This window comes from Apium graveolens, chromosome 10, assembly GCF_009905375.1.
Source record: "Apium graveolens cultivar Ventura chromosome 10, ASM990537v1, whole genome shotgun sequence".
In the NCBI taxonomy this organism is placed as follows: Eukaryota; Viridiplantae; Streptophyta; class Magnoliopsida; order Apiales; family Apiaceae; genus Apium; species Apium graveolens.
In genome coordinates, this window is record NC_133656.1 from 58,714,634 (window position 1) to 58,786,722 (window position 72,089).

Here is a 72,089-nt window from a genome sequence, read left to right on the forward strand (position 1 = left end):
CTTTAGATTCGTTGATCTCTTCAAGATTCACATCACCAACATGTGACATATATCATCTAATACTTTTAAATTCACGGAGATTGTAATCTTCAAATCAAAACCTTTCAATCTCATCAAGATCTTCAGAGATGATCCTCTTGTCATTACTTCTCGTATTGATCAGATCACTCACATGCAATCAATTATGACTTGCATATCATATGTAAATAACACATGCACACTTGTCAATTCTCTGATTTTGAATCAGTTTGACATCTCATATTGACATTTTCGCATTTATGAAATAACTTCACCAGTTATTACTCAAGGCTTCCACTTGTTATTAATGTTACCAGCTTTTAGCGTCCCAAAAAACATCAATTTCGGTTTGCATCATCATCTGTTTAAGCGTCCTTAAACTAGAAATCCTTATTCACATAGCAACCAACTTTGAGCGTCCTCAAAATGGCAACCATGTCATTTATTTGAAGCCATTTCTTATCATAACAATACTAAATTTAACATGCCATTATTTTGTGTCTATGTTGTTTCACTCAACATGATCACCGAAAATACAGACTTTCTACTCTTACTTTATCTAGAGCAACCCTCAGGTTCACGTACATAGATATTTCTCCAAATATCTATTTAGAAAGACCGTCTCAATATTCATTGATGCACTTTAAATTTTACAATACAATAATTTTAGTATCATCTTAATGAACCTTATTCTCAAAACTCGAGAATATTTCATAAAGTATATAAGGTCATCACTTTTGACTGTAATATTTTATTATCAGTATGACCTTTTACTTCCTTCCGACCCAAATATATTTTCCTAGTTTAAAAATTCATTTGGGTCCTAATGCTTCTATCTCGTAAGAAGATCAATATATATTTTACATAAGATTCTGTCAAACAGAATCACTCTCTCTATTTCTTAACATCCTTTCCCTCACAAAGGACATAGAGAGAACATACACAATCCATTTTCTAATACACGTTCTAGAAAATCTTGATTTATTGACTTCTCAATAATAGTCAAAAAAATTCTTGATATATTCACTTATCAAGGAATTATACAAGAAACGCAATACCTCTATTAAACTTACAGGTTTACCTTCAAGTAAATTATCAAGACATTCGGGACTAGCAATTATCTAACTCTTTTGCTCACTACAGGTTCATCCTCACATTCATCCAATAACTCGTAAGTTCATTTAGATGACTTTTAATTACATATCTACTAGGAACTACTAACTTATCGCATAAACATTCCTAAACTTTGTAATAGTATTCTTACGAATCTCACAAATTAGATTCGTATATCGGATATTATTAGACTCAGTCATTGTCTATGTATCCATCCAAAATATCTCAATAGAGGTATTGGTATCAAGTTTCGAGATACCCCATATTTCAATTAATTTCAAGAATATTTCATTACATTCCACTATTCATAGAAAATACAATAGTTTTCTATTCTAGATACCCCCACAATTTTAATATTTCACAGAATGTCAGAAAACATTCCAAAACTAATAGGAAATCTAATTATTTCCTTTTATGGTATCTTGTTTAAGGAACGATTAGCCCTTCGTAGCTAATATCCTCAAATTCAGTGATAGTCCAAGCTGATCACAATGGTTTTGCATCTCCCTCAAAGCGTAACTCAAGCCTGCATCTACTCCATTTATTTAATGCGAGTAAGGTGCAACGACATCATGAATATTCACGTTGCAAACAGAATTCACTCGGTGATTATTCATCATTAAATTTATTCACTACCATCTTATTTATCTGTATTAAGTTAGTTTTACTCTTGAGCTTATAGAGCACACATCTCTCTATTAAGCTTTAATATTGACTCGATTACGATTACGAGTGACAAATATTTTACTATCAAACCAGAAAGTAAACACATATCGTGTCACTGCCTCTCATCTGAGCAGGTTTTACGTCATTCGTTAAAAACCTATAAGGTTTTAATATCATATTCAAAGAACTTTCCATAGTTCTTGTCATTAGAAATTCAATTGCCAAATTTCTCTAAAATTTTTACATGGTTCTCACGAACCTACAATTCTGGTTCACCTACTGGTACAATCAGAAGAGGCCCAAGGAAGAACATAAATTTTCAATAAACCCACATTCAGTGATCCTTGATCAACTGATGCATTAGGGTTAACAACTTTTCTGATTCTCTCAGAAGTTCAGCATAAATAGCTGATATCAATATTCGCCGTATTAAGTATCACATGGATCACTATAATAGGTTCGTGTGTCACTGCCGCAGCAGATTGACACTGCTTTAAGTATAAATTGAATTTTGCATAAATAGCATAAATTGACTTTTGCATAAATAGCATAAATTGACTTTTGCGTCTACTCACAAGAAAGTATGAATATCGAATAAACTGCTTTAAGATTGTTATTCAATCTTGTATGATATACACATTATTATATATATTGAATATATAACTAATTCAAAAGAACATTGTTAATTCTTAAGTCACATTAACATATCAGAATTAACAATTAAATTAGGAGAAGGGTTTGAGAAAATAAACAGAGATTGGATTTAATCTTGAGTCCAGAAACCTGTCTCCTTAAAATAGTTTCGCTTTGCACCATTCGTGTTTAGCGAACTACTTCCTGGGATAAAACGAGATACTAGTATAATCGATAAATCGAAAATACCCTCAGCGAACTTGAACTAAGCCCGAGAACTATCACCAGAATATTTGAAACATTAAAGACTGAGAAGACCAAGAATTAAAGAGGATCTTATTTTCTCAACTTAATAAAACTGGTGCCCTGAGACTCTATATATAAAGAGAGGTTTGAAAGGACTTGTCTTTCTTTTCGATGTGTTACATGGTATTTATAAGAAAAACCAAGAAATGGGTTTGTGCTACTCTCGATGTGGTATAAAACCCATTTTTCAAATTAAAAGGTTACAGTTTGGAACATCGGTTCTCATTCATCTTTTACTTATTTTGAGCGTGTAAATATGCGTTGAAATCCCCTCAAAGAGAATACGTTCCAATAAATACACACCGCTAACATATAAAATACTAAGTTTAAAATACTAAGTTTGTCTGACAGTTGTTCACTCGCTAAGAGCAAAAGGTTCCACCAATAACGATTTTAGGTGGTCCTTAGTCCAGTGCTGAGGAATGCCATGTCCATCTCCGTACTGATAAAAGGTTTGAGACGTTCGTGCTATATTTGGATTGGCGCTGACAAATGGTTCACTGAAAGGATAGCTTCCAACCAAATCTTTGTTCAGAATCTTCCATGTCTCGTACACTAAACTTTCGACATGCTTTCTAGAAACTTCTTCACTTGCACCAGTATCATTCATGTAACACTGGACTGCCTTAAGATTATCGCCTCGTGCCAACTCATGCTGTAATCATTGGGGCACATTTTATTACAATTAACCAGTTGTTGATTTTAAAAAGTAAGTCAATTAATATGATTCTGATGAAGTTATAGCTTGAATTACGTACTGATGATGTTCCCAGATCATTGGTAAGTCGAACAAGTATGGAGGGGCACCACATGATACTTGGAACCTTGTCTATGAAATCCAATGCCTCCACAGTTATCTTTTCTGTAGTAAGGAAGTAAGCACAAAATAACATAAGTAGACCCCCAATCGAAACTGAAGCATTTTCCATATATTCTTCCATAGTAGGCTTGTATCCCGAGTGATACCAGGTTGCCTCTCGAAGATAAGCTTTACACAGATTCGCCCACTGCAATAGTTGGTATGAGCAGAATATGTCACAGCAAGTCAGTTTAATAAATGAAGTTCGATCAAATATTTTGTGGTGAAATTAGCAAACGTAGAGTGAAAGTATTTTAGTGCTTGGAAGTAACACAAGACAGATCTCTTACTTGTTTACTTAAATAAGGTATGATGTTAAAATCTCGCTCTCTGATCGTCCAGTATCCGATTTCGTTCACAGTATTGAACAGAGCAAGAAAAACGGTCTTGATGTGCACCGGGAGTTTGTCAATCTCGGTAATATCCCATCTGAAATAAACAAGTGCCGTAAATTTTCCCATCTATATGAAGAGATTAGCGCTCTAGGAGTAATATTTCCTTATCTATAAAGACGAACCTGTCAACATAGTCGGTAAAGAGCTTCACTTCTTCCAATGAGCCATAAACATCATAGACGTCATCAATGGTTGTTATCAAGCAAATTATCTTGGTTCCCATGTCACGGAAAGCACTATATTCTGGCCCTGAGACAATCCCATTGGCCCAGAAATAATGTTCTACTAACCTGTCCCTTGCGAAGGGTATTTTGTCCAAACCAATGTCCACCCACCAACTGTTTTTTCATTAAGGAATACACGCATGGCATATCAGATCATGTACATACCTCAGACAGAACTTTTCATAGCATGAAATTTTAGTACCTTGCTAGTTTGCTGACTTCTTTTTGATGAACTGATTGGACGATGTTGTAGTCCAACTTAGCTAACTTAAGCAAACTAGGAACCATGTTTGGTTCTTGCTCATAAGTATCGATGTACCAGATAGCCTCCACCCTTGGTAATTTCCAGTGCAGAGGCATATCCAAGGCATGGTTCACTTTTCTCGCCATGTTGGGTGATGATTCCCCTTGCACCGAGTTCTTTAAATGTTCTTTAGAAAAGGCCTTGCCTTTGTCAATGATGTCTTCCCCCTGGAAACCAAAGTAAGAAGCTTCATACAAGCTGAGCAACCCCTTCACATCCTCACGTAGATTCGCCTTCAAATGACCTGTCTCATCTATAAACTTTTGGAACACATCTGTTGGACAACAATTAAATTTAAATAATCATGATGTTGAATGAATAGTCCAGTATTATGGAGATATGTACTTCAAAGTAAAGCATAACAAACCTTGTGAAACAGCAAATCCATGTTCCCGAAGAATTCTAAACCATAGAGCTGTGAAATGAAGGTCATCACCCAATAATGTTTCATCAGCACTATAAATCACATCAATTGCTTGCTTGATATCTTTCTGGAACTGATAATTTAACCCAAGCCTTTGAACAGAGTCGAGCAACTCAAGCTTTGCCAGAACATCAGTTTCTGCATGAATGAGGCGTTTAACATCATCCTTTAACTCATCCACCAGAGTTGTATATTTCTTTTCCTGCAAAAACAACACAACTTACATGCACAAAAATATACGGCATTTCATACTCACGTAAAACTACATACTGTCCAAATTAATTAATGTATAGTCCCAGCATTGATGAAGCCGATTGTTTAAAAATTATGTGTAGCTTAAATTAAAATTTTGTAGTAGTTAATTTTTAGTTAAGACGAGTAATTAGTACTATACATCATAATTACTGGAGAGTGACTTGACGATATTGTAGTCCCAGAAACTTGGTGGATAGTCAGCATTTCTTCGGGAAGCTGAACAGTCATCATGGTCCATTTTTGTGACCGGAATTGTTATGCACTGAACTGGTTTGCTAGCACAGACTTTAGAAGCAGTTCGTGATAACGGAAGTGGCATGCGAGGGGGAGGTGCAGTAACCAGGAATGCTGAAAACAGACCTTGCAGAGCCATTTTTTTTTTTTGGTTTGGTAATTGAAGTGATTGTTCTACCCAATTGCATTCACTATTTATAGATGCATGGTAACGAATTTCTAGAAGACAGTCAACAGATTAAATAAAAGACTTGGTCACAATTTGAAAATAAGGGCATACTTACCCTATTAATTAGCACGTAGTATTTCAATAGGAATTGAAAAAAAAATTAAAATAGGGAGATATTCAATTTAGATTTTAAAATTTTTATTCAATTTGGATTTTAAAAAATTTATTAATATCTGATGATATTCAAAAGTTCATGAATTTTTTTGTATTTTATTAACGGTGTTTCTAATGTGTGCACAAGGCCACACATTAGTCACTAACTCCAATAAAAATGGACTCTTTTTATTGATGAAATTGATGTGAAGGCAGGGGTAACCTTTATTATTCAACCACTAATAATAATAGCCCATTATATGGAAGTTAGTGATGAGTCATTGGGCACACCACAGAAAATCCATTTTATTAAATGATAGATTTTGATGGATTTGTTAGTATATTTTATGTTTTCATAATTTTTAGCAAAATTCAAGAGATTTTGATGGATTTTTTAAAATCAATACTCAAATAAGTAAGACTCTACTAGATTTATTCAACAACTTCGCCTTAATTTGTAAGCCAAATAAACCTAATTAATAAGACAAATATAATTGAACCAAATCATTGACCTTAAAAAAGGTTACACGGCTTATTGTTATTAAAAAAATGATAAAGATACTATTTTTCTATCTATGTGTACCTTACTATAATAAGTAGAATATGCTATAAATGTTGTTAACTTGGTTCAATCATATAGAAAATAATAACTGTTAGATCTTTACTGAATAAATTAGAACTGTTAGATTAAAGAATAATTCCTTTTATGCTATTTTACCAAAATTTAAGGTCTGAATCTTTCTAACAACAACATTAAAATATTATTTATTTAGACTATTATACCAAATACTAATAAGGATCGAATCCTCCTAACAACAATATTAAAAGTTAGAATATAAATTATTAGTAGTTTAAAAAAGATATGCAATTAACTAAATAGCTATAATTACTGGTAATATAAAACTCAAAATACTTTTAAAAAATAATAAATATTTTCATCTAGTTTTGGTGGTGGTTACACTAGACTTTTATTAAGCATATTCACTACTAAAAATAGTGCATATGATACCCAATGTTAAAAAAAAATTAAACTACTAATTAAATGATGTTGAACAAGAATTTTGACATCCGTATAGCTACCGTTGTTTATGTTCAAAGATTACTAACATTTCACATTAGTTTATGATATAAAACTGATGTCTTAACCTATTTTTCACATCAATTTGAAAAGAATCCCCATGTTGATTCCTACCTTAGACATTGTTATTTTCGTATTAATTTATATAAATGGTTATTTATAGCTTGTAAGTTGTAAGTTACATGTTTTAATGAATATATAATTGATAATGTACTCATATTCAATTAAAAATACTGTAATTTTATTTGAAATTTATGGCAAAAACATCATATATAATCTGTAAATCGTTGTGTGTCAATGCAATAAATATCGGCTAATAACCGATATTAAACGCTAATAACATTTAACATCACACGCGAAAATATCGGTTCAAATTTTTTTTAACATCGATTATAAACCGATGTCTCATGCAATATTTCTAATAATGTTACATTCCACTATTCTTTAAGTTAGAATTCTCTGACCATATAAAACAAAATACAAATATATACTATTTATACTATGTTATAATAAGCAAAATATGGTACAGTTATTGGTAGTTTGGTTTAATATTATAAAAAATAATAGTTGTTAGATATTTACCGAATAAATTAGAGCCGTTAAATCTATATTAAAGAATATTTGCTTTTATGCCATTTTTTCCCAAAATCTAAGGTTCAAAACTTTTCAACAACATTAAAAAAATTATTTATTTAGGTTATTCTACTAAGGATCGAATCCTCCTACAATAATATTAAAAATTAAACTTTACATTATTGGTAGTTTGAAAAAAGACATACAAATTTTGTCAAAAAAAAGACATACAAATATTAAATAATTATAATTATTATTGTTAATATAAACTCAATATATTCTCAAAGAAGTAATAAAGATTTACATCTAATTTTGACCGGTGACTAAGATGGACTTTTATCGGGTATATTACATTGCAATATTATCTCATCAATATAATAAATTTAGAATTATAGAAAATAAATTATAAACGACATTTTTTAAAGAAAAGGACTTGTTACGGCATTTTTACACTTCTTTGAAATAAATAAATAAAATAGATTAGATAGTTCCCTATTTGTTGATATAGGACAGGCTTTTAAAATTACGATATTTTACATTATTTACGACATTTTGATTTATTCAAAATCATCTTTTTCAAAATTAACATTTTACATGACATTAACAGGTCGTTTGGTTGAGAAAACGGTACGAGTTTGGAATAAGAAATCGGGTTAGGCCTGAGTCCTCGTATAATGTGTTTGGTTCGGTGTTGGAATGAAATCTGTTTGATTTAAATATTTTTTATTCAGTGACTGAATCAAACTTTTATATGTTGCATATGTCGAATTTAAGTTAGTTATACAACTTACAAACAAAAAAATTAAATATTAAGTGATTAAAAAATTAAAATTTTAAAATTTCAATGTTAATTTATAATTTTAAAACAAATAAAATAAAATATTACTAATTTGTATTAAATAAAAATAAGTACAACTTATTTAAGATTAAACAACATGATATTTAAAATATATGTTTTAAGATTATATTTAACTTTATAAATAAAAATAAAATAATAAAATTTAATTTAATACATTATACCTCTCTCTCAAACTCACCTCCCTACTAAAGTATCAAATCTGATTTCAAGGAATGGTTATCAGCGTTCAAAAATAATAAACCAAACATTAATTATGAGTTTGAAATGAACGAAATTCATAACTGATATCAGAATAGGCCGAACCAAACTACTCCTAAAATTTTGAAAAGATATTTGATTAAGAAGCTACCCCGTTAGAACTTATAAAAACGAAATCAGCCAATTGGGAAACGAGGATACCAATTTCTTACATGGCGTTCTAATTTCTTATAAGAACAAAAAGAACACGTTTTAAAGAGGACACTAAAAAAATGCATTGTTTACTTCTTCGTCTTTTCTTTTCTGACTTACTTTTTCTTTTTTTATTAATTAGTCATCTCTTGCTTTTTCCAATGATAACACCTAGTAATAGGAACCACACGTAGTTTTGTCGCAAATCCTTACTTGCATACTACCGAAGTTATAATTTTAAATTTGAATTATTTCTATCCCTCTCATTTCTTTATAATTTTTTTCACATGCTCGACACATATTTTAAAATAACTATAAAATATATCTTTGTAATTTATTTTTATTTTTTTTTATAAAAGTTTAAATATTATATTTTTATTTAGAAGAAAAAAAATTTTAAAAAAAAAATATTCAACTACATTTAATAAGAGCATTAAAGCGCATGTCAAGTCCCTGTCTCCCAATGTAAAGAATTGAGGGGACGGATGAAGTATCGTTCTATACTGTTATGTTAAATATAAAATAATAAAAGTTTGATCGATAAACAGTCTGTAATTATAATAATATTTAAAATAAAATATTATCATAAATAAATAAATATTTTCGATAGATTAATAACTTTGGTTAAGGGCGGCTTATTTCTACATTTTTTATGCTTTTTAATGTATTTGTTCTTTTTTCTATAACTTTTTGAAATTTTGTTTTGGGTTTTTGTTTAAAGTAATTGCATATCATAAATGATAAAAATGAGTTTTATTAATAAAACTACATCTTTATTTCTTGAGTTTACTAGGCAAATTACTTTTTTTTAAATATTTATATTTTGTACTTTGAACTCTGCACTTTCTGATGTATTAATTAATTGATGTAGGTATATTTTTTTATACTTTTTTGTTTATAAATTTGTTCTTTATATTTGTTTGTTCGTTTTCATAGTTTTTTTTTATATTTGTTTAGGATTTTTATATAAAATAATTACATGTTATAAATAATTAAAATGAGTTTAATTGAACAAACAACTCTTTTATTTCATGAGTTTATTATGCAAGCTTATTTTTTTTAAACGAATAAATAAGTTTTTTTATTGTACTTTGAACTTACCTGAGTGAGGCTGTTTTTAGTTGTGAAATGATGTTATGGTTTCAAAATGATATTTTTTATTTATGTTTTTAAATTATGTTGTTATATCCTACTTTTATTTATCTTTTAATTATTTCATTTAAAAAAAAAATATTATTATATTTTGTTGTACTTTGAACTTTTCTGATTTATTAATTAATTGATATAACTTTTTGGTACATTTTTTGTACATTTATTAGTTATATATTTGTTCTTTATATATGTTTGTTTGTTTCTATAATTTTTTTTTATATTTGTTTAGGGTTTCTTTTAAAATAATTATTAGAATGAGTTTTATTGAACAAACTAGATCATTATTTCATGAGTTTATTAAAAAACTACTTTATTTTAAAAAAAATATTGGGTTTTTGTTGTACTTTGAATTTGAGCGTGAGTGAGAATATTTTTTTTATATTTGTTTTGTAGTGTTTATGTTATGTTATAAACATGATACATTTTTCCGTTTTCGTGTTAATTTGATTATTTACATTTTAGTATTTTCTTTGGAATTTAAATTTGTTTATGTATTATATGTGTTTTGATATATTATGTTTTCAATTTTGTTATGGATTAAAAACTAGGTATATAATTGCTGTATTTATTACTAAGGAACGTGAGTTTCGAGACTCGATTTGACTGCTCTTGTGTTTCGTGACTCAATCTGCCTTAACAAGATGCCTACGTACCTTGCTGATTGCCAAGGATCACGTCAAAAAACGTTCTGATTTGTGGGATGAGGCCCTTTATATAGATGTTGGGAGTCCTTGAATTGGACTTGGTGTAGGAGACTTGGTAGTCAAGTCTCAGAATTAGAATGGACTTTAGAGTCCTAAGTGGTAGAAAATTGATTCCTTATCCTTCTAGGTCCCTTGGAGGCTAATCTACAAGGATTTATGTTCTTATTGGGACTCTCCTTAATAGCTGATTTTTGCCTTATTAATTAATTACGAAATTAACTAATATTCAGGGTTTTGGGCCTTCTTTATTCCATTAGGCCTGATCTGGTCCATCAGGCCTGATCAATGTGTTAACCTTTTTGGTCTGAATGTCATACATCTCTTTATTGGGCCTTGTAGCCCAAATCATATGTAATTAATGCAATATTTAATTACGTAATCAGGATTTATTTATTCCCTATCATTTGCCCCCAACTTTTGGGAAACCGTAAAAGATTTCGCAAAAGTTAAGTTCACTTATTCCCTTACAGGGTATCGTTTTGGTGTAAAGTGTGGAGCGACCTACGCATTTACAACGATTTTCCTCGTACACGGCTTCAGGGTCGTTTTAAAAACTTCCCTATTATTTTTTTTACCTTTTTCCCTCTTTTTAGGAATTTTCTGGTATTTTTTAGGAATCTTCTCTTAATTTCCGGGACTTTTTCTTAATTTCTGGAACTTTCTGAATTCTCTGCAATTTTTCAGAAAAGTTTTCCAGTTTTCAGCCCTTTTTCAACCAGGATTCTAGTCGAAAATTCGACCTGGATCCTAGTCGAATTTTGGGCCAGCTTTTTAATCCTGGTCGAAGAATTTCGACTAGGTTCCACGACCTGGGTTTCGACCAGGATCCTAGTCGAAACTTCGACCTGGATTTTGGTCGAAAATTCGGTTTTTGTTTGATTCATGTTCGTGATGTTTCGACTAGGAATCACGACCAGGGTTTCGACCTGGATCCTAGTCGAACCCATGACCTGGATCTTGGTCGAAGTTTTGGTCCCTTTTTGACTCATGTTCGTAATGTTTCGAATAGGAATCACGACCAGGGTTTCGACCTGGATCCTAGTCGAACCCACGACCTGGATCTTGGTCGAAGTTTTGATCCCATTTTGACTTCTGTTCGCAATGATTCGACTAGGAATCAAGACCAGGGTTTCGACCTGGATCCTAGATGAACACACGACCTGGATCTTGGTTGAAGTTTTTGTCCCTTTTTGAATCATGTTCGAAAGAATTCGAACTGGATCCACGACTTCAACTTCGACCTCCATCCTGGTCTTTTTAATGCGCATTTTTCGGGCGCCTGTTTGAAAAAATTCGAACAGGATTCACGACCTCAAATTCGACCTCAATCCTGATATATGGTCTTTATTGGGCTAATTTTTCCAAATCCTATTTGGACTTGGGCCTCGTTTGGGCCTTCACTTTTCCATATCCTTTTTGGATTTGGGCCTCGTTTCGGCCTTCACTTTTCCAAATCCTTTTTGGATTTGGGCCTTGTTTGGGCCTTCACTTTTCCAAATCCTTTTTGGATTTGGGCCTCGTTTGGGCCTTCATTTTTTCAAATCCTTTTTGGATTTGGGCCTCGTTTTGGGCCTTTCACTTCTCTAAGTCCTGTTTGGATTTGAGATGGGCCTTAAGATTTATTGAAGATACTCTAGAAGGTTCCAGAAGTTAATAACTCCAAAGATATTAATAATTCCAAAGATATTCTGGAACATTCCAGAATTTGGGCTTTTCCTTTGGGCCTTTAGCTTAATGGGCTTTTTTGCCCTTTCATTTTCCCTTTTTCGCCTATATAAAGGAGTGACTAGGGTCACTCATTTCTCACTTTCTCATTTCTGAATTTCTCTTTCTCTTTTCTTCTCTTAGATATCTCAGAGAAATTACTGTAGGTCGGAGTTTTTGAGCCCTAAAGCCTTCTTTTAGCAAGCCAGCTCCTTTTTACAACATTACTTCAGGTAAATACCTTTCCCTTTTCTTTTGCTCGTTTTTGCATAGTTTGTGTTTAAAATTGTCTTCTTTTATGCCCCTTTTTAGATGGCTGATAAGAAAATGACCCGTTTGGCCAAGATGAGCGTGACCAAAAAGTCTAATGAGTTCCCCATTCGGTCAAGGTACACTTCCTTGATTGACATGATCAACACTCGAGGGGATGAGTACCCGTCTGACGTGCATCTGGACGCGCATGATCACATCAGCATCTTCAGGGATGCAAGGGAATTGGATAAGTTGAAAACTTGTTTCAAAATAAAGGAACCCTTCAAGCTGGTTCTTGTGGGTCCGGCCGACAGGGCCTGTCAATGGAAGAAAGACGCTCTATGCGTCTACAGGGACACTCTAAGGGCAGGTATCAGACTCCCCTTTCATCCATTTATCCCTGTTTTGCTAGCTGATGTGGGCATCAGCCCTTGCCAACTCCCTCCAAACTCTTGGAGGTTGATTCTTTGCTACTTGTCGCAATACGCCAAACACAACGTCCTTACCTCGGTTGTTGTGTTCAGAAAGATCTTTCAGTTCAAGAACAGCCCCGACAAGAATTCGGGATGGGTTTCTTTGAACCAACGCCCCACTGTTCCCCACATAGTGAACGGGAAGTCCATCCTCGACAATAACTTGGGGTGGAAGAAGGATTTTCTGTACGTCCTTTGGGAGGGCGGCGATTGGGGCACCCTCTTTCGCTCGTCATTTGGGCAAGCTGTGGATGGGAGCCCGAATGACATAGTTTTATCTGAGGAGGAGACCAGGGCCTATAACCTCCTTACCCAGGTTAATGGGACATCCCACTCTTGGGATCTAATCAGGGAGATTGTTCTTCTAGAACGTGGGCTTTCTCCCGTTCCTAAAAAAGGTACGTTGTCTTCTTTTTTCCAGTTGCCTTTATTTTTTCTACTTTTTTACTTAACTATTTTCTCAATTCACTTTACCTATTCATTGCAGTTGCTGAGAAGATCGAAGAGGCTACCAAGCCTAAAGACCTGGAAACGACCAGGATGAAGAGAACCGGGAAGGTCTTCAAGGACCCGCGCCTTGGGGATCGCTTCCCATAGTTCCTTCTCCAGGCAAGGGAAGGAGACGAGGAGGGCCCCAGCCAACCCTTGCGTACAAAACAAAAAGCGGGGGCCTTCTTTCAGCCTGCCTGGGGGATTCGGGGGAAGGACTCGATCGTTGGGAATACGAAACTAGCCAAGGAGTGGTCGATTCAGTCTATCACCCCTGTAGACTATCATGACCTTGTCCTTCAACAGGACTTGGAAGCTAACGAGCTTTTCGGAGCTCAAGCCTTGGCGACGGTATGTATTTTTCTTTTGGTATCCATAGTTTTCTGTCGTAATTTTCTTTATTTCTTACTTTTCCTTTGTCTTTTGTAGGCGAACGTCCACTTTCAAGGGACAATTTACCAAGCCAAGGCTCAGAAAGTTGGTCTAGAGGACACAAACAAGAAGCTTGAGGAGGCTAACCAGCAGATAGAGGCACTTAAAGCCCAACTTGCCTCCTCAACTTTCGATCTCGAAATGGCCCGGGCTTAGATTGTTATTCTCAAGGCCCAGAAGGACAAGGCCTTTGACAGCTAGATGGATACTCAAGAATTCAAGGACTTAATGGTAGAGCATGATGCCCTCGTCCATCCAGTCAGTTATAAGGAAGGCTGGGATGCTGGTGTGGAGGCTATTCAGGACGAGTTTCCTGAGGTTCTTGAACAATCTTCCTTCCCTTTCCCTGTGCAAGTCCCAGCACTTGGAGGCATTGCAGATAAGCTCGTTGATCTTATTAAGGAGGGCACTTCAGCGTCCCCGATCAGAGCGTCATCAGGAAGCCAGGCTCAAGGCCAAAAAAGGAGGGAGCCCGAATCCAGCTCTAAAGAGGAGGAATCTTCTTCTGAGGAAGATGCCGAGCCCCTTATTAAGAAGGCAAGGGTGGAGGAGCCTCCGAAACCAGCGTCCCCTAAGGCATCTAAGCCATCTGAGGGTAATTCTGAGGAGACCTCGGCAGAGACTTCTGAAGAGACTTCCGAGGGGCCAACTCAGGAGACGTCCGAGGAGACTACAGATAACAGCTCTAAAGAATCCGAACCTTCTAAGGCCTAACTCTTTATGTACTTTTCTTTTCTTCAGACGTTTTTGAATTTGTGTAATTGACTTTGATTATTTTCAATTATATTATCCAAATATTATCGTAATTTTTCAGAGTTTTCAAACTCAAGTTTATAACTTGGTTTTATCCTTCACAATGTATTAATATAATAGGCTAGATCAAGATGAACACTTTTTATTATAACTTGGTATTCTTAATACCTTACATGAGGTGGGTTCAACCCTGATAAAATCTAAACATATCTTCTATTACATAAAAATCCTAAGCAAGCAAAGCTTCAAGGTGCTTTTAAACCTACTTGTCATTCTGACAAGTGAGAATCGTGCTTTAACTGTTTTACACATAGTAAACCTTCAGGTTTTGCGTATGCCAAGTTCTCGGGACTTCAAAACCATCCATAGTCTCAATCTTGTAGGTTCCTCTACCCTGAACACTTTTGACCTTGTATGGCCCTTCCCAATTCGGGGCAAGTTTCCCTTTCTTCCCTACACCAGAAGCTTCTACCTTCCTCAAGACTAAGTCACCTTGCTTAAAAAACCTTTCCTTAACCCTTAGGTTATAATAAAATGAAGCCTTTGTCTGATATTCCACTATCTTCGCATGTGCCTCATCTCGTACTTCGTCGATTAGATCTAGGGCTAACCTTTGCCCTTCCTCATTTTCTTCAGCATTGAAAGCTTGTATCCTGGGGGAGGAATGTGATATCTCTACAGGAATAACTGCTTCTGCCCCATATGCAAACATGAAGGGAGTTGCTTCAGTTGTGACTCTACAAGTAGTCCTATAGGCCCATAGTATTGGGAGTATTTCATCCACCCAGTTATTCCTCGACTTCTCGATCCTCTTCTTTAGTCCATCCAGGATTATTCGATTTGCCACTTCCGCTTGCCCATTGGCTTGCGGGTGAGCAACAGAGGTGAATCGTAGTTCAATTTCATTCTCCTCACAATACTTCTTGAATTCCTCATTGTTGAACTGTGTTCCTTTGTTAGTGACTAGGATGCGGGGAATTCCATACTGGCACATGATATTTTTTCATAGGAGTTGTGCAACCTGCTTAGTTATGATCTTGGCCAAAGGCTTGGCTTCAATCCACTTAGTAAAATAATCAATAGCTACAATCATGAACTTCCTCTGTGCCGTAGCCATGGGGAAAGGCCCAAGTATATCCATTCCCCACATAGCAAAGGGGATGGGTGAGTTGATGGAGGTCAGCATCTCGGGGGGTTGTCTAACGACAGGTGCATGCTTCTGACAATGGTCACACTTCTTCACATACTCTTTGGCATCAGCCATCATTTATGGCCAATAGAAGCCTAAATGGGTTATCTTATGAGCTAGTGCTCTGCCCCCAAGTGTTTCCCACAGATACCTTCACGCACTTCTTCAAGAGCCAAGCGTGCCTCATCGGGCCTGAGATATCTTAAGTAATGAACTACATAAGATTTTTTATATAAAATCCTATTTATTAAGGAGTATCTTAGTGCTCTAACAGCCAACTTCCGTGCTTCAGTAGCATCATTTGGAAACCAATCGGTTTGAATATGGGTCTTAATGGGATCTATCCATGACGTCCCCAGACCTATAGGAGCTACAAGCTTAACATCAATGCTCCGTGTCTTCAGAACGCGGAAGTATACACTTCCTGAACTTTCCTCTATCTCAGATGAAACAAATTTTGATAACGCATCTTCCTTAGCATTTTCCTCCCTTGGAATGTGCTCAACATGACATTCATCGAATTGGGTCATCTCAACCCTTACTAGGCGGACATACTTAGCCATCGTATCATCCCTTGCCTCAAACTCTCCCTTTACCTGGGATATGACCAGTTTTGAGTCTTCACAGACCTTTAAATTCTGGACTCTAAGTGTCCCTCCTAAGCCAAGGCCAGCTACCAGAGCTTCATATTCTGCCTCATTGTTTATGGTTGGGAAGTCTAACTTCATAGCATATTCAATCAAGAACCCATTAGAGCTTTATAAAACTAACCCTGCTCCACTTGAATTTGTTTTTGATGCTCCATCAAAATAGAGAACCCAATATTCCTTCTCCTTATCATCCTTTTCCTTGTCCCCCTTATCAACTTCCTTGTCTTGAGGTATGGTATCTTCCTGCCCCCTGACTTCTTGGTTGGGTATTTTATTTCCGTTCGTGGCTTATACTTGATATAGAATTCTCCCAGTTCTAGCGCCCATTTGATCAACCTTCCACTAGCCTTGGGACTATGAATGATATTTCTCAGGGGCTGATTTGTTAGCACCTCAATTTGATGAGCCTGAAAGTAAGGACGTAACTTTCTTGAAGCCATTACCAAAGATAAAGCAAACCTCTCAATAGTTGAATAATTCAACTCAGCTCCATGCAGAATTTTGCTGACATAGTATACGGGTTTCTGGATTTTCAGTTCCTCCTTAACCAATACAGCGCTCAAGGCATTCTATGAAATGGCCAAGTGCAAGTATAAAACTTCATTCAAAGCTGGCTTGGCCAACAACGGGGCCTGGGTCATATATTTCTTTAATTCCTCAAATGCCTTATGGCTTTCCTCACTCCATACAAAATTCTTCTTGAAGAATGACAAGCACTTATCTCAAGACTTGAAGATGAATCGTCCCAACGCAGCAATCCTTCCAGTGAGCTTCTGAACATCTTTGATAGTTTTTGGTGGCTCCATATCCAGGATTGCTTTTATTTTATCGGTATTGACCTTGATTCCTCTCTTGGAGACCATCAATCCCAAAAACTTTCCAGACCCTACTCCGAAAGCACACTTCGTAGGATTTAACATCATCTTGTGGTACCTCAGGACCTCGAAGGCTTCCCTCAAATGGGTTATATGATCTGTCTTTACTAGACTCTTGACTAACATGTCATCAATATAAACTTCCACGGTCTTGCCGATCCTTAAAAATTTTATTCACCAACCTTTGATAGGTGGCTCCTGCATTCTTGAGACCAAATGCCATAATAAGATAACAATAAACACCAAAGTCAGTGATGAATGATACCTTAGGGATGTCGTCCTTATGCATCTTGATCTAATTGTATCCACTAAATCCATCCATGAAGCTCGGCATCTCATGTCCAGCAGTGGCATCTATCAAAGTATTTATCCTTTGCAACGGGAAACAGTCCTTAGGGCATGCGTCATTCAGATCAGTGAAGTCCACACACATCCTCCATTTTCCATTTGCCTTCTTCACCATTACAGGGTTTGCTAACCATTCTGGAAATTGTATCTCCTCAATAAAACCAGCCTCTAATAGCTTCTCTACTTCCTGTTTTATAGCTTCTTGCCTCTCTGGGGTAAAGCTTCTTTTCCTTTGCTTCACTGTCTTCCGATTCGGATCCACATTCAGCTTGTGAGTAATCAGTTCCGGGTCTATGCCTGGCATATCAGCTGTTGACCATGCAAACACATCACTATTTTCTTGCAAAAAGTTCACCAACTTCCCTCTAAGGGGCTCCTCTAGTGTTGTTCCAACGAAACTTACTTTCTCAGGATCCTCGGGAGCTAAAGGAATCGAAACCAAGTCTTCTGCTGCCTTCCCTCTTTTCTCATCATTCTCTCGAATATCCAGATCTTCGATAGGTAGAACCTACTGAAAGGAATATGTCCTAAGTCCAATCATGTATTAGGATTTAGGAATAACTTTTATGTAATCTGTTTTGATTTCATTGATATTAATAAAGACTTGTTTTGTGTTTATTACAGGCTTTATCTATTTAAGTGTTTAAATAAGATATACCATAGTTTAGAGTAAAGCTTTTTATGGATTATGATGAGATCATAATAGTGAGACCTAAAAAGATGATAACTCTAAACTTAAATAGTTCCTGGTCATAGGATTACTAATTGGTAATTAATAATCCGCAAAGATCGGTACATACTATGCTTGCTTCATTATGAAGGATGTCTGTTCTCATAGACATTTGTGTGGTGACACTATAGCTAGTATGTAGGTGCTTATTATGGAATAAGTTCACTGAACATGACTCGCCCAGCTGAACAACTGATGGAGTTCACTCACGTGTCAGCAGTTGTTCGCTTAGTGATAGTTGTACAAGTATCCTTAGACTTGAGGTCATCATAGTCATCTTGTGTACACTGAACTATGCTTTGGTTTAGTTCTTAGTCTCCAGGGACAATTATTAGGGCTCTTCTGGGTATAGGAATTTGTACACGAAGATAGTGTATGATCAATAAAGGATCTACCCCTTCCAGTGAAGGAAGCGAATGTTCAAGGCTGATCCACTTATGCTAGTTCAGGAATCTCTGGCCAGAGTAAATAAAATTAGAAAGGAGTTTCTAATTTGCATAGAACTACGCATAGTAAATGGTAAGCAAGTGATTGAATTAGATAGGCTTGACACGAGATCCATGCCTTGTATTTGATCGGGACATTGTAGGGTAGAAGGAGTTTATTGTACGGTAACTATTCACTGACAGGTTCTTGGTATTCTAAGCAGTGAATTCATATTATCCGGATAGTCGCGATATGTTGAGAAGCATCACTCACGATGTAGAATAAATGTGATTAATTAATTAATCATATTTAATAAATTAGAGAATTTATATAAATAATGATAAAATAGTTTTATTATTATTTATTTCTACTACCGGCTTCATATTGAACCTACAGGGTCACACCATAAAAAGAGAATGATTTTATGGTGGAGAAATTAATTAATAATGGCTAATAATTATTTATTTGTGAAATAAATAATTAATTGGAAAATTTAATAATTGATTAAATAAGATTTAATTGATTATAAATTAATTAAGAAAAGTTCTTAATATTATTAATTAAGGATTTAATTTTTGGAAATTAAATCAAGAGAGAGAATTATTTCTAAAGTGTTTAGAAAAAGGATTAATGATTAAAAGGTGTTTTAATTATTAATGAGAATAATAAATGGGATAATAATAATAATATTTATGGGAAAATTTCAGCTGAAAATTTTGCCTATAAATACACTATTATAGACCCTATTTTATTCGAACCCCAAAAACCCAAAAGTTTTAGAAAACCAAATTCTCTCCACCTCCTCCTCCTCCTAAAAGTCATTTTCTTGGTGGATACCGGTGGAGTGCTTCACACTTGAGGAGCAACTGCTTAGGATCTCTGATCGTTGTCTCCGAATTAATTTTAAAAGGTTAGATTCGATCCCTCGAATTTTTATTCACGATTTATATGCTTTTATTTGGATTTTGTATGTGTAAAAGTGTTTTTCCACGCCCCGCTGCGTTTAAAAATCCAACAATGGTATCAGAGCATAGGTTTTATACATATAGATCTGTGGTAAAAATTTCAGAATTTTATGTGCTTGTATGAATTAATTATGATTTTTACAAGTTATATCATGGTTTAATTTTGTCTGATGAGAAATCGTTTCTCAGAATAATTTTGAGTGTTGATCTGGGTTCTACAAGTGTTGTAGATCGTCTGGGTATTTTTTCCATAATTTTAGGATGTATAGATTTTTTATTATGAATTTTTGAAGTTCTTAAATTTAAATTCGTAATTAATTAATCATATATATATATATATATGAATTGTATGTATATATATATTGCATCTGCAAATATTCTGCATCCCTGTTGTTTTCTGTATTTGCTGTTGCACGGATTTAAAAGAGAAGCACAGAGAAAAAGGTACAGGCGCACGGAATTCGAAGCAGACTGAAGGACCGCGCGACTAGCGCGCGCGCGTGGGGCACACGCGCTCGTGTGTCACGCGCGGCGCGTGTCAGCCACGCGCTGGTCAAAGGTCAGGCGGATGCTGACGTCATGCTGACATCATCAGATGACGTCATGCTGACGTCAGCACAGGGGTTCGGGCGCGTGGAGCGCGTGGGGCGCGTGGGGCGCGTAAAGCGCGTGGTTGATTGTCAGACACGCGCCTGACAGCGCGTGTGCGCGTGTCGGCGCGTGGGGAAGCTTGTTTCGGCGCGTGAGGGCGCGTGGAGGCTCAGAATTGGGTGATTTTGGTGCCGTTGGATTCGTCTTTTCGAGACGCTTCTAATGGTATATTATATGATATTTTATGAAATTGTTTCGAACTGTTTATAGCTAACAGAAGTGTTTTTTAAGCTGTTTTTAACTGTTTAAATTGCTTTTAAATACTTCATGTGATACATAGAGATGTTTAATGCTTAGACTAATGTGCTAGATGATGTAACATGCCTACCTTGATGTTTATTCATGTTGATATATGTGATATATGCTTAGTTTATCATGCGATGATAGATTTAGGTGAACTTAAATAAACATAAGGCGTTTGTTAGACAACCTAACATAGTGAAATTGTTTCATAACCTTAAGAATAATATTATGAATACAATCATGAGATTCTTGTGTTTGTGAAACACGTAATTGAATATGAATTTTCGATATGAGAGAAAGGATGATTCTGTCAACAACAGATTTCTATCTGTAAGAAAGGGTTATTAAGTGACGCCTCTTGACAATGCTCCACCCGATCTGGGAATCATCTGATTATTGATTATTGATTTGAAATATTTAATTTAAAAGGAAGAATCTCTTTATAATATGATTATGATTGTAACGTAATATAATCCCTCTAAAATTAAATAATATCAAGTAGTAATTGGCCAATGACACAACGGGCTTGTGTCGGTCATAGCCTTCCAACATGGTAGAAAGTAGTTCTTATTTTTGAATCACTGTCGTTTCGTGCCACAGCCGAGGGCTTTGATTTCGAAATAAGAAATACTTGTCTATTACATAGAGATGTGTACATTGAATAAGAATCTAAAGGTCGTTACGTGCCACAGCCGTGGGCCTTTGGGGACTGATTCAATAGTACGGAATGTTGGGTTAGACTTGAATTAGAATATTGAGTTTGTCATGCCACAGCCGTGACTCAATTATTCAAGAGGCTAAAGTTTGATTAGGGAATAACATGAGATGTAATTAACAAGAGTTGTCTGCCTATTGAACATTACATGGCATTTCGTGCCACAGCCGGGGTTGTGTGATGGAATGTAGGATCCCTATTCCCACTAGCATTATGAATGCTTAATTTTTCACGTAGGGGGTTGAATATATTAAGAAAACTAGTGGGAGCCACTTATGAATAAAGACCCGATTCATATAGTGTTTTGAAATGAAATCGAATATTTGCTAAGTGTTGTTATGTGTTTATCATTTACAGATTTACTTTGTACGTTATGTCTTCTGCACTATCACTTAGGAGCATACTGGATGCTCACAAATTGACTGGTCCTAATTATGCTGACTGGCTTCGAAACTTGAGAATTGTTCTCAGGACTGAGAAGCTGGAATACGTGATTGACTCACCTAAGCCTACTGAACCTGCTAGTGATGCACATAATGATGAACATGTTGTGTATCGTAGGTGGATAGATGATGCAAATGTTGCTCAATGCATCATGCTAGCTTCCATGAACATTGAGCTACAGAAGCAACATGAGCATATGGATGCTCACACTATCCTCATGCATCTACAAGAGTTGTATGATGTGGCGGGGAGGACAGCTCGATATGAGATATCGAAGGAGCTGTTCGGTTGTAGGATGTCTGAGGGATCATCTGTGAATGACCATGTACTTAAGATGATCAATTTGATTGAACGTCTTGGACAACTTGGTTTTGCCATGGATGGGGAGCTGAGCCAAGACTTGGTCTTGCAATCGCTTCCGAGTTTGTTCTCGCAGTTTGTTGTGAACTTTCACATGAATAAGTTGGATGTCAGCCTGCCTGAACTCCACAACATGTTGAACACTGCGAAATCGAATTTTCCCCCTAAGAAGAGTTCTGTTCTTCTAATTGGTGAAGGTTCCAATCCTAAGAAAAGGAAGAGGAACTCTTCCAAGAAGAAGAAAGTAGGTGAGAAAATGCCGGTTCCACCAAAAGCTGAAGACCCCAAGAGCAAAGTTGTTTGCTTTCGCTGTAACAAGGTGGGGCACTGGAAGAGGAACTGCAAGGTTTACCTTGCAGAATTGAAGAAGAAGAAGGGTAGTGAGACTACCGCTTCTGATTCAGGTATGTTCATGATAGAAGTGAATATGTCATTAAATCAAATTTCTACTTGGGTATTAGATACCGCCTGTGGTTCTCATATCTGCAATTTGTTGCAGGGACCAAGGAGAAGTAGGACTCTTGAGGAAGAGGAGGTGATTCTACTGATGGGAAATGGAGCAAGATTTGCTGCTGAAGATGTAGAATCATTTCATTTACATAGGCCTACGGGCAAGACTATTGTTTGAAATAATTGTTATTTTGTTCCCTCGATTGTGAGGAATATTATTCCCATGTTAGACTTGGCTGGATTTTTCATTTATTATTGAGAATAATGAATGTTCTATTCTTAGAGATAATATTCTTTATGGACGTGGTGCTTTAAATAATGGTCTGTATATATGTGACATAATTTACTTCAGATTGAACAAACTAATAAAAGAAAAGGGATGATAAAAATCTCACTTTATTGTGGCACTACAGTCTCCATTTAGTGGACATGGAGAGAGGGCTGCAGATTTGCTAGGATTGGTACACACAAATGTATGTGGACCAATGTCTACGCAAGCCATGGGTGGATTTTCATACTTCATTACTTTCATAGATGATAGATCGGGATTCAGATATGTGTTTGATGAAACACAAGTCTGAGGTCTTTGAAAAGTTCAAAGAATATAAGTATGAAGTGGAGAAACAACCAAACATAGTATAATAACTCTTCGATCAGATCGAGGTGGTGAATACTTTAATGGAGTGTTTCTAGATTATCTCAAAGTAAATGGTATAGTCTCCCAGTGGACTCCTCCAGATTGGTATCTGAAAGGAGAAATCGAACTTTGTTAGACATAGTTCGGTCCATGATGAGCTATGCAAATCTTCCAGTATTCCTATGGGGTTATGCATTGGAAACCTCAGCATATTTACTGAATAAGGTGCTTTCCAAAATCTGTTCCTCAAACTTCGTATGAGATATGGAAAGAAAGGAAACCGAGTCTTAAACACGTTAAGATTTGGGGATGTCCAGCTTATGTCAAGTAAGTTGACCCAGATAAGCTGGAATCTCGATCCGTAAAATGTAGTTTTATGGGATATCCTAAAGAGATTTTAGGGTATCACTTTTACACCGATCATCGGGTGTTTGTCTCCAGACATGCTACCTTCTTGGAAAAGGAGTTTATCCTTGAAGGAAACAGTGGGAGCAAAATTGAACTTGATGAAGTTCAAGAAGCACAAACTACTACAGATCGAGTGGAAACACCTGTTCTGACTGAACAACCTTTTGTGGAACAGCCCATTCATAGATCAGGGAGAGTGTCTCGCCAACCTGAGAGGTAATATGGCCTTGTCATTGAGAATGACAATGAGTTGTCAATCATTTGATGATGACGACCCTGTGACCTATAATGAGGCTATGAGTAGTGTTGACTCAGAGAAATGGCATAGTGCCATGAAATCCAGAATGGAATCTATGTATACGGTATACAAAAGATAGATTATAGCAGATGGCCAGGTGGAGACCTAAAAGGCCAGGCTTGTGGGAAAAGGATTCAAACAAAGGCAATGGATTGACTTTGATGAAACTTTTTACATGTAGCCCTGTTAAAATCAGTTCGGATTTTGCTTGCGATTAATGTGGTTTAAAGCATGCTTCTCGTAGATGAAACATCCGTTTTGATGAGACAATCAAAGAGTTTGATTTTATCAAAAATGTGGATGAACCATGCGTCTACAAAAGGGTTAGTGGGAGCGCGATAACATTTCTTGTATTGTATTGAATTAGAGATGACACACATAACAACATAGCAGACCCACTCACAAAGCTACTTTATGAAAGTCACTTTGATCGTCAAGATGGGTATTAGATACCAGAGTGATTGGCTTTAGTACAAGTGGGAGATTGAAAGGAATATGTCCTAAGTCCAATCATGTATTAGGATTTAGGAATAACTTTTATGTAATCTGTTTTGATTTCATTGATATTAATAAAGACTTGTTTTGTGTTTATTACGGGCTTTATCTATTTAAGTGTTTAAATAAGATATACCATAGTTTAGAGTAAAGCTTTTTATGGATTATGATGAGATCATAATAGTGAGACCTAAAAAGATGATAACTCTAAACTTAAATAGTTCCTGGTCATAGGATTACTAACTGGTAATTAATAATCCGCAAAGATCGGTACATACTATGCTTGCTTCATTATGAAGGATGTCTGTTCTCATAGACATTTGTGTGGTGACACTATAGCTAGTATGTAGGTGCTTATTATGGAATAAGTTCACTGAACATGACTCGCCCAGCTGAACAACTGATGGAGTTCACTCACGTGTCAGCAGTTGTTCGCTTAGTGATAGTTGTACAAGTATCCTTAGACTTGAGGTCATCATAGTCATCTTGTGTACACTGAACTATGCTTTAGTTTAGTTCTTAGTCTCCAGGGACAATTATTAGGGCTCTTCTGGGTATAGGAATTTGTACACGAAGATAGTGTATGATCAATAAATGATCTACCCCTTCCAGTGAAGGAAGCGAATGTTCAAGGCTGATCCACTTATGCTAGTTCAGGAATCTCTGGCCAGAGTAAATGAAATTAGAAAGGAGTTTCTAATTTGCATAGAACTACGCATAGTAAATGGTAAGCAAGTGATTGAATTAGATAGGCTTGACACGAGATCCATGCCTTGTATTTAATCGGGACATTGTAGGGTAGAAGGAGTTTATTGTACGGTAACTATTCACTGACAGGTTCTTGGTATTCTAAGCAGTGAATTCATATTATCCGGATAGTCGCGATATGTTGAGAAGCATCACTCACGATGTAGAATAAATGTGATTAATTAATTAATCATATTTAATAAATTAGAGAATTTATATAAATAATGATAAAATAGTTTTATTATTATTTATTTCTACTACCGGCTTAATATTGAACCTACAGGGTCACACCATAAAAAGAGAATGATTTTATGGTGGAGGAATTAATTAATAATGGCTAATAATTATTTATTTGTGAAATAAATAATTAATTGGAAAATTTAATAATTGATTAAATGAGATTTAATTGATTATAAATTAATTAAGAAAAGTTCTTAATATTATTAATTAAGGATTTAATTTTTGGAAATTAAATCAAGAGAGAATTATTTCTAAAGTGTTTAGAAAAAGGATTAATGATTAAAAGGTGTTTTAATTATTAATGAGAATAATAAATGGGATAATAATAATAATATTTATGGGAAAATTTCAGCTGAAAATTTTGCCTATAAATACACTATTATAGACCCTATTTTATTCGAACCCCAGAAACCCAAAAGTTTTAGAAAACCAAATTCTCTCCACCTCCTCCTCCTCCTAAAAGTCGTTTTCTTGGTGGATACCGGTGGAGTGCTTCACACTTGAGAAGCAACTGCTAAGGATCTCTGATCGTTGTCTCCGAATTAATTTTAAAAGGTTAGATTCGATCCCTCGAATTTTTATTCACGATTTATATGCTTTTATTTGGATTTTGTATGTGTAAAAGTGTTTTGCCATGCCCCGCTGCGTTAAAAATCCAACACCTGCCCCCCAACTCCATCTGCCCTTAGTGAGGCCACATAGCAGCTTCTAGCCATTATTTGATCTCCCCTCTCTTCTCCAATCCCATTTCGGGTGGGAAACTTCATAATTGAATGGTAGGAAGAAGGGACTGCCTTGAAGGCATGTATCCCGGTTCTTCCCATGATAGCGTTATAAGTTGAACTAGCCTTCACCACCACAAAGTCTAACATCTGTGTTGCTTGCCTTGGTTCCTGTCCTATGGTTGTTGGTAACTTGATTATCTCTTCCACGGGGCACTCCACTCCCGCAAATCCATATATCGGCATGTCGGTTGGGGTCAATTGGAAGTCATTATAACCCATCCTTAAAAAGGTGTCGTGGAGCAAGATATCCACTGAAGCATCATTATCTAGAAGGACCCTCTTAACCAGGCTGTTTCCTATTATAGGTGTTATCACCAACGGGTCGTCATGAGGAAATTTCACACCCTCTAGGTCAGAATCATCAAAAGTCATTGTTACTCCTGTCCTGGCCCTCTTCGGGGCTTCTCTAACAATATGCATAACTTCCCTGGCATATGCTTTCTTGGAGTTCTTGGATAATCCAGCAACAGTTGGTCCTCCAAAAATCGTGTTTATCACAGGCCCTCGGGGTCGTGGTCCTCCAAAAATTGTATTTATCACCGGTCCTCTAGGCTGGGGATTTTGCCCCTGATCATCTTGGTCCCTCCAACGATCTTCAAAGTTCCTTCTTCCATTGTTATTCCTATCCCCTCCTTCCCCAGTGTACTTGTTCAATCTTCCTTTTCGTATAAGGAATTCAATTTCATCTTTCAGTTGTCTACACTCATCGGTGTCGTGACCAACATCCTTGTGAAATCTAAAATACTTGCTCTTATCTAGCTTGGTAGGATCAGCCTTCAAGGGCTTAGGCCAACGAATATCTCGATCTTTCTCGATTTCCATTAAAATCTGGCTTCTTGGAGCATTCAGCTTAGTATACTCAGTGAACTTTTGTCCAGGTCCTCCCTTCTTTGGGGTTGAGTCATTGTTTTGCTCAGTTCTAGGATACTTGTCCTTTGCAATATATTCCATATTTTTTTTCCGCTTCTTACCTCCAGCGGGCTCGTTACTGACTACGGTCTTCCTCATGCTCTCTTCCACCTTGATATACTTCCCGGCTCTATCTTGGAGCTGTAACATGCTTTCAGGGGGCGCTTGTCAAAGGACATCTTAAAGAACTCATCCCTAGTTCCTTGTAGCAGTGCTATCATGGCTACCTTGTCATCAAGGTCCGAGACTTTTAAAGCTTCCTTCGTGAAACGATTCAGGTAGTCTCTCAAGGTTTCCTTCGCTCCCTGCACAATGCTCATGAGGAATGCTGAACTTTTCTCATACACTCTCCCGCTGATGAGCTGCTTAATAAAAGCCTGACTTAACTCTCTGAAGGACCCAATAGAGTTCGGGGGCAAACGACTATACCATCTTTGAGCCATTCCCGACAGGGTTTGAGGAAAGGCCCGACATTTAATAGCGTCATTCACGGGCTGCAGCAATAGTGCATTAGAGAATGTTCTGACGTGATTAGCGGGATCTCCCGTGCCATCATAGGTTTTAATAGTGGGCATCTTGAACTTCCTTGAGATGTGGGCATTCATTATCTCTTCAGTGAATGGTTGAGTAGGATCATTAGGATCTCCAAGGGGAAGAAGATTTCTTGGATCAGCTCTTTGGGCTACAGCCCTTCTTTGTGTCGGACCATCCAGGTCTATGATTGAAGGATGATTTCTCCCCCTAGGTGGTAATGAGGACCTGGGAGCCTGGTGCGCTTCCAATTCGCGCTTAAGCCTTTGAATCTCAGCCTCATGAGCCCTGATTCTCTCCTGCACTTCCTGGGGATTCGTCCCCCGGGTGCTCCTGGGACGTTGGTTACCATTAGGCATCGGCTTTTTACCAGCACGCCTCCTTCTTGGGGCCACTTCATCATCTGAAGATTCAGAGTCTCTCTCAGTGTAAGGACCAGAAAATTCCTGATCCTTAAGGATAGGAGCCAAACCTTGTATATAGGGGGCGATCGCCCTCGTGCTTTACTTCGCCCAGCATGTCCACTTCCTCCAACCTCGGGGTAAAGGGTCATCCTATATGGGGGGTTAGTAGTCACAACAGTTGAATACTCATACCCAATGGGTCGAGAAGTCACAGGTGTATGTAGTTCTTGAAGTTGGGGATTCGTACCTTGAGTAGCCGAGGGAATCGTCTCTTGTGGCTGAGGTTCAGTTGCCCCTATCTGGGCTTCTCCTTGGGTGGCTGCATAAGTTGAATGAGGAGGTACCTCCACAGTTGACGAAATCACTTGGGTTGTCCCCGCTGGTATTCCTCCTTCAAGGGCTCTAATTGTTCTCCGTGTTCTCGCCATGGTTGTTGTTGTGCTGTCCCACAGACGGCGCCAAATGTTATGGATTAAAAACTAGGTATATAATTGCTGTATTTATTACTAAGGAATGTGAGCTTCGAGGCTCGATTTGATTGCTCTTATATTTCGTGACTCAATCTGCCTTAACAAGATGCCTACGTACCTTGTTGATTGCCAAGGATCACGTCAAAAAATGTAGTTCTGATTTGTGGGGTGAGGCCCCTTATATAGATTTGAGAATCCTTGAATTGGACTTGGTGTAGGAGACTTGGTAGTCAAGTCTCAGAATTAGAATGGACTTTGGAGTCCTAAGTGGTAGGAAACTGATTCCTTATCCTTCTAGGTCCCTTGGAGGCTAATCTACAAGGATTTATGTCCTTATTGGGATTTTCCTTAATAGCTGATTTTTCCCTTATTAATTAATTACGAAATTAATTAATATTCAGGGTTTTGGGCCTTCTTTGTTCCATCAGGCCTGATCTGGTCCATCAGGCCTGATCTGGTCCATCAGGCCTGATCTGGTCCATCGGGCCTGATCAATGTGTTAACCTTTTTGGTCTGAATGTCATACATCTCTTTATCGGGCCTTGTAGCCCAAATCATGTGTAATTAATGTAATATTTAATTACGTAATCAGGATTTATTTATTCCCTATCAAATTTTAATTTAATATTACTTAAAAATATAATTACTTCAAATATATATGAAATGACAAATTTGTAATGTGTTTTAATTTTATTTTAAATTTTAACTTATTATAATATTTTAATATACAAATTTGTAATGTGATTTAGTTTTATTTTAGATTTTAACTTATTACGACATTTTAATATCTTACCTTTAATTTCTTATTTTACAATTTTTTTGTTTGAATTTATTTTTGCTTTATGTAAATTGTGGTTGTATTATTGAGTCGAAATGTTAATAGATTTAAATTTTATCAATTGCTAACTACTATTAAAATTACTAGAATATCTTACATTGTGAAAATTAATTTTGAGTAGTGTTTGTTGTTGTATAAGTTTATATCTCTTCTTTTAATTACAATATTAATGACGACCAAAACTTACCATTACTCCAATTATATATAGGATATATAGGATATAATATAATGTCATGTGTCTTTTATTTTTCCCTTAACTTGTAGCTAGTCGGAGAGGGGTCTTCTAATAAACAAATGAACAATCTATACTTTGAAAGTCTCTATACTTTGAAAGTCTCTATACTTTGAAAGTCTGTGTTCATTCATGTTAACTACGAATAAATTGATTAGGAAGCTTACAACAATGGCACAATCTTTAGTGTCTTGTATTGAAACATATCTTAGAGATGTACATCAACTAATGTAGGTATAGAGGTATGGTGATTTTAAATTAACATAAATACCTAATACCTGGTATTTATGTGCTAGATAGTTATGGCCCTTTTTCACTACAACAAAATAGGCCAATTACGACGGCCAACTTATGACGGAAAAAAATGCGCACCCTTTTTCTGTCGGAAGTTACTAATTTACGACGTATAATTGCGTCGTAAATTTATGTTTTATTTTATCAAAGATGGGTCTCACAAGAAAATATCCGACGATTCCTCCGTCATAAATAACTAACTTACGACAATATTTTTTTTTCCGTCGTAAGTTCATAACATATGACAGAATATATTCCGTCATAAGTAGATTTATTATTTTATTGAGTATGTGGGTCCCTACTTCCTAACTTGCGACACAATTTTATCTTGTGACGAAAAAATGAACTTACTACTCGACCAAAAATGACAATTTTTTCCGTCGTAAATGGCTCAATTACGACGATTTATGTTCAAAAAACCATCGTAAATGGCCAGATTTGTTGTGGTCTTTCTCCGGATTAAGAATCTTGCTAAAACCTATGAACCTTCAACCCCATCAACTCAACCCTAACAAACCCAACTCGTCACACGATTAGTAGGGTTGGGTTTTTAATTTTTTTTAAAATTAACGGGTTGACACTTTTATAACCTCTACTAATTAGGTTGGATCGTTAAAAGGGTCAAATTGGCCCAACCTAACCCATGTGCAGCCCTACTTTGGTTTAAACAAATTAATATATAATATTGACCCAGGTCGGGCTAAACGAAATAATACTATTGATCCAATCGTAAATAAAAAATAAAAATAAACATGTATAGTTAGTTGAATTTGCAGGTTCAGACTAAAATAAAATAATAAAGATTTTTTATTTCGCTATAAAGATTATATCATTGGACCAAGCTAAAATAAAATAACTGAGAGTATGTTTCTTGGTAACCAAAACCGAGGCCTTTGATATAATCCCTGAGCTGCTAGTCAGGCCTTATATCTCATAGTTATGCATTTCAAAGAATCCCTAAGTTACATAGACAATCGTTACATTTCATAGTTCCATGCATCTGAGAGAATACTTGGGCGACCTAACCACGACTTAGATCCACAGTTTCAAACATTTAAGAGAATACATTGGCTACCTAACTAGGTTTCATATCTCACAGTTTCATGCATTCGTAAGAATGCATGGGCTACCTAACCAGGACTTAAATCCCATATTTGTATGCATGTGAGAGAATACCTTGGCTACCTAACAAGGCATTATATCTCATTTTTCCATTTTCAATAAATACTTATATATTATCAAAAGGGTCCCACCAGCTGATGTTACATGTCCAAAGACATTTCTCTTGCGCAAGTAATGCTATACTTCCAAAATTGAAACATTCCATTTGGGCCATTCATATATTTGTCGACGATATTCTACATTTTATGGATCTGGATCGGAGTTCATTATAATATCATATGCAACAGAAAAAGCATATACAACATTAACATTGGCACTTCCACGATCCAATAAATTTTCTGTTATGTTCATAACTTATTGAGATCTCTTAATTTTCAAATACTTTTACTTATACGGAAGCATGTGTTACTTCAGGGGTAATACCCTCTTCTATCTGCAATATCAATCAAAGCACGCGCCACTTCAAAGGCTATATCATCTTCTAAAGGTAATGTACATTAAGTTTAATGAATATTCATGTTACTTTTGGGGCAATATCCTCTCTGGGAGGTAACACCATTTTAGTTCAATAAATATATGTTCCAATTCTGGGGGCAATATCTTTTTCTGGATATAATACCAGTTTAGTTCAATATAACATATTGTTAGGAATTACATGTATTTTTGATAATAAACAAAATATATAACATATTTTTTTATTAAGTATTTGTAGTTGTCAGCGGCTAACTATCATTTTGGATAGTCGTTGACAGAATATCTTATCAATTGTTAAACTTTGTAATATTTTCTATTAGATCTCAATATTCGTCAATGATGAGAATAATCTTTCTGAAGTCATGTTGACTCAATGGATAAATAAAATATGGTGGTTAATTATAAATATGAAATGCCATATAACTTTATCTAAGTGAAGTGAGTCATCAAGGTCTAAGGAGAAAAATACCATCAACGGCTAATAGACATTAACGATTAATGACCATTAATGGTTAAAGTCTATCAATGACTATAGCAATCAACTCATCAACGACTAGATGAATACACTATCAATGGTTAAAGTACCGAATAGCAACTTATAACGACTTAACATAGAAAAAATATTCAATTTGACAAAGCACATGGGTTGATGGAGATCTCAGTTTGAAAATGGAAGCCAAAGATAAAAGTTTTACACTGTCTTGTAATCTGAAAAAGAAGAAATATTTCATTTCCATGGATGACAAATATAACGACTCGTACATTACTATTTTCGTAAATTTTGGAGTTATTCTACTCGTAAACTACTCGTTAGATTATTAATTTTGGTGTCCAATCAGGATTGCAATCAGATAAGGATTACACTTTTATCAATTAATCTCCTTTTCTCTCCTTTCTCATAACATCATCGGCTGTTTCTCTCTCTCTCTTCTCAATCTCACCCTCTCTCTCGGCTTGTCTCTCCCTACAGTCTCTCTCTCTCTCGTCTCTTCTTCTCCCTCTCTCTTTTCTCACTCTCCTACATCTCTTTCTTGCCCCCTATTTTGGTAAGCATCGATGTTGCTCTTCTGTTTTAGGGCGTGATTATACACGCGTGTATGTGTATAGTCGTTGTGATATTGTGACCGTTGTTGTGCTATTCCCTATTATCGCCACCCCTCGCCATTTTTCGGTGAGGATGGTAGCTCGTGGCGGTTAATTCGCCGTGGTGTTGTGTTTTATCCGGTTGTGTTGGTCAGTTTTCGGCCTGTTTTAGTTATTGTGTGTGTAATTGATGGGTGTGTGTGTAGCGTTTCGTGTGTGTATGTTCAGGGTGTAAGCGTGTGTATGTTGTGGTGTTTTCCGGCCTGTGCCGGCCGTGTTCCCTTCTATTTTTCGTTATGGTGACGCTTGTTTAACACGCGAGTCTGTGCTACCTTGGTTCGAACACTCTGATTAAAATTTTAATTTATTTTATTTACAGGAAAATAATAATTGATTGATGTTTCGTAAAATAATATTTTGTGCAGAAATTATATTAATTAATCGGTAAAATTTGTGAAGGATGTCCGATAATCGGAAACCCGTGGCTTTTACCGCCGTCGGCGATGAGCCTCGGCGAGCCGACGATGGACTATGATGAATATTTCTGAATCCTACAAATAAAACATAAAATGCGAATAATAGTTAATAATTAATAATTGGTTTGAATCGGTGGTTGGGATTTGTGAAATTGGATTGTGGTGATTGTTGTTGTCGATTTGATGTCGAATTGCTTCGACGGGTTAGTCCGATAAATAAAGGAAATAATACCCGATTTCCGGAAAATCCAATTACAGAAATATGGGAGTGTACCAAGTAATTATCCGGACGTCGAGCGCGTATATATATATATATATATATATATATATATATATATATATATATATAAATATTCTATATGAAATCTGTTTATATGTCGTGTTGAAATATTATGCCAAAACCAATAACCCTAATTTCGTAAAATGACGAGTATACATATTTTCTGAAAACGAACACCTAACCGACTTTCGAGAACGTGAACCCTAGCTGATATGTGTATTACAATAATATGTATGTTACGAGTCGGGTTTGTTAACGTACGGGTAGATTGTTAGCGAGGATATGTCAAGCATACTCAGACGTCTAATTTAGGGTATTTCGGTTCTGTAGGTTCCAATTGAAATCCCGAGCATCCCGGTTGGTGCAGAGCTAGCCAGTAATAGTTGTTAAAGCGCATTAAGGCAAGTACCCCTGACCATATCTTTATGGTTCAGTAATATATGAATAACTGTTGATTTAAATTACGTACTGGTACAGAATGTTTTAAGTTACGTATCCCCTGTATTTCAAAATGATTTGTTAACTTGTGTTTTGGGGGAAAAGTAACTTCTGAAAATGCCTATCTCTAAATTGTGAATAAAATTTGAAAAGGGTTTTTTAAATGTGTGATGTGATAGAATTACTTTGAAAAGAGATAGGTAAGTGGTTTAAAAACTGGATATGTTAGATATATTTGTGATGTCATGTCTAATCCGTTGTGTTTAGTTTCAGAACTTAATATCAGGACTTATCAGGACTTACTAGAAATCAGAACTTACTGAAGTCAGAACTTATATCAGAACTTAAGGCCATTAGGATTTATATCAGGACTTAAGTGTGGGTACTTCAGATAAGGAATGCAGCTGATTTACAGGAGATGATCTGGACTAAAACAAAGGAAGATATGCATGGAGAGTTAGAAGACTAGAAGACTAGAAGACTTGTAGAAGATAATATCTAATTGATATATTTTAGGAGACAGAATATATTCCATATCAATTAGAAGATATCTTGTAACTGTGTACTATATAAACACAGCTTATGGTTTACACTAGATGTGTTATAATTCACGAGAACATTATTCATTATAACCTAGTAGCTCTTAGTGATATTGTTCATCACTGAGAGAGTAGTTTAACCTACTTTGTAACAGAGCTTATTATATTGAATAAACTTGATTCCTGTTACATACTTGTGTTCTAAATCGATTTGATTGTATAAACACTATATTCAACCCCCTTCTATAGTGTTGTGTGACCTAACAGGATAAATAGATCGAATAATTGGATGAACGTGCGCAAGGGCCCGTAACGGCCATAAAGATAGCTTAAGAGGCGAAGTGGTTGCACACCCTATTTTAACCACTTAGTCCAGCGTGATAGGGACCTAGCTAGTCTCTGAGTTCCGGAACAAGTTTCATGGGATGGAAGATGGAGCCGTCCTATGGAGATAGCCTGATCAGCTGTCTTGTTAGAGATCATCCATTACATACATATCTGAGCGAGATAATTTTGTGGTTCCCGTAAAGGAACAAATGTTTTGGGTCCCCGTAATGGGACGAATGGTTTTATTATTCTGGTAATGGAACGGAAGATTTGGAAATAAAAATAACATACTAAAATTGAACTCTGGTATTCACACAACACAATTAATGAGATGTTTTATAGAGCATGCTAGTTATTGATATCCAGTTTTACCTGTTTACTTGTTTTTATAAACGAGTTATGAGTTATGTTCCTATAATCGTTTATCATAAACTGTTTTTTATTATTATTCATATAATGGTACTGTTGAGCGATTGATCGCTCACCCTTGTAAAATATTTTGTATATTCTCATATTGCAGATGCCTAGGAGATTCTGCCGTCATAGGAAGGGCCAGTTTCCAGTTCCTCTTGTGTTGAGCTCCTCCAAGTTTTTGGTGTCGGACCAGGTGTGGTCTGTGAGTTGCTATATGAAGTTCGATGTGTAAGGTTGTTTTAAATAAGTTGGTTTGTATTAAAGTGTGTAACCTAAATTATACTTGAACCTGGAAAAGATCTTGTGAAGGGATTGTTTATTGAAATAAAAGTGAGTTGATTGTATTATATTTGTAATTTGATATTGTTAGTGACGTCAACTCCTAACCCCTGGGGTTGAGGCCGTCACAACAAATTTGAAAGACATTAAAGGTTCAAGATTCAAATAAACTCCCCATCCCTTAAAAATTTTAGGGAAAAGAAAACTCATCCACTTATTGTTAAAAATTGGTAAGTTCAAGACATATTTTAGATGTGTTCTTGAGGTAATTAACAGAAACTAATTATTAGACGTTGTTCTTTACTATAAGGACTTAAACTTTCATATTTGGATTTAAGTCATTTTCTTAGTATAATTTATAGGAATTGAGGTGAGGTTAGTAGTTTGAAATGGGTTGTGTGAGTTTATTCTACACTGGTATTGTAAAGAGAGGTTGTGTGCTTTTTATAGTACCATGTGAAGGAGTGGTATACAACTACTAAGGCATGTGGGTTTACATAGTGTTATTAAAGGCCTCACGCACACATACACACCACAACATGACTCGACTCGAGTTGGGTCGAAGGGAGATTTGGGCGAATGTCTCAGCATCTTGCGTACGCGGGGCGACCTGGGAAACAAATTTTACTATTTTTTTAATTAAAATATAGTTTAACAAACTCTGGTATGACTGAATAAATGATGATATGCCTGTCAAAGTAGTCTAATATGTGTTGTTTCATTTATGATTCTGCAGATATTATATTACATGCAATTTAACTCAGAATATTTATTTTAATTAATAAGATATCTTCAGTTATATTTTAGTTTTGTGTTATATGCAAAACTACTTAACGTTTGAGAAAGAAAACAAAAAACACATGCTTGTTTTGTAAAAACCCTAGCTTCTTTTTATCTTTTTTTCTCATATATACATACATAATTTATGCATAGGTTTTCTGGTCGACCTGGGGTGCAGGTCGTTGTTGAGTACTACGTATCTGTTAACAAAGTTCTATATATTGTTTTATCCTGAAAGTAATATTGTTGCAACCCAACACCGCGTAAGTGGGGCAATAGTCACTTCAAGAACAGTCTAGTCTTTTCTAGGGCTAGGCCACTCAGCTGTTGTTTATTCTTTCAGAGTTTGATAAAGCTCTTGTTAGAGATAAACGATCTTTCCTTTATTTTATCAATTCTGTATATGATTATATCTTGTTTTGCCTATGTAATTGTTTCGTTATTTGGTTGCTTGCATGTTCTGTTAGATATAATTGATGATATCAGGATATAAACTATCAGAGTTTATTATTAGGACTTAATATCAGTATTTACTGAAGTTAACGTCATCAGTACTTGTCTATCAGTACTTGATGATCAGCATTTGATGTCATCAGGATTTAATCACTTCAGTAGATATTCGAGAAGGAAAAGGATTGCAGAATTCAAGGCGGTGAAGGACTTTATTTCAGAAACAATCATACATGGATATGCATTAGGTTTCCTTATTGTAGTAAAATAGGATTCCTTATTGATTGTGTAACTGTGCACTATATAAGCACATATTAGGTTTCCTCTATATGAGTTACGAATTATAATATCTTTCATATAGCCTAGCAGCTCTCAAGGATAATTATTCATCCTTTGAGAGAGTATTTTTGTAATCATTTTTTATCTTTTAATATAAAAATTGTTGATTCTGTTGAGCTTTATCAATTTGTTTGCATAAAATGTATTCACCCCTATAGTTGATTACGGACTTAACAATTGGTATCAGAGCTTGCTGTTGATAAGATCTAAAAATTAATCTTTAATGGCAAACAAAGAAGCTCAACCAAATCTCGCACCTCCTCCACCAGCCAATCAATTATAATATGAGTAGATATGAGGCTATCAAAGTTCCAATCTTGAAGATTCATGAGTATCCAATCTGGAAAGTAAAGATGGCTATGTGTCTGGAAGCAACAAATCTGAGTAGAATTTATGATGGTCCACACAAGCCAATGAAGCTAGTTGTTGCTGTTGCTGGTCAAGAAGAAAAGATGGTTGATAAAGATAAGAAAAGCTACTCTCCTTAGGATATTTCATCTTTTATGAAGGATGCAAAAGTAAAACATATTCTTCATAGCAGTCTTGACAGTGTTATGTCTAACAGAGTAATTGGATGTAAAATTGCCAAAGAAATTTGGGACACCTTGGAAGTTAAGTGTCAAGGAAATACTACTATCAAGAAGAATAGAAGGACATTACTCATTCAGGAGTATGAACACTTTGACTCAAGATCTGATGAGTCCTTTTCTGAAATCTATGACAGGTTTCAAAAGCTAATCAATGACATGTCTCTGGTTGATAAAGAATATGATCTTGAAGAATATAACTTAAAGTTCCTTCTTGCACTCCCAGAAAAGTGGGACTTAAAAGTCACATTAATCAGGGATAATTATAAATTGGATGATGTATCTTTAGATGAGATCTATGGCAAGTTGAAGACTCGTGAACTAGAGATGGAGCAAGGAAACAAGAGGAAAGGACCAAGAGCAAGACATGTTGCTCTTAAAGTTGAAGAGAAGCCAAAGGAGAAAGCCAGAAAAAAAGGCCACTCCAAAGGAAAGGCTATGATTGCAAAGTCTGATACTGAGTCATCAAACTATGATGATGACTCAAACTCTGATAATGAATCAGATACTGAAATTGATCATGATGAAGATATTGAGCAGATGGTAGCTCTTTTGAATAAAAGCTTCAAGAAGATGGCCTACAAGAACTTCAAGAAAGGGAAAAGGTTTTCCAGAAAGGGTTCTAGTTCCTCAAACTCTGATAAGAGGAATGACAGAAGAAATACTAATTGAAAGGAATCAAAGTCTGGAAAATTTGACAAGTCAAAGGAAATGTGCTATAACTGTGATGGAGTTGGACAATTTGCAGCTGACTACATAAAGCCTAGAGCTGCGAAGAAATAAGCCTTGATCACCAAGAAAAAGAACTGGGATGATACATCAGAATCAGATGATGAAGTCAACTATGCTCTCATGGAAAATGATGACACTGAGCATAACACTTCTGAATTATAGGTACCTCAAACCTCCTTGCTTTTGATACTGATGATATCTCTGAATTAAGATTGTTTCTTAAATCTATGCATATTAGTTATAGGGATCAAATGTGACGCCCTCCAAACCCGGGTCATAAATTTGGGGTTCACAACACACACACACACACACTATATAAACTTGTATATAAAATATTATATGCTCTGGCCCTTCTTTACACAACCATGAATCACAACAGGTTAAAGTATGAAAACATGCCACAACCTTAACTTTTATTATACCGTACCAAATCCCAACTAGTTTAACTTACAACTGATAATGAAATTATTCTTACAAACTTGCATAACTCAGAACTACAACATAAGCTCCTGCTAGCTCAATCCAACTCAACCTGGAATCCTAACTCGTACACCGGATTGGGAATCCTCGCTACCAACAATTTCCTTTTTAACTTTAGAATAACATAAACAGATTTGCAATAGTGAGCTAACTAGCTCAGCAAGTCATAATAGAAATAACTGAGTTTAAATAATGATCAATTGAAATGATTCAGATGAATCAAGTTTCTTGTCAAACAATCATTAGAATTGGATATTCATTTTAAATTTTAAAACCAAGGTTAGGCTCTGATCAGTCACGCACAACCCCGAGCAAGGGACACAGCTCTGCTCTATAAACCGGATCCAAGGCACACATTGGCCTAATACGATCACGAATCTGGCCTGACCACGAATCTGGTCCACATAAAAAAAATTATCCAATTATAAAACAATTCAATATGATAAACATTGTAATTCAATAAAACAGAATCATCATTAATATTAATAAGACATTTGTTTCAAAGCATAACACAATTCATGAGTATCACCAGGGTATATCAAGGTATATATGAAGAATGGCTTCAAGCCTGTAAAAGAATCAGGTATTAGATGAACAATGGTTCAATGGTTATATAAGATGTAGATCTTTGAAGTTACAAGGTATTGTAGGGTATATAAGTTTCTATATATTCGAGCAATTATGTTTTAGTGTTTAGTATATGGTGTATTATTTGTTGGGTAGTATCGTATTTGTGTTGTTTAGTATCTGGGCATTTGACAATCAATGGTTCACAATGATTAAGGCTTACAGCTCAAATATCAAATGATATGATCATAGTCTAGGGTTAAACAACTCAACTATCACATGCTAACATTGGGTATAACTAATGTATATTTAAAGCATTTGCAATATAAAACATGAACATCATGGTATACTTGCAAAATATCTCAAGAAGATTTAAGAACACTTGCCTTATCATAAATAATTTCCAACTTCACTTGCACTCATCTAACGGTTCTACTCAACAACTACTTGTCTTCTTTTTCGATGCCTCGTTCTACTCATTGATCACTTGCTTTCTTTTTCTACGCTTCAGTACTATTTGCTGATCACCTGCTATCTTTTTCTATGTCTCATTTACTCTGCTAGGAATCACAAATATCTATCAATACTCAATCTCATATTATTCTAATCGTCACATAGACGTCATAAGCTTTTATCTACCCTTCATTTTACCCAAATCTGATTTACGGATTGAAAGTCATGACCAAAACAGTCAAACAATAAATACATAGGCATATCCCACATATAATCACATTATGCATATCCACTGACATGTACTCATATTTTCGTCTCAATCATTTTATTACAAAATATTAAAATAAACAATATAAACTTCTAATCACTTTTCGTTTCGTCTAAATCTGTATTACAGGTCAGAAGATACGATTAAACCAGTTTTCTGACTCTTTTATCAGCACATAATTCATATAACATGTAAACACTTATTCCATATATCACATAATTCATATAACATATGACTCGGTTTACCACAACATTCAACTCGGTATGTTTTGAACTGAAATTGAGTCGAAATACAAACTTTTGATAGTATGTGACTTAGAATGGTTTACAAAATCAAGCGACCTTTCGAAACGAAAGATTTTATGTCTCGAAAGTATTTTAAATAGAAGCAGAATAATTTTCTGAGCCTGGACGCGTTCGTTTCGTATTAAACGGATGAGTAGTCCATTTTTTATGAATAGAATAAGAATAATTCAATTAATAATAATATTAATTGAATTTTAAATACCTTTATAAAATTTTTAAAAGCTCAAAATGATTTTTAAATCATTATTTGACTTAATTATAAATAATTACATTTTATTTAATCATTTAAAGATTTAATTAAATAATTAAATGAATTAATCAATTAATTAAATCCATAAATAATTAACTAAAATAAATTATAAATAATTAAATCAAATTTTGAATTTTTCAAAATATTAAAGAAAATAATTTTTCGGAATTAAATAATTCAGTTAATTATTTAAAAATAATTAACCAAATTAATTTTGAATTAATAATGGATTTTAGAATTTAAATTACAATTTTGAATTATTTTAAATTTAAATTCCTCAAAATCATTTACCGAATTTAAATTTAAATAAATAAAAATATGACAATACGAAATTGATAAATATACGACCTTATATGTTAATTATGATACGGATACGACCGTCTCGTCGAGAGCTTCGATTTGACTATTCATATTGTGACGACCTCAATCTCGGGGTTAGGAAATGAGGACTCACACACCTCTAATCTAATAATTAAATATGCATAAACCCCGATTAACTACTAACAGGATCAACAGGATAAAGTATGAGACAAGATTACAACTACCAATCATAAAATATAACTTACAAACCCAAAATATTATTAAATAACCAATATCGATTCCGGCTGGAAACCGACAGATAACCCATTGTATCTTTATACACTTCTTTCTAGGTGCGAGCTCACTCGTGATTACCACTACCTGCTCTGGCAACCGGAAGCCCTCAACACGGTAGGGACCACCAGGTACGCTCTTACGAGCAGTGTGCCTAAGCCTGGCCATCTTCTTGCTTAACTGCCATTGTTAGATTAAAATAAAACAAATGAGTATAAAACTCAGCAAGTAACTATACAGCAGTTCTACAATATCAAATCACAATATGCTTTACCAAACTTAGGGCATTCTACTTTATTTGATCTAGGTGGCAGATTTCCATCTTTTGGGTTAAGGAAAGGTTTCTGAAGAATAGTATGGGGCTTTCAAGGAACAAGGCTCAAAGCAGGACGAAAGCCGACATTCATCACAAATCATTAAAGGATCAGAATAGATCTTTCAATAGAGGAAAGCAACATCATTTCAAGATATAGAATCAATCATATGATCAACAATTTCAAGAATCAGGGTTCTCGAGCTTTAAGCTCCACAATAACATAATCAACTCTTTCCAAAGCAATATAAACCATTTTCATTTTCAAAAATCAATTTACTGAACAAAAGTTTCAGTTCCCTTTTAAATAATCAATTAGAACCCTTGATTGGATTACTTTTCTTTCCATCTCATTATGTACGGGTGATCAGCCCGTACCGACCTCCATCCGGTCATTAAGGTACCAATCGGCATAATTTCAGCCTTAAGTTGGACTAGCCCCGCTAGCCTCTTACCATGACTGGACTAGTCCCACTAGCCTCTTACGTCCCAATCCAATCCATCAGGAACTCATTTGGAAAACCTTGAGTTGGAAAAACAAGTAGGTTTTCAAAAATCCATTTTATCATTACCAAGCATTTGAAATCATTCGGACTCTTTCAAGTCGAAACTCATTCTTAATTCAGATTTTAAGGAAACAAAGTTCAGGGAGTGATTCAAAGATACGCAAGGAACAATTCATAAGAATTCTGTATCAGGGATAACAAAGCACTAAATTAGAAGGATCAACATTGGTTTAGGGATCAATAGGGTGATCAAGAGAAACAGGGTATCATTAAACAGGGTTAACAAGGATAATCAAAAGGTTCAATATGATTCATGGCTTAAGAGATAACTTGAGCAGAAAGGACAGAATATCAAAGGGTGAAATCAATAAGCTTTTCAATAACAGATCATCAAGAACCAGGGCACTTCAAATCAATACCAGGGTTTCATAAAACAAGGGTTTCATACTTAAACAGTTCAATACTCTACATGGTATGAACAACATTCTCTTTATAACCATTTACACAAGTAATCAGAGTTACTTGCCTGAATTTGCTTTCATGAAGGTTGAACTACTGCCACCTAGTAAATCCTTTCCTTTCCTAGCCCGAATGCCCTCACGCTCCGAATCTAAAATAAAACCAAAACCTTAATTAGATTCTCAACTCTCGTTCCCGGAACGATCACTCTATACGATAACTCAATTATATCCTTGACTCGAGCGTATGAATATAGCTTATACATATAAGCATATAGCACATAGCATATCTCTTTTTCGTAACTTTTATATCCTTATATACTTAATAATCGAATCACACTTGCTTATTCTTAGCTATTTCTCAAACCACACTATTATAACCCTTACGAGTACATGATTTATTCACAACCAAACATTTACGTCCATAACTATCACTTATATCTTTTAAAATCAATCAACTTAGTTCCCTTTTTCTTTTGTTCCTTAATTCGAACCACATACTACAATCAAGCAAACAAATTCATAGATATTCACTTATACACCTTCAATCATCTTTCTGATCATCAAAACCAAGTTTTTGACTTTTAATTCCTATGGTCTATTCGACCTTAACACACAAAATCAGCCAAATACTTACTTTAGTTCACATAAACACATAGCTCATTCAAAAACCATTAAAGAAACATTCTCCTTTCGTTTAATCATAAAAATTCGATCCATAATCATATATATACAATCAAATTTCTCAAAATTACACCATGCATCCTTATTCTTAGCATAATCCAACTTTTAAACTAACGCCCTTTTCTTTATCAACAACCATTCGAACCAAAACATACATACATGCTCGCATGCAACTTCAAATTCATTTCTTCATTATATCAAACACTCATTTTTATCGATTAAACCAACTAAATCTCTTAACACAATCCAAGAATTCGAATTTCACCTAAATCACAACATGCATGCATCATCTCAAGTTTATAAATCACAAATCAATTGTAATTATTCTATACTTTCTATTAACAACTATCTACCACCAATTTCATTGTCAAAAATCAACTTGATCACTTTTTAAAAACAATAACCCATTCGGCTTTATAGAAAACACCACATGCAAACACAAAAATTCAAGTGTATATTGTCTAGAGTTCAGTTTACACATCATAACTCACCACCGGTTCACCGGAGTTCATCACCGGTGGCGGTGGCTTCACGGTGGTGCCCTCATTCGAGGGTGTCCAACCACGAAACCCCCGATTTCCATCAATTACGCAGAATAACTAACATGCACATCTTCTCTATCATTTGTTTTCAATGAATCAAGCTTAAACAAGATGACATCAACAACAATAGCAAGAACCATGTGGTTCTCGGGTGATCACACACACCGAGCACACACAACACACACACATCGACATGCAAATGGGTATACACACATGCACACACTTCTACCTACACATAAGTGTTTATCGAGAAGATTTAGGGATGATTGGTGAGTTTGATCAAGGAAAAGAGAGGTATACCGAGAGAGATTGAAGAAAGCCGAGAGAGAGATAGAGTGTTCGAGTGAGAGAATGAGAGAAAAGAGATAAGAGAGAAAGTGAAAGCACGGGAGCAAGAAGAAAAAAAAGAAAGGGAATGAGTTTATATATCACTAAAAAACAAGGGCAATTTGGTAATCTTCTAATTCCTTTTTCACTCTTACTTATCCCATCTTTTTACTAAAATAAAACAAGGATTAAATATAAAATATATCTCTCTCAGGAAGTCGAGAATTATTGAAAATGACATTTTTAATACGTACGCCTCGAAATTAGTTTTTTAACCATTACTCACAATAAGATTTTGAGCTAACGGTTGATTTTATATGAATTTCGCAATCATGCCTTAATTATATCATTTTCCACATAAAATCAATTTAAAAATGCAAATATCAACAATCAAATTCACATATCATTTTTAAAAAGTCTCTAGGACCACTACAAAGATCACAGAACAAATCTCATGTTTTTATCTTTCTCGAATGATTTTATAAAAATGCACGAAGGTTAATTAAACCTTTATTTAAATCACGTAATTCCTTTAAAATTAACAAAATTTTCACAGATCACATAACCATGCACACATACAACAATCTCATATATATAATCACATAACGACTCAATTCTGATCATAGAATTTATCCCTCTTTAATCCTTATCCTCTTTTACGCGTATCGGGTCACGTTCAACCTGACGGCCCGACGCTCAGCGTTTCGATTACGCTTCTCATTCTCATTATCAATTGACACGTCACTTAGGACGGAATACTTTATTTACTCATTCATTTCATTCAACCACACATAATTCGTATTTTACATTCTTTAATTCCTTATTAGGACAGGTTCCGTTCTTCGTGACGGCCCGACACCACAACTTAACTTCTAAGATGACTCTTTAAATTGGAACGTTTATACCCACGCTCCTATATTCTAATATACAGAAAAGACAATTAATCAGCACTTAATCACATAATTATAATCACATCACATATCACATACTTTATTGACTTAATTACATCGCATAATTCTCAGTCGTCACACATATGCCTCCATCGGATTCCAGTAACGTCTTCAAATACTCGTTCGATTGTAAAGAACACGAAGAACACGGTTCGTTTCTCTGGATAGTTATAAAATTTTACTGTATAATTGTGTTAATCTGTACAAAATAAAATACCATATTGCATATTTATATTTTTGGAATATTGGTACCTCGTTGGATCATATCGAATATAAAAAAAAATAAAATACTTAATCATTAAGTATTAACAAAACTGGTCTAATTCGGTACCGATTTTAGGATAATTATCAAAACCAGGCTTTTTGTAAATACAGTCTTGGTCTCAGCACTTTGGTTACATGAATTATGAGAAGATAATATAATAGTTTAATCAAAATATCGATTTTATGGGAGTTCTAGAAACAAAAGTTAAAGTTACTAATGCTTTGGGTATTTCGAAGAAAATCAACAAGAATTGGCGATGGCTGTTCAACTACGACTACCACTACAATGGCAGAATTTGGGTGGGGTGGAACCCTAATGTTTGGGAGATTTGTCTGCATTCTCAATCTTCTCAGTTTATTACTTGTAATGGTAGGCTAATTGAAAAAAACTTGAATATCATTGTTACTTTTGTTTATGCCTTTAATGATGCAATTGATCGGGTGCCTCTGTGGGATTACATTCTGTCTACTTCTAATAGTCCCACTCCTTGGGCGTTTCTTGGTGATTTTAATTGCATTACTAGTCTGAATGAAGTGCTTGGAGGCAGGGAGCATTGGACTCCTGCAATGCAGAGTTTTAAGGACTGCCTGTTTAATAGTGGCTTAGAGCCTATGCGCACGATTGGTGACATTTTCACTTGGTTTAACAAAAGATCTCATGATCCGGTTTATAAACGGCTTGATCGAATGGTTGCTAATTCAGCTTGGTTTAATATCTACACTGAGGGTAATGTCTTTGTCAAGCATCGTGGCATCATGGATCATAACCCTTTACTCTTCGAGGAACCAATACAGCTTCAAAAATTGGTAAACCTTTTCAATTTTTTAACTTCATGATTGAGATTCCTGGTTTTTTGGACTTGGTTTCCACTGCTTGGTCTATACACTGTACTGGTTCTCCTGTTGCTCAATTTAGTGCAAGACTCAAACACACTAAGTTATTGCTTCGTAAATTTAATAAGGATCATGGCAACATCCATAGCAATGTGCATACTGCTCGTGTAAATCTGGAACACTTGCAAGCTTCCTTCAGCTCCTCTGTTGATAGTGATAAACTTAATGAAGAAAAGAATTTAATTTCCAATCTTAATTTGGCCTTTGCCCAAGAGGAATCTCTCTTGAAGCAAAAGGCTAGGGTCAAGTGGTTATAACTTGGTGACAACAACAACTCTTTCTTCCATCGGAAATGTAAGGTTAACTGGAATCGAGGTAAAATTTTATCTCTTCAAAATACTGATGGCAACTTGGTCTATGGCCAAGAACCCTGTGCTTCTGTGGCAGTGCAATACTTCACTCAACTTTTGGGAGCTCCGGCTAATTCTGATAGCATTGATCTCTCTTCAGTTAACTGCAAAGAAATTAGCGATGCTCAATCCCGGCTCCTGGTGGCTTCAGTGACTGATACCATCAACTTTGACACTATTAAGACTATGAAGAAGAACAAGGCCCCTGGTCCTGATGGGGTTAATGCAGAGTTCTTCCTTGCTACTTGGCACATCACTGGTGCGAGTTTTTGTGCTGCAGTTCGATATTTCTTTGACCATGGTTTGATGCCCTCGGGGGTAAATTCAACCTTTATTACTCTAATTCCTAAAGTGGTGGCTCCAACTAGAATGCAAGACTTCAAGCCTATATCTTTATGTTCAGTTCTTTACAAATGTATTTCAAAGATTTTGTCCTCAAGGCTCAAGAAAATCATGCATGCCTTAGTGGATATTTCTCAATCCGCCTTCATTCCGGGTTGATCTATATCTGATAATATTCTTCTTGCCCAGGAGCTGTTTAGGGGGTACGAGAGAGAAACTGGAGTGCCTAAGTGTGCTCTAATGATTGACTTGTATAAGGCGTTCGATTCCATCCATTGGAACTTTATCATAGCTGTTTTGGAAAGAATGAGGTTTCCTGGGGTTATGATTGGTTGGATAAAGGCTTGCATTTGTTCTACAAGGTTCTCCATTAAGCTAAATGGGATTGTTCATGGTTACTTTAAGGGTACCACGGGCCTTCGCCAGGGAGACCCTATGTTTCCTTATATCTTCGCATTGTGCATGACATTTTATCTTGCATTCTCAACAATACTCCTGCGGACTTCAAATATCACTGGCGTTGCAAGGAGCTCAAAATCAACCATCTCTTCTTTTCTGATTATGTTCTATGTTTCTCCCATGGTTCGAAGCAATCTGTTCAACACATTTTGAATTCGATTAATACTTTCTCAGGTTGGAGTGGGTTGGCTCCAAGTATTTCAAAAAGTACCGGGTTCTTGTGTAATTGTGATGATGGTTTCTCTACCTGGTTTGACACTTTATCTATCCCTAGAGGTACTTTTCCTGTTAGATTTCTTGGGGTGCCTCTAATTTCCTCCCAGATTTGTGTTAATGATTGCATGCCTCTCATTGATCGAATTACTTCTAGATTGAACTCTTGGGCCACTCTTTTGCTATCGCTTACAGGTAGAGTAATGCTTATCAGGTCGGTTGTGCATGCCATTGAAGCCTTCTGGGGTAATCATTTCCTCTTGCCTGCCTCCATCCATCATACCATCCAATCTATGCTTACCAGATTCTTATGGAAAGGTAACATTAACCATAAAGGTGGTGCAAAGGTTGCTTGGACTTCTATTTGTCTCCCTAGGGAACAAGGGGGCTTGGACCTCAAAAACATGATTGATTGGAACCGTGCTCAAATCATCCATCACCTGATCAAAGTGCTAACTAAATCCAGCTCTCCTTAGGCTAGGTGGGTGAATGCGACAGTGTTGAAGAACAAATCCTTTTGGACCTTGAAAATCCCAACAGATTGCTCCTGGATTTGGAGGAAAGTTTTGAAATTACAAAGGGTTGCTCTCTAGTTTATCACCTATTCTATTGGCTCGGGAAATGATATTTCTTTATGGTTTGATCCCTGGTGGGGGCGTTTGCCTAGCTGACTCTTATACCTCTACTATCCTCTCTCAGTGTGGATTGCATCATAGTGCTATGCTGAGTAATGTTATTCACTTGGATGCTTGGAGGCTCCCGAGGCCAAATTTCAAGCATCACCACTTGGATCCTTTGCTTGTTCATTGGATCTAGACTTTCGACTACCCAGACATTGCTCCTAATAGGACAGATTCTATGCTTTGGGATGGCTTCGATGCAATCAAGATTAAGACTTGGCATATTTGGAATTCTATCAGAAACAGGGGTGATCTTGTGCCGTGGTCTAAAGCAGTATGGCATCACTTTCGTTTTGCTCGATATGCCCACCACCAGTGGCTCATATGTCATGGAAGACTCAACACTTTGTCTAGATTGCACAGGTTTGGCATTGTTGACTCTCAGCAGTGCTTTCTCTGTATTGGTGGTAGGGAGACAATCTCGCACCTTTTTGTTCATTGCACTTATAGTAAATGGATTTTGTCTCGGATTCTTGCTATGCTAGGCCTCTCGATTGCTGGAGACACTTGGCTATCTCTGCTTAACTCTTTGATTGATCTCCAGGACTCTTCCAGGAGCGTCCTTGCCTTGTGCATGGTTCAAATATTCTGCTATCATATTTGGAGGGAGCGTAATACGCGCGCGCACAATAAGGGAGTCTTTGGTCCATCTAAGCTCTTGCATGGGATTCCGGTTGACTTGGTGGCTAGGCTGCAAAGTTCAGTTTGGTTTAACAACCTAGCTTGTAATAGGCCTGATTTACATACCTGTATATCTTGTATTGCTCTATAGCTTGTAGCTTATTTTTTGTTGTTGTTTGCTTTTTGGCTTTCTATCTCCAATCTTTCGCTTTAGATTGGCTATAGATAGCTCCCTCTCTATGGCCTGTCATAGAGCATAGGGTAGATCCCTGTTGATCCCTGGTCCTTTGTTGATATATACTTAATTTAGCAAAAAAAATCATGTTTCTCGAAAATACAGGTTTTATCCGTTCACCGAACGAAAATAGTATCGTAAAATTTGCGTCTGGAATCGCAGAGGTAAAACCGTACTCCGGATCGAAAAAGTCAAAATACGGAAAATGCTCGGAATAATCAAATTTGGTTAGAAAGGAGTTTTTACGAGACTTCCGGGTTGTAAAAAATATAAAAAACAATTGAATTTGGACGATTCCCGTTTATTCAAAATAATTTATAATTAATCTGAAAAATAATTTATCAAATCTATAAATGCTTTATAAAATCATATAAGCACATATAAATCACTAGAAAAATATCAAAATTATCTATACTTTATTTTAGACATATAAAAATTAAATTTCTCAAATTTTATCACATATAGGAATCAAACACATATACCAACTAACACATAATTCACCAACAATTCACATAATAATCACATAATATTTACTTATTGACAAAAATATTTACACGTCATATCCTGGATATTACATCAAACTTTAGAGAATAATAGATTCAAGAGTGAAAACTCTGAGTTAAAGAAAATGAATTATCACCAAAAAATTGAGTTGCTTTCCATGCTAGAAATTCAAAAAGAAAGAGATAATGTTGTTTATGTTAAAGAGAAACAGTTAGAAAAGCATGCTTATCTAGAACAGGAGTTAGCTAAAGAAAGAAAAGTTATTAAACTTTGGACTAACTTAGAAAGACAACTCAGGAAATTTTAAAGAATGGTTGTTGGGATCAGGATTAGGATATACAAATAGATCTAATTCTGATAATAAGATTGGAAAAGAAACTAAGAAGGTTAAACCAATAAATACTGATAATAAGGTTAAACTAAACAAAGTTTAGTTTAAGCCCATCAAGTTTAATTCAAGTGTTGATGTTGTTAAGTCAGTTTATGAGGTAGGTTCAACCTCAGCACCTAAATCAAACTTAAATACTGATAAGAGTGAACAAGTTCACAAAAGATCAGTAAATATTGGTGTAATGACTCGGAAAACAGCTTAAACAAAAGCTGAAAGATTTACACATGAAAGAAAAGGAGAAAAAGTTTAGGAAAAACAGGAATAGTAAAGTAGGTGTTAATGAAAATGGTACTTATAAAACTTTTCACAATGCTCCTAGAAAAACATGCTTGAACTGTGATAATACTAATCTGTTCGGTTAAATTCTTTCAAATATTTTGCGGATATACAATTTAGTGTTCGGTTAGTGGTTCTGTGTTCTTGAGGTGAATAGTGCTTGGGAATATAAAATGAGGAACACAAGATATTCGGGGAAATATATATTCATATATAAATCCGCGAGGGGTGTTGCTACACTCCGGTAAATAAATTAACTGGCTACAATCTAAGAACAACAAAGTTCCTAGCTTCTACAAAGATCAAGAAATTAAATCCTATACAATGATCTAGCTTTTGTTTGTCTAAGGATTTAAATACCGGGTAACATTTATAATGCCCCTATGAATATACAAGAGTTAAACCGGGCATTATAACGTTACTCCGGTTAGAAGTTAAACGGATATTCAAGGTGTCAGAGCTTCTCTGTAAATCTTTGCTTCTTGTTTTATCAGCTCTCATTTTTTTGTTGGAGAAGAAGATAAACAAATCTACTGAATTACTTCTATTGCTTGAGTGTAGACTTATATCAATGAAAGTGTGTGGCTGAAATTGAACCACGCAAATTAATTGAATGTTCAACAAAGTTGTGGCTGAGGAGTAAGCTGCGATCAGGTATTCATTTGTAACATGCGACCAAGGAGGGGGAGCTTTTGAACTTAGTTTATTTTCACAAGCTCCAACCGGCAACCAGTAGGGGAGTACTTGGTTTATCTATATACTTCCTAACCTTCGACTAGGTGAGTATTAGTACAAACAATTGTACTTAGTTTTTTTTGCATGTGGTAAACCAACCTGAGCCAGTATAAGTATGCCAGCATTGGAATGCCGCCATGTGAAGCTTTGTATGGACGTAAGTGTAGATCACCATTGTATTGGGATGAAGTAGGAGAGAAGAAAGTGTTAGGCCCCGAGTTGGTTCAGCAAACCAGAGATGGATTGGCGTTGATTCGGAAAAGGCTAGAAGCAGCCCAGGATAGGCAGAGAAAGAATGCAGACTTGCATAGAAAGAATATGAACTTCGAGATAGGAGTATTGGTGTTACTAAAGGTATCACCTTGGAAAGGGTTAGTGTGATTTGGTCAGAAAGGTAAACTTAGTCCCAGATTTATAGGACCATTTGAGGTTTTGAAGAAAGTAGGGAAAATTGCCTACGAGATAACGTTACCGCCACAGATGCAGCATATCCATAATGTGTTCCACGTATCCATGTTGAAGCCCTATATTCCTGATTTGAATCAAGTTATAGAGTACGAACCCATTGAGCTTCAGCCAGATTTGTCCTACGTAGAACAGCCAATCCAAATCCTACGTCGTAAAGACCGAGTCCTTAGGAATAAGTCGATCCCCATAGTGAGAGTCCTTTGGAGAAATCCTAGAGTAAAAGAGTCTACTTGGGAATTAGAGTCAGACATGCTTGATAAATATCCTCATTTGTTTAGCTAAGTCAGATTCTGAGAACGGAATCTTTTTAAGGGGGAAAGTGTAAGTCATATGTCATAGACCTATTTGTATATTCGAGGATTCAACTCAACTCAAATAAGAATGTAATAAGTAAATAGTGGATCGACCGTCAAAGAGATCTCGCAAAGTAATATCTGTCAAAGGATTCAGAGACAAGGTTCATCTACAGACTTGAGGAGTTAATTCACTGGAAGAAGTTCAAGAAGTTGATCATGCCTCAGTGATATAAATCAAGATCGTGGATTTAATCAAGTGACAGAGATCTCATCAGAGTATCAATAAATTACAAGAATTTAATCTGAAGAAAATCAAAGTGTCAGAGTCAAGACATGAAGAAACGTCACGGAAGTTAGTCACTCATGAACCAGACAGTACATCGAGTGTCAACGTTGAAGTGGTGGAATTGATTCATAATTTTCAGTGATTTTCAGAAGATTTACAGAAGAATGGTTGCTGCTCAAGACTAGAATTAATTCTCTATTAATTAATTGAGTCATCTAATTTAATTAAGAAAATAAATTATATCTGCGAAGAATAATTTATTTATTAATTGAATTAATTGATTAATTAATTCTGATTTAATTCTAGGAATTTTAGGAATTTTCAGAAGTTTAATTGGATTAAATTCAAGCATTAAATCAGCAAGACAATTGAAAATGAACTAGCATGACAATCAGGATTGTCATACCGATTGTCATGCTAGGCCATTGTCAATTGTCTCACCGAAAGTCACTCTAGGAGGATGATTGTCTTGCTAGTTCATTCTGATTGTCTTGCTAGTTCATTCAGATTGTCTTGCTAGTTCATTCAATTGTCCTACCGAAAGTCATACAAGCTATAGGATTGTCATGCCAATTCAATTCTATTGTTGTGCTGATTTAAAAAGAAGCAGAAGACTTTTCTTTCAATAATCTCAATCAAATACAAGAACAAAAGAAAGCAGCCGCCTCTGAAAAATATCATTCTTCATCTGCAGAAATTCAAGATCAATTTCTAGTTTGTTAATGTTAAATCCAAACCACTAGAATTATTTATCTTGTTCTTGTGTAACAATCTAGCGGATCAAAATCCCTAGAACTTAATCTCAAATTGCGTTTAGCATTTGAATCTTTTTATTATAAAAATAGAAAAAGTTCATGTCGAATTTATTCTAGATTTGTGATAATTAATTTGAGATTAATTCCTTGTAATCGATACAGTTGTTGTAACACCTTTCAAGTTTAATAATATTTTTATTTAACTTGAATTTTGTTTCACATTTTTTATTCCGCATTTAATTCGATTATTCGGTACTGTTTGTATTCAACCCCCCCTTCTACAAACACATTGGGACCCAACAATTGGTATCAGAGCCTTCTGATTAACGAACAAATCAAGATCCTAGACTTTTGTGATTTTTCAACTCCTTGAATTTTTATTTATTCAAAAATTCATAATGACTTCACATAAAGTTGGAACCGTTAAAATTCCACAATTTGATAAAGAGAATTATATCATGTGGAAGAAGAAGATGCTATTATTTTTACAAGTTGCAAATCCCAAATATTCAAACTTGTTAAAGAAGGGTATAAAAACTCCGATGGTTATTGAACCGGAGGTAATAATAGATGGTGTGGTGACTACTGAAGCTAGAACCTATCCAAAAGAGCCTGAAGATTTTACTCCTGCTGAGAAGGAAGAAGCCTCCTTGGATGCCAGTCTTCAATTAATATTAATTGATTCCCTTGATCCCTTGATGAACAGACATGTGATGAACTGTAAAAATTCCAAACACATGTGGGAAACTATTGAGGTGATTAATGAAGGCACAGAGGAAGTTAGGGAGAACAAGTTGGAAATCCTAACCTCTGAATATGAACATTTCAAATCAAATCCAGGAGAAGGAATTACTGAAGTGTTTGAGAGGTACAATGCGTTGATCAACAACCTGAACATCAATGGAAAGTATTATTCAATCAGGGAGGTCAACAAAAAGTTCCTTTTAACACTGCCAGCTCATCTTGAACATAGAATCACTGCCATTAGAGAAGCTAGAGATCTGAGTGAGATTTCTTTGGACAGGCTCTATGGAGTGTTAAAAACTTATGAGTTGGAGCAGATTCAACAGAAGGAAGTCTACGGGAAGGATAGAATGGTCAGCACATCTACTGCACTTGTAGCTGAAGGTCAACAACAACAACAATCTCAACAATTGGAAAGAATGGTACAGTTTTCCAAGGCTGAGGAAAATGAGTTAGTAGCAGAATATGATCCTCCTACTACAAATCAATCAAGTGATGATTTTTATTCCTTGGAAGAGCTGGAGCAATTGGAAGACGAGTCAATGGCCCAAATTGTCAAGAGATTCTCCCATGTCAGATTCAAGAGGAATCCCAAGCTGAAGTACAAGTCCAACTACAACAAATTCCAGAAAGGTGGATCTTCATCCTCTAACACCAGCAGTGGTGGATACCAAACAGGGATGGTTGATCGGGGCACCATTAGATGCTATAACTGCAATGAGTTGGGACACTTTGCCACAGAATGTAGGAAGCCAAAGCAAGTAAGAAAGAACTCTGAAAGGGCTTATCTGGCAAAGGGAAGAAGCTGGGATGATACTGACAGTGAAGATGAAGATGAAGGAAATCTTGCTCTTATGGCTATTGATGGAAAAGCTTCATCGTCAAGAATAGAGGTAAAACTTTCTGATGCTGAAATGGTTTATCATCTAAGAGGTAACTTAGATTGTGCACGTCGTGATAATGAACTGTTAAGTTTACAGATCACAGACCTTGAGAAAGAGGTCAATGAATTAAGACTTGTGCACATTAATCAAGACAAATTAAAAGAACAGGTATCTTTTCTAGAGAATAGAGTTGACTGTTATAGAAAACTCGAAACTATTCTCAAAGACAAGATCACCGGTCTTGAGACTAAGGTTAGAGCCTACTTCAATTCTTGTTCGAAGGCTAAAGAGTTCTACAGTAAGCAAGCTGTTAATCAAACATCTGGAATAGGTTATGATTACAATGCTGCTATTGGAGAATTAGGCATAAACTCCCCTCCCCATGTCTGTGCTAAAGGGAGGGAAGTACCACATGTGCTTAAGGGTGTTGATGAACCCCTCTATAAAGCATCAATTGCTGAACCATTTGATGCGACCTCTTCTGTTATTCAAGAAGAAATACGTGCTGAGGATCATGCTTATGAGAAGATTGTTTCCAAGTCAAGTGAGTCGAAAGTTCCAGTCAAAGTTGTGAAAGCAACTGAGACTAACTCAGACACACATGAGTTGGATAACAATAATGCCATGTCTACCATGCATAAATTGCCTGCTGTTAATCACTCTCATAAAGCATGTGGTGTTGCTAATTGTATGTCTTGTGCTTTTAATATGATGTATGCTTATTTTAATGGTAAGCATGTGTCTAATGATAAGACTACTCCTCGTCAGCATGTGAATAACAAGAAGCATGATAGGTCTAAGACTGCTAGTCCTTCCAAGGCTAGAAAGGAGACATTTGTGCCTAAGCTTAAACAGAAATTTGTTAAGGCTGTTTACAAGGTCAAATGTTCAGTCATTGAGAATGTTGAGACCATTAAAATTAAAAATGTTGTTTTGTCTGACAAAGGACAGTTCTACAAGTATGCCGGGCCCAACCAAGTTTGGGTTCCGAAGAAGGTCTAATCCATTTGAAGTGCAGGGCAGTATACAGGTGTAACCGGTAGTGTGGATTCTTGACAAGTGGATCATCAAGACATATGACCGGAGATAGAGCCCTGCTATCAAATGTGGTTGAGAAAGCTGGCCCCATGGTTACCTTTGGAGATAACAGCAAAGGTTTATCCGAGGGATATGGCTGTTTGCAAGCTGGGAATGTTATCATTTTAATTTTGTATATTGTGCTAGGTTATTATCAGGAAGCAGTATCCAACATATAGCACCAGTGACGAGACTTGAGAATATTACGACATATCAGGCACCTGCTGCACATTACACTTGGAATTGAACTCTAGTAAGATGTGTACAAGTGTACTCCTGGTTGGTGAGTCAAAAGAGGAAGTCAGTGCACCACAGTTCATGGACTTTGCAGCTGCAGATCTATTGGACTATGCAATCTCTTCTTCACAATCTCACTTCAGGTTGGTATGAACTAGTATACTGCTCAAGCAATCGTCAAGGACATGGTATGGCACTCTAACAGAAGTTATAATTTTATATGAATAAGTAGAGTCGTCATATTAATAACTATCTTATCACTAAGCACAATCATATTGTTTTATATGTGCAGTGGTATATTGTTTATGCAACATAACAATTAGTATCTAAAGTACTTGACAAGTATCGGTCAATGATATGTTGTTAACATTATGTTGCAGATATTTGTAAGCTTTTGATATGAATGAGAATTACTTAGACTTTACCCTAAGTGATCAATGTTTTATCAAAAACTCATTCATATTGAAAAACAAAATCAAACTTCTTTCTACATTAGTGATTTCTTATTTCATGTAAAATCTTTTGAAATCACTATTGTAAATCATTTTCTCTCTATTACCATATGTTCTGTGTTACAGGTTCATTCTCCAATGACTTTCTTTCATTGACAGTCATGAGGTTGAAAACCCACAACGTCTATCCCAGACTGTAAAGACAAACACAAAAACAGAACCAACCAACACTCTCTTACCACTAAAAGTAGTATGAATGAGCGTGAGGGAGATAGTGCCTAGTGCACCACATAAGGAAGGTTCTGTAGTCAACCCAGTAGCTCTGTCTCCTACATAGATGAGAAGTATTTAAACCGAGACAACTGCTATCCCCCATACATCTTCTCAAAAAGATGTAATGGCTGAAAAGGCACAAAAACAGTTACTAGATTCATTCTCTCAACAGGGTGAGTCTATTGAATTTTGCCTGTCGGCCAAGGTATCCGATGTAGTGTCACCACTTCAAACATAAACAATTCTTGATGCACAAGGAGAGGTTACACACATAAAGGATGAGTTGACGGAAACAAGAGTTTCGACCATTTTAAGGTCAGATTCGATTGTTCAAGGTTCGTTAGTGGACCAATTGCCTTTACAGGTGTTAGGAGAGGATACTGATCCAAAAGCCATATGTCAGTGGTCAGTGTCTACCTCCCCAGGCTTAAATCCCCTGGATGCATCTGCGGATAGTGGATCTGACATAGGTACAGATCGGCAACTTGTTGACAATGATTCAGATATTACCTGATGAGTCACAAGGAAGTGTCTTCACAGACATTAGAAGGGAACTTTGATCTTTATGCTAAATTCTTTGGATCATTGTTTACCCTCCCAGAATTCAAATCTGGAACCCTAAAAGGGAAACTAGCAACTTGTAAATTATGACTCAGATTCATCTGACGAGTTTAACAAGGATGGGGATTTGTGAACTCCCATTGCACCACCTGTGACCTCCTTTAAGGATGGCTAAGGTGATTTTCCTTGCAGGTACAGCTGGATTATGGAGCTATGAGAGAAGAGTGATACACTTGTGAGAATGAGTGTAAACACGAGTGGAGAGAAGAGTGAAACACATGTGAGGTACACTAAACAGAATCACACACTCACAGTGAGGTAGAAAGAGAAACTACTTGTTATTTCTTTTCCAACCAAGTGAAATATGAGAACTCCTTCAGACGACGGCATACATTCCTTCTTTAAGGGGGAGATAGAAGCTTAAGTAATAGTTTGGAGGATTCCTCAACTAAGGGGGAGAAATAGCAGGGAGGAAGAAAAAGATCCTACTTGTACACTACACCACACCATTGTTGTTTCTAACTACGGATCCTATTGTACGGGAGAGGTGGTAAACACAAGGTGATTTTCTGATAAGGGAAGAAGCTGTTAGGGGAGTACCATTGGTTTTTATCTGCGGATCCTATTGTACGGGAGAGGTGGTAAAACGAAGGTGATCTTCTTTAATCAGTTGATTCTCATAGGGGGAGAAGCAAGAGATATGGGCTTCTCAACAGGAAATGTGGTTGTACAAATGAAGATGGAACTACTTGAAGATATGTTCAGTCTAGAGGAACATCTACTTGGAATCTGGAAAATGTTAAATCTCATCCAGAAATTTTCTGCTATTTACTTTGCATGTATGTTTATATCTTTTTCTTATTTGTTAGTTGAGTTATCCTCTAGGTATTTGTGTGTTATTGTCTAACAAACAAATAGGGGGAGATTGTAAGTCATATGTCATAGACCTATTTGTATATTCGAGGATTCAACTCAACTCAAATAAGAATGTAATAAGTAAATAGTGGATCGACCGTCAAAGAGATCTCGCAAAGTAATATCTGTCAAAGGATTCAGAGACAAGGTTCATCTATAGACTTGAGGAGTTAATTCACTGGAAGAAGTTCAAGAAGTTGATCATGCCTCAGTGATATAAATCAAGATCGTGGATTTAATCAAGTGACAGAGATCTCATCAGAGTATCAATAAATTACAAGAATTTAATCTGAAGAAAATCAAAGTGTCAGAGTCAAGACATGAAGAAACGTCACGGAAGTTAGTCACTCATGAACCAGACAGTACATCGAGTGTCAACGTTGAAGTGGTGGAATTGATTCATAATTTTCAGTGATTTTCAGAAGATTTACAGAAGAATGGTTGCTGCTCAAGACTAGAATTAATTCTCTATTAATTAATTGAGTCATCTAATTTAATTAAGAAAATAAATTATATCTGCGAAGAATAATTTATTTATTAATTGAATTAATTGATTAATTAATTCTGATTTAATTCTAGGAATTTTAGGAATTTTCAGAAGTTTAATTGGATTAAATTCAAGCATTAAATCAGCAAGACAATTGAAAATGAACTAGCATGACAATCAGGATTGTCATACCGATTGTCATGCTAGGCCATTGTCAATTGTCTCACCGAAAGTCACTCTAGGAGGATGATTGTCTTGCTAGTTCATTCTGATTGTCTTGCTAGTTCATTCAGATTGTCTTGCTAGTTCATTCAATTGTCCTACCGAAAGTCATACAAGCTATAGGATTGTCATGCCAATTCAATTCTATTGTTGTGCTGATTTAAAAAGAAGCAGAAGACTTTTCTTTCAATAATCTCAATCAAATACAAGAACAAAAGAAAGCAGCCGCCTCTGAAAAATATCATTCTTCATCTGCAGAAATTCAAGATCAATTTCTAGTTTGTTAATGTTAAATCCAAACCACTAGAATTATTTATCTTGTTCTTGTGTAACAATCTAGCGGATCAAAATCCCTAGAACTTAATCTCAAATTGCGTTCAGCATTTGAATCTTTTTATTACAAAAATAGAAAAAGTTCATGTCGAATTTATTCTAGATTTGTGATAATTAATTTGAGATTAATTCCTTGTAATCGATACAGTTGTTGTAACACCTTTCAAGTTTAATAATATTTTTATTTAACTTGAATTTTGTTTCACATTTTTTATTCCGCATTTAATTCGATTATTCGGTACTGTTTGTATTCAACCCCCCCTTCTACAAACACATTGGGACCCAACAGAAAGGATATAACGACTCGTATATTTTCTATTATTTTAAAGTGTAATAATTGAATAATTAATTAAATAAAATATGTGTATTGGTTTTGGCAGCGGTGTGTTATTTTTATTATTTGCCTGTAATCTATTGGTATATAGGTTGGATTGTGTGATTTATTATTGAGTTTTATGGTTCTGTCTCGTTTTTAAAAAGTGATTTTATTACAGTTTTCCATAAATATTTGGATTGTCTCTAAAATTGGTTTTATAATTTTATAATTTCAATAATTTTTGTTAGGATTTTATAAAATTGAGAAATCAATATTTCACTAATTATTTCTCTTTATATGATTTTCTGACTGGATTTACTTGTAAAATCTATATTTAATTCTAGAATTCTTCAAAAATCACGAAACTCATATTTTATTAAGTTTATAATATTCTGAGAATTTTAAAATTATTTTGGAAATTTTTGGGATTGATTTCACCCGCGCGTTGATTCGTTTAATTGCTAAAAAGTGGGTATAAATTGCACTTTAATTTTTTTTTTAAATTACGAAATTTACATTTTCATTAACTCCAGGATATTTATAGCATTTTGAGACCAATTTCGTGATTTTATGAAATTGTTTTAAAATTTCACTCGGTTCGATAATTGCGAAATTCGGGTCCCTGGGTACTGTTCGGACATGTGTCGAATTCATATACAAATGAATTGACACATATCCTTTTAATTGTGATACGTGTCGTGCAGCTAAAAGAAGAGAAAAAAATAAAAATAAATAACCCCCATGTTCATTGTCTTCCTCCCTCGACCTCTCTCTCTCTCTCTCTCTCTCTCTCTCTCTCTCTCTCTCTCTCTCTCTCTCTCTCTCTCTCTCTCTCTCTCTCTCTCTCTCTCTCTCTCTCTCTCTCTTCTCTGCGTTTTCTCTCTTCCTTCCCTGTGGCTTTCCCGTTTCTCCTTCCCTGTTGATTTTGTTCTCCGTCGCTCTTATTTTCTAGCCCTTTTTCCGCTTAGCCGCCGCTCGATTCTAGCTTGGTTGGTTCAATTTTGTGCTGTTAATTGGGTATATGCATATATCTGTGTATATATATGTGTACCTGTGTGTGTGATTGTGTGTGTGACTGTGTATATGTGTGGCGCCTGGTGGCGCGTGTGTGCAGTGCGTAGGCGCGTGTGACTGTGCTTGTGTGGTTGCTGTTGATGGTGTTGTGGTTCGAATATTTTTGGAATTAATTTTATTAATTTTTTTTTTGCAGGATAATTATTTTGAATAATATTCATAATATGAATATTTCGTGCGAAAAATATTTCTAATAATCGGTGAAGTTCACGTTGGAAACCTGAGAATTTATCGGGTACCCGCGAAATTTTGCGGTCGTCCGCGATGACTTTCTACGAGCGGACGGTGGACCGTGATGATTGTTATGTGAGTCCTAAATTTTATAAATAAATAAAATAATAAACCTGTTTTGGGGAAAAGTAACTTCAAAAAGGGTACCTATCTCGAGTGAAAATGATTTGCGAACAAGATTTTTATGTGTGATGTTAAAACGAATGGTTTTGAAATGAGATAGGTACAAGTGTTTTGAAAACTGGATAAAACGATCAGGTATGGGATACATAGGGGCCAGAGTAGGCCTATTGAGGTGGCGCGAGAGACTAATTCGGTTGCGTGCAATTCATAACCGATTAGTCCAGCAGGTCAGAGACCTAGCTAGTCTCTGAGTTCCGGAACAGGTAAATGGGATGGCAGTTAAGGCCGTCTGGTGTTGATAGCCTAAATAGCTGTCTTCACATATCCGTTACGTATCTGATTTGGCTTTGTGATTCCCGTGAGGGAATAAGTAATTGATACAGTGGTTTTATAAATGTGAATAGCATGCTAAAATTGGACTCTGGTACTTACACAACACACTACTATGTTTGTTTTGTTAAAAGCATGCTAGTCGGTGATATCCAGTTATCTCATCTTTTCTTTATATACTATTGTTCAAAATGGTTTACAGATTCCGAGTTTCTTGTTGATTATAGTTCTGTTCCTATAACTGTTTACATTACTGTTTTTATCTTGATATTCATATGTTGGTACTGCTGAGCGATTATGCTCACCCTTGTAACCTATTATATATATATATATATCGTAGATGGTTAAAAGATCAATCAGACCTTGGCTGAACCGTGTCTCAGCCCCTTCAGGACCCGGCTCCTCAGAAGTAGTTAGTATCAGACCACATGCGATCTGATGAGTTGCTGAATAAGTTAGTTTGTGTCAGACTTTTGAATAAATGGTTTGTAATAATGTGTAGCCTGAATCATACTTGAACCAGGATCGGATCTTGGTCGGGGTCGAGTTAGTATATATTATTAATGAAATTGTAGTTTATATTTCTATTAGCTGTGTTTGGTGATATCAACTCCTGACCCCCGGGGTTGAGGCTGTCACAGTTGGTATCAGAGCTACAGGTTCAGATCCCTGATTCAGGTTAGGGATTGTGTCGAATAATTATAGAACTGTGTCTTAAGGTGAGTCAACAACTCATATAGAGGAGCAAACCCTTAGAGTCAGTCGAGGGTTCTAACGGCGTTACCCTTGCATCTATTAATGTTTTGATAGAACTTCCTTGACCATGTTGTGTCTATCCTGTATATTTATCCTATTGGCAGTGGCCTATTGTGATCTCTAGTTCTCCATCCGGGGAGAACCCATCAAATTCGGATAGTTCTGACTCCGAGATGACCATGGACGTTATAGCTTAGGTGACTCCTTTGCCTCCCCCACCAGTTCCTTCATTTGTACCGAGGGATATCCCTAGACCTAGTGTATGTCCTCGCTGGGTACGTAGGTTTGTGTCTGCTGTTAGGGACTTTTCTTCCGGTTGTGGTCCTAGTTCTTCCTCTTCGAGACCTCCGGTTCCTCCATTTTCCCCTAGTGGTACCTCTTCCCCGATTCCTTACCATGTTCACCAAGCGGTGAATAGATCTTTCATTAGAGAGCAGAGCCCGGGGCTGGCTGCACAACTTGACCAGATACCAGTTGGACCTTTCCAGGGAATCCCTTCCCCTTCCCTTGAGGTGCAGGCCCGTATGCGATCTTTGACCCAGACTGTTGTTGAGAGGGCTAGATCCATTGACCGTTTTATTAGCTCAAAGCTCAGAGCCATTCAGTACCAGGACCTGGTGAACTGATTGGTGTTTGAGTTAGGTTCTATTGGTGGGAGTCTACGCGAGCCTTAGAAGGAGAAGGTCCTATTTCCTGGACCCGATTTACAGAATTGTTCTTGGAGAAATACTTCCCGGACTATCTCCAGAGTCAGATGGAGATGGAGTTTTTGGAATTGAAGCAAGGAGACAAGAGTGTCACAGAGTATGAAGCAAAGTTTACGGAGTTGCCCCGTATAGCACCAGAGTATATGAGTCTGGAAGATCAATGAGTGAAGCGATTTCAACAAAGGTTGAAGCCAGAGATAAGGAGTGGAGTTGTAGCCTTACAACTCAAGATGTATACTTCAATAGTTCAGGCTGCCTTAGTGATAGAAAGTGACCAGAGGTTAGCTGCTAAGGAGCAGGGTGAGAAGAAAAGGAAGTTTGAAGGTGGACCTGATAGGTCAGAATCAGGAGGAGTAAGTCAGAAGTTTCAGCACCGGTTTGGAATGAATATGGATAGAAATTTTAGGAGACAGAATTTCCCTTAGGCTAGGCCCAGTACCACTTCAGTTAGTTCTACCCCGACAAGGTTTAGCAAGCCAGTAATCGACTGTAAGACATGCGGAAAGAAGCACAGTGGTCAGTGCAGAAAAAATGTCAATTGTTTTAAGTGTGGCCAGAAGGGTCATTATTCCATGAAGTGCAAGTCTAAGACCCAGGGAGTAACCTATTTTAGTTGTGGCAAAGTGGGGTATATTTCTAGAAATTGCAGATCAGTAACCCAGGTAGTATTGGAAGAAGTGTGTCCCAAGGACCAGCAACAAGTATTGCTACAACTAAAACCTTTAAAATGTCCAAGAAATCTCTGGCTCAGGATTTCGATGTGGTTGCAGGTACACTCTCTCTTAATTTCATACCTGTTTACATTTTATTTGATTCGAGAGCGTCCAAATCTTTTATATCTATGAACTGTATGAATAAAATACAATTGATGTTAGAAGACTTAGATGGACCTTTGACCATAGAGGTGGCTAATAAGGATAAAGTGCCCGTAAGTCAATTCTGTCCTAAGTGCTCTATAGAAATTTCAGGATATACTTTCCCTGCCGACCTATTACCTTTTGAGTTAGGATAATTCGATGTTATTCTAGGCATGGATTGGTTGTCTCTGTATAAGGCAAATATTGACTGCAAGAAAAAGAGAGTTGTTATGTATACCACAGATAATAAAAGAATTAGTTATCAAGGACAGAGGCAGGACAAGAAGTTCCTTTTAGTATTACAAGCAAAGAAATTGTTGCGGCAAGGGTGTGAAGCATATTTGGCTCATGTGGTGGATACGAAGAAAGAGACCCATACCTTGGATGAGATTCCTATAGTAAGAGAATTTCCCGACGTCTTCCCAGAGGAATTGCCAGGATTACCACCTGACCGAGAGATAGAGTTCTCCATTGATTTGATACCCGGAGCCGAACTAGTTTCCAAAGCTCCATATCGAATGGCTCTAGTAGAAATGAAATAATTGGCCAATCAATTTCAGGAACTATTAGATAAGAGAGTTATTCGACCTAGTATTTCTCCGGGGGGAGCTCCACTATTATTCGTAAAGAAGAAGGATAGAAGTATGCGGTTATGCATTGACTATAGGGAGTTGAACAAGTTGACAATAAAGAATAAGTATCCTTTGCCACGCATCGATGATCTGTTTGATCAGCTTAAGGGGGCATATTATTTTTTAAAGATTGACATAAGGTCTATCTACCACCAACTGAAGATAAAGCCCAAAAATATTCCCAAGACTGCATTCAAAACAAGGTATGGCCATTATGAGTTCTTAGTGATGTCGTTTGGATTGGCTAATGTGCCAGCGGTTTTAATGGAATTAATGAACTGGGTGTATAAGGAGTACTTGGATAAGTTTGTTATTGTATTTATTAATGACATCCTCATCTACTCAAAGACTCCAGAAGATCACGCAACGCATCTACGGATTGCCCTTCAGAGGTTAAGAGAAAAGCAAATATATGCAAAGTTCTCCAAGTGTGAGTTTTGATTGACAGAGGTACAGTTTCTTGGACATGTGGTGAGTAAGGAAGGTATCAAGGTAGACCCTGTAAAGATTGAAGCAGTATCCAAGTGGGAGCAACCGAAGACTCCAACGTAAATCAGAAGTTTTCTTGGACTAGCAGGTTATTACAGAAGGTTTGTAAAGGATTTCTCTAAGATCGTGTCCCCATTAACCAAGTTAACCCGAAAGAATGAGAAGTTCATTTGAACGAAAAAGTGTGAAGAAAGTTTCCAGGAATTGAAAAGAAGGTTATTGACAGCTCCAGTACTAGCATTGCCAGATGAGACGGGAAACTTTGTGATTTATAGCGATGCTTCTTTGAAAGGTTTAGATTGTGTATTGATGCAACACGATAAAGTTATCGCCTATGCCTCCAGATAACTAAAGCCTCACGAGCAGAAGTATCCAGTCCATGATCTTGAGTTGGCAACTATAGTATTTGCCTTAAAATTGTGGAGACATTACTTGTATGGAGAGAAGTGCGATATTTACACGGATCATAAGAGCCTGAAGTACATATTCACGCAGAAGGATTTGAACATGAGACAGAGAAGGTGGTTGGAATTGATCAAGGACTACGATTGTTCAATTAATTATCACCCAGTCAAAGCCAATATAGTGGCTGATGCCTTGACCAGAAAAGAGAAGTTGAATATGGTTCAGATTGTGGACGAACTAACACGAGACTTGGAAAAGATCAAAAGGTGTCAAGAAGGAGTTATGGAACAAGAATTGGACGCGTTTACAGGAGAAGAATTGTGTACCCAAAAGGATAACCAAGGTTTTTTTAGATTTTCTTCTAGAATTTGGATTCCTAATGTAACGAAACTGAAGAATGAAGTGTTACACGAAGCACACAACTCTCAATTTTCTATCCACCCTGGTAGCACTAAAATGTACCAAGACTTGAAGAAAAACTTCTGGTGGCCAGGAATGAAGAAGGATATTGCCAATCGGGTTAGAAAGTGTCACATATATCAGACGGTAAAAGCAGAACATCAACGGCCAAGTGGATTTTTACAACCTTTGGAGATTCCCCGGTGAAAGTTGGAAGAGATTGCAATGGATTTTGTGGTGGGATTGCCAAAGACGAGAGCTAATCACGACGCTATTTGGGTAATCATTGACAGATTGACAAAGTAAACGCATTTCCTTCCAATCAACAAAAAGTATTCTTTGGAAAAGTTATTTAAGTTGTATTTAAATGAGATAGTAACCAAACATGGAGTTCCTTTGTCCATTGTGTCCGATCTAAACCCGAGATTCAATTTCAGGTTTTGGACCAAATTCCAAGAGTGTTTAGGAACTAAATTGAATATGAGCACCGCCTATCATCCTCAGACAGACGGTCAAAGTGAAAGAACAATCCAGACCATTGAAGATATGCTAAGAGTTTGTGTTTTAGATTTTAAAGGAAATTAGGACGAACACTTACCTTTGATTGAATTTTCGTAAAACAACAGCTACCATGCCAGCATTGGAATGCCGCCCTACGAAGCTTTGTATGGACGTAAGTGTAGATCATCATTGTATTGGGATGAAGTAGGAGAGAAGAAAGTGTTAGGCCCCGAGTTGGTTCAGCAAACCAGAGATGCAGTGGCATTGATTAGGAAAAGGCTAGAAGCAGCCCAGGATAGGCAGAGAAAGAATACAGACTTGCATAGAAAGGATATGAACTTCGAGATAGGAGTACTGGTATTACTAAAAATATCACCTTGGGAAGGGTTAGTACGATTTGGTTAGAAAGGTAAACTTAGCCCTAGATTTATAGGACCATTTGAGGTTTTGAAGAAAATAGGGAAAGTTGCCTATGAGATAGCGTTACCGCAACAGATGCAGCATATCCACAATATGTTCCACGTATCCAAGTTGAAGCCCTACATTCCTGATTCTAACCAAATTACAGAGTATGAACCCATTGATCTTCAGCCAGATTTGTCCTACGTAGAACAGCCAATCCAAATCCTATATCATAAAGAGCGAGTCCTAAGGAATAAGTCGATCCCCATAGTGAGAGTCCTTTAGAGAAATCCTAGAGTAGAAGAGTGTTATGGATAAAAAAACATGTATTTATTTATTACGTGTATTTAATGTTAGGGTTTGATAAGCTTCGAGCTTTAATGGCTGTACTTGTGTTTCGTGGCTTGAATCTGCCCTCACAAGATGCCTACGTACCTTGGTGTATGCCATGGATCAAGCCAAAACGTAGTTCTTGGTGATGCATGCCCTCGGGGCTATGGCAGCGAGAGCTAACCAAGGACGTAGTGACTTTCATGTCCTCCCAGAACTCAGTCTAAAACGTCGTTCCAGGTAATGGCCTCGTGGCTTGTAGGATGCCTTCTCGGCTTTGTGACGTGTGGAGCTCTTGTCCAAAACGTTCTGCTGAAGTTGAAGGGGTAAGACCCTTTATATAGACGTTAAGAGTCTAGGAATTATGGTAGAATTGGGTGACTTGATGGGCAAGTCTCCACCTTATATTGGACTTTGAAGTCCTAGAAAGCAGGAATTAGTTTCCTTCTGAATTTGGGTTGCTTCTAGGCTACTTCTTGTAGAAGTAGTTACTTATTTGAACATATTTATTAGGCTGTTTAATTAGCCCCTTTATTAATTACAAATTTAATAAATAGTTAGGGTTTTAGGCCTCATTAATTGGGCATTCCTCTTTCACCAAATCAGGTTTAATTAATACGATATTAACTCCGTAATTAGGGTTATTTTTATTCCTTATCATTTGCCTCCCAACTTCTGGGAAACACACTCGATGTTTCGTAGAAGTTAGGTTATCTCTTACCCTATCCAGGTTATCGTTTTTAGCGTAAAGTGTGGAGCGACCTACACATTTACAACGATTTGTCTTATCCGAGACTTCATGATATTTTCTAGAATTTTCATAATTTTCCATACTCATTTTCTTACCTTATTCCTAATTTTAGGAATTTTCTGGTATCTTCCCTTAATTTTCGGGGATTATCTCGTACTCACATGTATTTTTCTAAATTTTCAGGAATTTTTCCGTACCTTCAAGCATTTTCCATAAGTTTTCCTAATATTTTAGGAATTTTTCTACACCTCTCGGTATTTTTCCTAATATTTTAGGAATTGTTTCGTACCCCCGGGTATTTTTTATAATTTTTTTCTAATATTTTAGGAATTTTTTCGTACTTCCGGGTATTTTTCATAATTTTTCCTAATATTTTAGGAATTTTTCTATACCTCCGAGTATTTTTCATATTTTTCCTTATATTTTAGGAATTATTCCGCACCTCTGGGTATTTTTCCTAATATTTTAGGAATTTTTCCGTACCTCCTAGTATTTTTCATAATTTTTCCTAATATTTTAGGAATTATTCCGCACCTCTAGGTATTTTTCCTAATATTTTAGGAATTTTTCCGTACCTCCTGGTATTTTTTATAATTTTTCCTAATATTTTAGGAATTATTCCGCACCTCTAGGTATTTTTCCTAATATTTTAGGATTTTTTTCGTACCTCCGGGTATTTTTCACAATTTTTCCTAATATTTTAGGAATTATTCCGCACCTCCGGGTATTTTTCCTAATATTTTAGGAATTTTTTCATACCTCCCAGTATTTTTCATAATTTTTCTAATATTTTAGGAATTATTCCGCACCTCTGGGTATTTTTCCTAATATTTTAGGAATTTTTTCGTACCTCCGGGTATTTTTCACAATTAAATGTGTCAACTTTTAATCTCCACGAACCATCGTGCAAAGTTCGCAAAACTAGGGGTACTAAGTGGCAATTTGCCACCTTTCCCCCTAATTCGACCACAAGCCTGATCGACTTAGAGTCGATTCTTCCCTCCTGGTCGACTGGAAATCGAGCAGGTTTCTTATTACATATATATTTATTTTTTTATTCCTTTTCTTTCTTTTTCTTTTTCTTTTTATTCCATTCCTTTTTCTTTTTTTTTTCTTTTTCTTTCTTCCTCCTTTTTTTTCTTTTTCTTTCTTCCTCCTTTTTTTTCTCTCTTTCTATCTTTTTTTCTTTTTCTTTTTCTTTTTTCCTTTTTTTTTCTTTTTTTTCTCTTTCTTTCTTTCTTTCTTTTTTTCTTTCTTCTTTCCTTTTCTATTTTTTTTCTTTTTTCTTTTCTTTTTAAATATTATTAATAAATAATAATATTTAATTATTCAAATTTTTTTGAATAATATAGACCCCAAAATCAGGGGTGTCCAACCCGGATAAAATTTCACACGAATAAATTTCGATCCGAATTTTAATATTATTATTTCTAATAATATTTTTCTTCCTTCTATTTATTATTTGAATAATAAATATATTTTTTGTGGAGGGGTCTCATGCAACATGATTGAGGGATTCCAATCATTGTAGACCAGGAATTTGCACCTTTTAGACCATGAATTCGTACCCTTTTGACGTGAATTCTTGGTAGAATTTCGACCAGGATGCTCATCGGATTATGGGTGATTTTGTCGCTCTGGTCGGATTACTTTTCGACCAGGATGCAGCCCCCTTCCAACGAGGACTCTCGTCGGATTATAGGTGATTTTGTCACTCTGGTCGGATTGATTTTCGACCGGGATGCGGCCCCTATCCAACAAGGACTCTTGTCGAATTATGGGTAATTTTAACAACTCTGGTCGAGTTGATTTTCGACTAGGAATCCTGACCTCGTATATCAGAAATCCTAGTCTTTTAGACCAGGAATCCTGAATTACGGGTTACCAGCCTTTTAATGGCCATAACTTTTTGCTCTTTGCTCCGATATGAGCATATAATATACCAAAACAGAGCTTATTACGAGCTCTAACTCATGATGGCATCTTCATATTTTTTCTTGCATTCCTCGATACCTCAATTTTGACGGAAAGTGGCCTATACGAGCTTTCAAATAACGTGATCTCTAGGAGCCTTATTTCTACTTAGTCCGACCAGGTGAGTTATCCTACTTATATTCTCAACCATAATAAACCTCGAGGTTTAAGGTATGTCAAGTCTGAGTACCTTATTTTCTCAAAGTGCTTCCAAGTTTGTGGGATCCTTGTCCCAAATATGTTCATGTTTAGGATGACTCTTCGAAAATAGGTATTTCCTTTCCTTTAGGCCCAACTCGGGATGCCTTGAAACTTGTTTCAGATGTTCAACAATCCCGGTATTGGCTTCATCAAATCTAAAGTATGTGTCCTGTCTTCCTCGTTCTTCCCGGGCTCAAAGACCTCAACCTTTGGAGTTGTTTGAGTGATGGCATCACAACTTCAGCTTTATTAGCCAGTAAGAATGGAATAACTCCTATCATTTCTTTGCAAGTGGCATGTCTACCTAGTCATTTCTCGAGTATTCTTCCCTCTTTCAGTCCATCAAGGATTACTCGACTTCCTACCTCAGCTTGCCCTTTCGTTTAGGGGTGAGAAATAGTTGCGGAGCAGGATTTATTATTGCTCTTCCCACATCGTTGATGTACTGTCTTCTATCACCCATCACTAGGATTCGTGAGAGTTCATACCTTTATATCGCACTTTTCTGCGGGAATTGTGCCACTTGGATGCTGGTTATACAACTAAGGGTTTTAGCCTCAATCCTCTTTGTGTTAGGATCTACCTTCGGGAACTGGCTATGGGATTGTATCGAGAGTATCAATCTTATACGTTGTAAACGAGACATGGGAATTGGTTAATATTAATATCTGATAAGATTTCCCAACAACATATGTGTGCTTCCGGCATCAAGTATACTTTCTTCTCGTAATTAGCCATTATCTTTAGCCAATAGAATTCGAACAAGTAATTTTTGAGTGTTGGCCCCGTACCCCGGACGTAAACCACGTTTCTTCTTAAGTATTCCTTTAAGACCAACTCCATTTTTTGGGTTGTCGGGCATTTCAGGTAAGGAATCATGAACTACTTCTTGTATAAAGTCCTTGCAATCGGATTAAGCTTCAAAGCTTTTTCCAGCATTTTTCATGCTTCCATGGCATCATCGGGTCACCGACTAGTTTGAGTCATGACTTCCAGGCAATGAGTCCTCGCACATATCGGTGCTATCAGCTTTGTATTAGTTTTTGAGTCTTTGAGACTTAGAAGAAGTAAAAACTTCCTGTATAATTTTGTATCTCTTGAGTCACGACCCTCATGCCTTCCTTCCTCAGGATGTAGAATTCATCAAATTCAGTCATTACTTCACAAGTCTCTCATATCTTGTTGACGAATTTATTGATTCTAAAACTCCAGCCTTCTGGTCGACTTATCTTTAATTTAGACAGCCTGGTTGAACTGCATTTCGGTCAGGATTCAGTCTCCTTTCGAGCTGAATTCTGCTCGACTACTTTTTTTTGGTGTCAGCCTTGCCCCCCGGGGTGCTGCTCAGGGATGAACTGTTAGGAATATGTGTATTAGTTTGATGATAAGTTATGCAAAACACTTAAGTAGAAATCTAGTATTTGTAGCCTCAACGGATAAGACTATTTTGGCTATCCGTTGAAGGAGTAGCTTTACTTAGCAATAAGTTTAGTATTGTAGCACATTTCATTCTCTGGATTCAAGTTGTAATTCTTAGATGTTGTAGGAAATTATCAGTCATGTTGACTACTAGTGGATATGCAAAGAGGAGGGCTAATTGTAAATATTTCATGCCTTGTAATTTTATATAAGTGAAGAAGTATCAACTGATATTGAAGACCTTCAACGGATAAGAAATAAAGCTTCAACGGATGTCTCTAAAGCTTTAACGGATAATTTCCATCAATGGATAAGTGCTTCAACGGATAAAGACTTCAACTGATAATGCATCAACGGATAAAGCTTCAACGGATAAAGCCTCAATGGATAAGGCATCAACGGATGAAAGCTTCAACGGATGCTTAGTTCATTAGCAGTTGATAGTGACAATTCATAAGCTGACAGAGGCACATGGGTTGACATAGACAAACTGGAATGTGGAAGCCTCTAGGAGGAATCAAGAAAATGCAGCATTTCCATTCTGGTGCAAACAAGGAAGTATTCAAAGATTAACAGCTAAGCCTAAATTGCATTGGATAGAGAAATGAAGAAGAAACATGTGAAGAGCCTTTTTAATTGTATTTTACAGTTTTGTCTTCACTTGTAAACTTGGTGATATATAAACCAAGTAGCAGCTAGTAATTAGATGTGAATTTTCCAGAGCTGTTTAGAAAAATCCAGAGAGAAAATCATCTAGTTTGTACTAGGAAGCAGCTGTGATTTAATTCTTTGAATCACAGATTTTCTGAAATAACACATCTCTGGTGGAACAACAAATCCACCAGAAAAGTTTTTAAGTTCTTTGTGTTCCTTACATTTGTGTTTGAATATATATATCTGTCTGTATTAGCTTCAAGCCATTCACACACATTTGCTCAGTAAAACACTTAGCCTTAAAAACTACTCAAAACTTAAAAAAGTTTTGAGATTTACATTCAACCCCCCTTCTGTAAATATCATTGTTAGTCCACTGGGAATAACAATTGGTATCAGAGCAAGCTCTTAACATACAAAGAGTTTAAAGATCTATTCTGCTAACATCATGAGTAAGAAGGATATTGGTGTAAAGATTCCAATCTTGGAAAGAGATAACTATCATCACTGGAAAGTGAAGATGCATTTACATCTTCTCTCTCAAGATGAAAGCTACATCAACTGCATTGAAAATGGTCCTCACATCCCTCACAAGGTGGCCACAGCTGCTACTGCAACAGT

At 36.1% G+C, this 72,089-nt stretch overlaps 2 protein-coding genes across 2 annotated transcripts; one reads left to right on the forward strand and one right to left on the reverse strand.

Annotated features, from left to right (window-relative positions):
* Positions 1 to 2,811: 2,811 nt before the first annotated feature.
* Positions 2,812 to 5,592, reverse strand: LOC141693584 (beta-bisabolene synthase-like). Its single transcript, XM_074498726.1, has 7 exons — positions 5,337 to 5,592; positions 4,886 to 5,144; positions 4,417 to 4,792; positions 4,113 to 4,328; positions 3,886 to 4,024; positions 3,495 to 3,743; positions 2,812 to 3,391 (listed from the first exon to the last, which is right to left on the reverse strand). Exons 1-7 carry the CDS (start codon positions 5,568 to 5,570, stop codon positions 3,092 to 3,094), a joined length of 1,773 nt encoding a protein of 590 aa, XP_074354827.1. The 5' UTR covers positions 5,571 to 5,592; the 3' UTR covers positions 2,812 to 3,091.
* Positions 5,593 to 37,300: 31,708 nt separating this feature from the next.
* Positions 37,301 to 47,961, forward strand: LOC141690603 (uncharacterized). Its single transcript, XM_074495389.1, has 6 exons — positions 37,301 to 37,402; positions 37,457 to 37,983; positions 45,602 to 46,034; positions 46,421 to 46,789; positions 47,003 to 47,219; positions 47,447 to 47,961. The coding sequence occupies exons 1-6, from the start codon at positions 37,301 to 37,303 to the stop codon at positions 47,959 to 47,961; spliced, it is 2,163 nt and encodes a 720-aa protein (XP_074351490.1).
* Positions 47,962 to 72,089: the final 24,128 nt, after the last annotated feature.

Excerpts from the sequence above, each read along its gene's own strand:
- LOC141693584 (XM_074498726.1), bottom strand. The coding sequence starts at position 5,570 with ATGGCTCTGCAAGGTCTGTTTTCAGCATTCCTGGTTACTGCACCTCCC. Across the intron at positions 4,793-4,885 it reads TGGATTTGCTGTTTCACAAG|ATGTGTTCCAAAAGTTTATA; the intron begins GTTTGTTATGCT and ends GTTGTCCAACAG. Across the intron at positions 4,025-4,112 it reads TTTACCGACTATGTTGACAG|ATGGGATATTACCGAGATTG; the intron begins GTTCGTCTTTAT and ends TGTTTATTTCAG.
- LOC141690603 (XM_074495389.1), top strand. The coding sequence starts at position 37,301 with ATGGCTATGTGTCTGGAAGCAACAAATCTGAGTAGAATTTATGATGGT. Across the intron at positions 37,984-45,601 it reads GGAAAGGCTATGATTGCAAA|GCTAATTGAAAAAAACTTGA; the intron begins GTCTGATACTGA and ends TTGTAATGGTAG. Across the intron at positions 47,220-47,446 it reads TGTTCATGGTTACTTTAAGG|GTTGGAGTGGGTTGGCTCCA; the intron begins GTACCACGGGCC and ends ATACTTTCTCAG.